Below are 60948 nucleotides of genomic sequence, written 5' to 3' on the forward strand. Positions count from 1 at the left end.
CAAGCCATAAAACTTCCCAGAATAATTCCTAGAGAACATCTTTTTTAAAAACAGCCAATATTGACTGAAAAATTGTCATTGATGGAGAATCCACCATGAACCTTGGTAAGTTGTTCCAATGGTTAATTACTATCACCATTAACAATTTACACCTTATTTCCAGTCTGAATTTGTCTAATTCCAATTTCCAACCATTTTTCTGCTAGATTGAAGAGCCCAGTATTAAATATTGCTTCCCTGTGTAGGTACGTATAGACTATAGCCAAGTTAGCCCTTAACCTTCTCTTTAGTAAGATAAACCAATTGAGGTCCTGCATTCTATCACTATACAGCATGTTTTCTAATCCTGTAATTATTCTCATGGCTCTTCTGTGAACTCTCTCCAGTTTATCAACAACCTACTTGATCAGTGTGCATCTTCTTATGCAAGGAATTATGCTTTAACTGATTTATAGTCTCTTACATTGGGCTTTCATAATGCTGGCATTACAAATGACATATATATTTTGGCAAGGTGGCTGCCTTTGCTGGAAATCAGAATTGGCCATTTTAATTAATGCAATTGTTTTTAGAGATGTGTTAATGCTCATGCATGGTAAGGAGTTTGAGGCTGCTGTGCTTAATGAAAATAGGGCAACTTTTCTTTAAGATGTAAACAATTGAAATGGAAATTTGAATTGAATAAGCCTGTAAATATAGAGCCAGATTCTCAGTTGCTGTAAACTGCCCACTGAAGTAAATGGAACTGTGCTGATTTGCACCAGCTGAAGATCTGACTTGTAGTTTATCATCACAAAACACTAGAGCTGGTCAATACTTTTTGTATTAACAGCTTTCCATCAGAAAATGCAGTTTTATTGAAATCGAAATGTTTTGCAGGAATGTGTCAATTTCAAAGACATTTGTGATAGGAAAGAGTTGCAATGATCTGGAATTTCTTATTTTGCTTTGGTAAAGCTGAAATATTTTGTTTCGATAAGGTAATATGTTAGCTTTAGCTTTTTGTCATTTTAATTAATTAAATTTTGACTTTTATATTATATTAAAATATCCTATTAATGTTTTATATTATAATGTTTCAACATTATTGAAACAACACATTTTTCATGGTCCTGAAGAGAAACTTTGCAGAATATTAATCTCACAGGAAATTTTGAAGCTTTGGCTTTTTGCTCTGATTTGGAAAGTATTCTTTTTTTCAAAATGTCAGAATGTTACCATGAAACAAAATTCCATTTTCAATTAGGTGTACAAAACATGTGAATGAACTTCCATATCTATTATTAGGATGTCCATGGCTTCTGAACTTTTTAAAGAAACCTAGATCTTGCTGTGCTTTCCTCTCATATCTGCCATGATAAACCCCATCTTACATGGTAAATCTGTGTCTTTCTTACCCAAAGAGTATAACTGCTTCTTTCCTTTCATTCTGATTTATTAGGCAAATTTATATTGAAAATACCATCATTCATTGGATCCGTGTATAGACAAAGGGTCAAATTCTCAGCTGGTGTATTTGGCAAAGGTCCACTGACTTCTGTAGCCCCACTCACAAACTATGGCTCAAAACTTCTGCTTGGTCCTTGCTCTTTGGAGTGGCTTCTCCCCTCTCCTCACAGGCATTGGGTCCTGGGTTCTCTTTTGTGAGGCCTGATGCCTTCTCTCAAGGTGATTCCTCACTGTGCCTGAAACACAAATGTGCATGAGCAATGCTACCACTGCTGGCAAGGATCATAAAACGCAAAGAAATAATAAAGTACATCAACACAAACCCTAGCAAAGAAATGACACACCCAAAATAAAAGCATAATAAAGCTGGGGTTTTAGTGGGAGCAGGAAAATAGGATTTGGGAAAGGTTTAGGGTTAACTAATAAATACTAAAACATCAACAAATCAACCAATTCCTCTTCTCCCAACACTCACACCTCTCCCCAACCCCAAGCTCTCTCTCTGATACCTTCCCAGGTCGGTGCTACACTGAGGATGACTCCGGAGACAAGTGCTGCAGCGCTTTGAATGTTGGCCAACTTAAACAAAAAAAGGTCCTTTTACAGAGTCTTCACCCTGGGAGGGGCAGGGTCCTCTCCTGTCTCCCTGGTCTGGAGTCCTGTGGAGGTCTCAACTGGCTCTCAGTAGCTGGTGCCAGGCTGGATTTCTGCCACTGTGGCTGCTGGTCTCCACAGTGCTGGAACTGCTTGACCCATGCACTAGATCCCACTGCCGTTCAAAGTAGGGTGACCAGATGTCTCAATTTTATAAAGACGGTCCCAATTTTTTAGTCTTTTTCTTATATAGGCTCCTATTACACCCCACGACCATCCCGATTTTTCACATTTGCTGTCTGGCCACCCTAGTTCAAAGTCACCCTTTGTGGGGAGGGGAGTTAATCAGAGACTCCCTGAGCTGTTCTGCTTCCCCCTCAGCTTCCAAACTCAAAGCTGAAACTAATATTAGTGGCTTTGTCTCTGAGTCAGGCTGTTCCCTGTCCCTTAGGGGCTAAGGAGCCCTGGCTCATCACCAGTCTAGCAAACTGCTTGTCCATATCACACCAGGCAGAAACCTCCACATTGGCCTCAGCGGGGGTTTCATAGACTCATAGACTTTAAAACCAGAAGGGACCATAGGGATCATCTAGTCTGACCTCCTGCACATTCCAGGCCACAGAGCCTCACCCACCCACTTATGTAATAGGCCTCTAACCTCTGGCTGGATTACTGAACTCCTCAAACCATGTTTAAGGACTTCAAGTTACAAAAAACCTACTATTTACACTAATTTAAACCAGTAAGTGACCCATGTCCCATGCTGCAGAGGAAGGTGAAAAATACCTGGGTCTCTGACCTGGGGGAAAATTCCTTCCCTACCCCAAATATGGCGAGACCCACCAGCCAGACACCTGGAAAAGAATTCGCTGTAGAGTGCCCTCCCTGTGTAAAGTCCCATCACTGGCTGCTGGAGATATTGCTACTAGCAGCCACAGATGGGCCTCATGCATTATAGGCAGTCTCATCATACCATTCTCTGATAAACGTATCAAACTCAGTCTTGGATCCAGTTAAGGTTTTGCCCTCACTACTCCCCTATGAAGGTTGTTTCACTTCACTCCTCTGATGGTTAGAAACCATCTAATTTCAAGCCTAAACTTGTTGATGGCCAGTTTATATCCATTTGTTCTTGTGCCAACATTGGCGCTTAGCTTAAATAACTCCTCTCCCTCCCTGCTATTTATCCCTCTGATGTATTTATAGAGAGAAATCATATCTCCCCTCAGCCTTTGTTTTGTCAGGCTAAACAAGCCAAGCATCTTAAGTCTCCTCTTGTAAGGTAGGTTCTCCATTCCTCTGATCCTCCTTCTTTGCACCTGTTCCAGTTTGAATTCATCTTTCTTAAACATGGGAGACCAGAATTGCACACAGTATTCCAGCTGAGGTCTCACCAGTGCTTTGTATAATGTACTAACACTTCCCTGTCTCTGCTGGAAATACCTTGCCTGATGCATCTAGGATTGCATTAGCCTTTTTTCACAGTTGCTTCACATCAGCAGCTCATAGTTATCCTGTGATTGACCAATACACCCAGGTCTTTCTTACTCCTTTGTTGCTTCCAACTGATATGTCCCCAGCTTATAGCAAAAATTCTTGTTGTTAGTCCCTACATGCATGACCTTGCCCTTTGCGCAATTAAATTTCATCCCATTTCTATTACTTCAGTTTTCAATGTCATCCAGATATCTTGTATGATATTCCAGTCCCCCATCATATTGGCAATACCTCCCAACTTAGTGTCATCTGCAGATTTTATTATCACACTCCAACTTTTTGTGCCAAGGTCATTAATAAAATTGTTAAATAAGATTGTCCCAAGACCCATCCCTAGTCCATTCTGCTCCACTCATGACTACAAGTCTGATGGGAAATGCTGTCAGATGGCTGTGGTAGCCATTATTGTTGTAGTCGGTAGGGTACGGACCCTGCTCAGTCCAGAGTTCCAGGAGCTGGCAAGTCCCAAGTGAGGATTACTCTTCAATAGAGGTAAACTGATTTACACCAGATGTGCATCTAGTCCTAATTGGTTTCCAGCCTTAAGGCCAAAACTGACTCACCTTATCCGCTTGAGTTCCCATTGAATAAGGAGAGCAAAATGTGGCACTTAAACTTCAAAAACATTTTTTTTATATTCATCAAACTATTTGTGTTGGATGTGTAACACTTTATTCCAAGCTTTAGTCTGGTGCAAATTTTAAGATCAAGTTATAAACCTCTGAAAAATGTCATTTACTATGAAAATACTGCTGATCTAATTTCAGACAAGGGGGTATTACATACATTTTTAAATACATTTCTCAGCTGAGCCCGAGGAACAATGGGCAAATATGAGAAGGTGTGGAGGATAACATGTGCTTTTTGCAATCCCTTTGATCTTTGGACAAGATCTGTACTAGTCCAGTCCAGGGTACAGAGCTGCTCAAAACTACGTTTAAATTAAACAGCTCCCACAAGGAACTGTTCCAGTATCCTGGGATCACCAAGCTGCAAAGATGCCCCTGTTCTGCCCCATTTTCCCTGCACATTTCCACTACACCAGAGTCGGGAATGGGGGCTAGTGAAGGAGCTACTATGGTGGCTCCATGCCTCCAGAGGAGTCCCCTGCACTGGGTGAATCCTTCACTGAATAGCTACGCTAGCTTTAGGGCAGCTTTTACTTGAGCATCTACTCTCTGGGATACTGAAAGTGTATGTATTTAGTTATCCTTAACTGAACACTTGAAACGGGTTGTTTTCTTATGAGATTTGTGGTGCACCTCACAGAGAGAGGGATTTAGAGCTAGCTCCAGCACAGTGCTTAGCACCTAATGTTAACTGTCATGGGGGTTGAGGGCCCTTAGCACCTCTAAGCACATACACAGCTCCTCACAGGATTGGCCTCTTAGGAAGCCAAAAAGGATGGAAATCACTAATTTCTTAAAGTCACAACTCTTTTTTTTAAAGCAACCATGTGGCCTTGTTTTAAAGTGCTTTTTTATTGAAGTTCAAAGACGCCTACACTTATAGCCATGCGAGTCTTTATTCTGGTTCTCTTCCTAAAGCCTGTCTCTGATTTATAGCTGCAGTTTGAGAGGTACTCTGTGTCAGAAGGAAAGATGTTCTTCTTTTTTCTTTGAAAACTGAAAATTTCTCATAAAAATTGGACAAGCTGACAAAAAAGGTCACTCACTCGAAATGAAACACAGAACAGCTTCTACTCAATTCATTGTTCAGGCTTATATTATGATGTAGTAATTAAGTTCACATGTTTATTTTGACTGAATAAATTTCTGCATTTTAAAAAATGGCCCTGTATACGTATCCAATTCTTGGCCTTTCCACTAATGCAACCAATAAGTGTGTCAATTAATACCAGTGGAGGTCTGCTGTGGAAATCTGCTGTTCTCTAACGAAATAAAAAACCAACTATATATTCCAACTTGTCAAAAACTTTGAGTCAGTATTGGTCTAGGATGGATCTGAATTAGTGATTTAGAGGTGAAAGGCTCCTCAACCGATAACTAGTTATCTGAATCCTCCCAGTCTCTGGGCTCTAAAACCTTTGGGTGTAGACTATTCATCAATTGCTAGAGATAATTGTTTGCACCTCCATCCTCCACAGTCTGATTTTGATCCTTCCATAATGGCGTGAAGGCTACAGTCTGATACAGGGGTCGGCAGTCTTTCAGAAATGATGTGCCAAAACTTCATTTATTCACTCTAATTTAAGGTTTCGTGTGCCAGTCAAACATTTTAAAGTTTTTAGAAGGTCTCTTTCTAGAAGTCTATAATATATAACTATTGTTGTATGTAAAGTAAATAAGGTTTTTAAAATGTTTAAGAAGCTTCATTTAAAATTAAATTAAAATGCAGAGCCCCCCGGACTGGTGGCCAGGACCCGGGCAGTGTGAGTGCCTCTGAAAATCAGCTCACATGCCACCTTCAGCACGTGTGCCATAGGTTGCCTACCCCTGGTCTAATATGATGGTGATCAGTCTGACAGCTTTGAAATCCACAGTGATGTCAAACAGGCATGTTTATCAACATTCTTCAGTATAGTCTTTTCTCTGCTGCTTCACCCAGCAGTGAGTGTGTACATTTCCATACCACATCAGAAGGAAAACTGTTCAAAATTGTACTTATTAGCGAAAAAAGCAAAGTCAAACACCTGCTGATAACAAAGTTGCTTTTTGGTGACAATGCAGTGCTCATCACACACAATGAAGAGGAGTTTCAGCAACTTTGCAATAGCTTTGTGCTAGTTTGTGATGAATTTGGATTTAACCAGTAGTCTAAAGAAGACAATGATTACGGCACAAGGTGTGTTGACTGCTCCAGTGATTTCAATAGCTAACCCCATGATAGAAGTTGTGCACAAGTTCTGCTATCTATGATCAACTGTATCGGATCCCTTATCTCTAGATGACTAGCTTAATTCTCACGTCAGAAAGACAGCTACCAGAAATTCTCACATCAGAAAGGCAGCTAAAGTTCGGCTAACTGACCAAGTATGTGCGTGGGATAACATGAAAACCAAGATACAGGTCTACCAGATATATATTTTGAGCATTCTGCTGTATGGTGGCAAGACTTGAACTACCTGCAGCAGGCATGAGAGAAGGCTAAACATCTTCCACTTTCCTATCTTGGCTGTATTCTAAATATCAAATGGGAAATAAAAGTTCCTGACTCCGAAGTCCATGAGAAAGTAAAATTGACAAGTCTAGTCACTATTCTTAAACACAGATGTTTATGTTGGCTTTCTCACTGGATGGACATTGGACGCATTCGAAAGGATCTCCTGTATGGAGAACTTGCAGATGTTCCAAGGCCACTGGATTGACCTAGACTCAGCTTCAGGGACATTTTCAAGAGGAACTTGAAAACTTTCAACACCAACACCTCAAGCGGAGCAGATGCAGCTTTGCTAGCTGAAGGGCTGCACTGTGCCAGAAAGTCAAAGATCCTAAGAGAGGAAAGCAAAGAGAGGAGAGTACAGTAGGCCTCAAGCTAGTAGCATGCAGGTTTCATCCTCTGGCCCTGTGCCTTATGCCTGCACCATTTGTGGCGAGGACAGTTGCTCGAGAACTGAACTTTTTAGCCACTCGTGATGCGGCAGCATAACAGAGTAACTGAACTGCTTTGGTGCTTACATCAATGTCTTTCAAGATGAATGGTTGCCATCTGAGCACACCTGGTATTAGTTCTGAGAAAATATTCCATAACTAAAAAGAGATGTTACAGTTGAGAATGGAAAATTGCCAGAGAAAAGGGTTTTTTATGGCAATGTAGGAGACTACTTGACTTTAAAAACAAATTGATTTGTCTGTAGAAGTCTGAATGAGTGCCAAAATAAATCTGTGACACAGAAGGTGAAATCCTGGCCCTGTTGATATCAGTGGGTACCTGGATTTCACCCCTAGTGTACCATAAGAAATTCTGAAATAGTGACTTTCTGTAGGTTAATATGAGTTGTTTATTACAAGTACAAGAATATGCCACAGAAGAATGTACTGGAACAGAAAATAAGGCCCTGATCCTGCAAGAAACTCCGTGTGGACAGAATCCTTTCAGTCAGTGGGACTCCTTGCAGATGCAGGATCCACCACCAGAATATTTATTGCAGGATCAGAACTTAAACTGCCAATTTTTTCAGACTGATTTCAATGGGTATTAGGCATTTAACCTCCTTAGGTGCTTTTGAAAATCTTACTAGCCATCCATCTGCATCTTTAGGTGCCTAAATACCCTTAGAAATATGTCCCCAAGTCCTTGAGACTTCCTTTTTAATTTGTTTCCTCCTCATTTCCCTTTTTATGTGGTAGGACTAGCCCCAATGATTGATGTCATGAAGAGCTAGAAGTTGTAAACAAATATGGACCATATTTTTAAAGGGGATTCTAATTGTGTGCTACTAATTTTGTCCCTGCAATCATGTAGAAGTGCAATTCTGAGATTGCAAATTATTATATACTGAGTCCTAACTACATGATTTTCAAGGTCAGGTAGGTAAGTAGACGTCAATATGTATCATTTGCGCCCAGAAATGGATACTAAATTGGAGGTGAAAATTTAGAGGTTTCTTTTAACTATTTGTCCCAATATTTTAAGTTTTGAATTTTGCATTACTAGGAATTCATAGCTGTACTAGGAAACAAACCATCATTAATTTTCAGCAATACTGACACTCCTATTATTATTTACTTAATACCATAAGTGTGCATGGCACTTAATAGACAACTATCAGTCAATATAGATAGGCTCTGCTATAGAATACATGAAGGTTCCATACCAAGACAGCAACAATAAAGAATCTAGGAAAAGTTATTTTTAGTAATGATTGTGGACATAACATCTGATGTCTCATGAAAGATTTCATTCTTACAATATTTAAATAGTTTCTCATCTTCCATATTGCAATTCCTTTGTGCAAGGAACCATAGCATGAAAACTTGTACCACTCTCTTTCCATTGGAAAACTGAAGAGACCTGTATTTGTATTGTAGATCTAACAACAACAACAAGAAAAATCTTTGGGTACATTTAGTTTTACAAGTTTATTAGAACTATATTACATAAAAATGGCAGGTTTAGAAAACAACGTAGTCTATTCTAGTCAAGTTAATTGAGGTACCTGAGCATCACTGTAGTACCAGCACTCAAATAAAATGACAGGTGCTCTAGACAGAGAATTTAGAGTATGTTTTCCATCTTCCCATACTGAGGTGATCAATGCGACTATATTAGTGACTGCTGGGAGGGAGTCACAGAGTTTGTTCACACATGTTAAATGTCAAGAAGGCATCCGAGAGAAACAATGGGCTGATGTAGAGAAAGGAACAAATAAGAAATAAAAAGCTGGCTGAAATTCAAATTCTGAGGATATAAAACTAAAGTGGTTTGTTGTTTAACCTCTAGCCAAATCTGACTCCAAGGAAAATTAAGCCAAATACTGTTTATTGTTGCCATGATGCTTACTCATATATGAACCGTCCCCCTTTTAGATTATTCTCTTTTTAAGGCATAGACTCATAGACTCTAGGACTGGAAGGGACCTCGAGAGGTCATCGAGTCCAGTCCCCTGCCATCATGGCAGGACCAAATACTGTCTAGACCATCCCTGATAGACATTTATCTAACCTACTCTTAAATATCTCCAGAGATGGAGATTCCACAACTTCCCTAGGCAATCTATTCCAGTGTTTAACTACCCTGACAGTTAGGAACTTTTTCCTAATGTCCAACCTAAATCTCCCTTGCTGCAGTTTAAGCCCATTGCTTCTTGTTCTATCATTGGAGGCTAAGGTGAACAAGTTTTCTCCCTCCTCCTGATGACACCCTTTTAGATACCTGAAAACTGCTATCATGTCCCCTCTCAGTCTTCTCTTTTCCAAACTAAACAAACCCAATTCCTTCAGCCTTCCTTCATAGGTCATGTTCTCAAGACCTTTAATCATTCTTGTTGCTCTTCTCTGGACTCTCTCCAATTTCTCCACATCTTTCTTGAAATGCGGTGCCCAGAACTGGACACAATACTCCAGTTGAGGCCTAACCAGCGCAGAGTAAAGCGGAAGAATGACTTCTCGTGTCTTGTTTACAACACACCTGTTAATGCATCCCAGAACTTCCATCTGTTCTTTGATCTTCTACGACATAAGACTTTTAGCTAATAACAACATCCATCAAATCCCAACTTTTCTTTAATATTTGAACACTATCAGCTCAGGACTCCATCTATCTTATCGTCATTGATTCTGATCAGGTACATCTTGTGAATGGCTAGGTATGCTCTGGAATCACAGCCAAGATTATCAATTTATTTTTATTTAGCAAGATAGCTTTGTTGTTACTTGTGCATTGTTGTACTAATAATGGGGAACCTAACATTCTGTGGCAATGGAATGAAACATATATTGTAACTTAGGGGAAGGCAAGACAATGATTTCACAACTACTGAAATGAGTGTAACTAGACTAATTTATGATGCATTTGTTGTTTGTCATTTTTTCAGTAGTTTGGATCTGTCTTCATTCCCTGAGAGACTGAACAATTATGTTTGCATGTCTCAGACAGAAAGCCTAAACAAAATGGATTGAAGAATCATCATTTACCAAAGGTTATACTCTTCAGAAGAGGGTGAATAATGGAAAATAAAAAAAATGAAAATGTTTGTAATTTCAGAATTGTGGGGAAGATTATTTGCAGACACTGAACTTTAGATTGGTACACACACATATTTATGCTGGAAATATTTACCCACTCATTCAATCAGAGAACCGAAAAAACAGCATGTGACTTATCTGGCCAATTGCAGTAAGAACACACAGCTTGAATTCAGAATATCTGGAGTCAGTTTGTAGAGTTTTGTTATTTTTAAAAAAAAGGATAATGAATAAATCGAAGAAAATTCAGTTGTTTTGTCGGTATTTTTCAAACATAAACAGAGGCTTAAGTGGTCAAATTATTTATTGCAAATTATTTGCTCAGCTCTAATTATCTTACACCTCATGCTCACTGTATTGTCTCAGATACTGTACATTTATTTCGGAGTGAAGCAAATTCAGGACATTTACCTCATTCCCTTTTATGCCACAACAAGATAGCTCATGAATTTAAATGAAAAGAAGTGCATTTACTTCTCTTTCCTGGCTCTCCAATAAGAAGTCCCTGAATAGGCGAGCTTGGCTGGTGGTGTTTAGTGATTTCTCAGATAACAAGAGCTTCACATTTCTGTGGAATTCCCATTTGCCAGTGAGCTGCTGCTGCCGCTCGCCTGATTGATATATGACTGCAATGGCACTTTTCCATTTGACATTCTCTCTCCCTCTCTCTCTCTCCCTCTCTCTTTCTCTCAAACAACAGCCCTAACTTTTGTGTGTTGCAAATATAAAAGGCAAGCCATGTGACAGAGGGACAGAAGAACAAAAGCATTTGGAAGTAACAGGACCTCTCTTTCGCTCTCAGAAGAGTGTGAGGGAAGGAAGGAGCGGCACATTTTCCAAAGGTATGCACACAAATAAATGCTTACTCATATTTTGGGTATTACATGTACTTAAACTAAGCATTTAATTTATTTATTTGACAAATACATGTTCACCAGATAGCATGTTTAAAATAAAGTGTATTCATTTAAAAATGACTTCAGTTCTCCTACCTACATCATCTTATTATTATTTCCTTAATTACACGTCTGTCTGAGGATGTCTATGTGAAATCTCCGGGAAGAAAAACAGGCAGTGTACTGTGGTTCTGGATAAAACGATCAAATAAATTTCTTTTTGTAACTTTGCATTGATTCTCATTTGTTTAAATTTGGGAGGCATGGAGGCACTTGATTCTGTCCTGAATTAATAGAAAGAACTATAGTATCTCCAGGACTGTCTTTGTCCCATTACAATAGAGCTCCAAGCCTGCTAGTTTAAAATTGAACTGTTTACTTTTATTATTACTTATATATGCTGCTCTCTTGCCAGTTATCTGCTGGAGTGCTTAGAATAATTTGAAACAATCGGCAATATTTATTTCTAGCTTTGTGTGTCATGCTTTGCAGGAGCACTTTTAATTTGCACATTATTATTTAACCAAACTTCTGGGCAGCTTTGCCATGGATTGCATAGCACTGGTTATGGATTAGGATGGATTTAATGTATGTCATTTTTGATTGGCTAAAATCGACAAGGAAATCCACAGTGTTTGTCTTGGCTGTAGCACTGAGGGGTATATTTAGTAGTCAGTTTACCCCTTCAGCACAACAAATAATGCAATGTGGATGTGCGTTCGGCAGCTCGAACTGGAGGATGCTCAGCAGGGCACTGCTTTCGGTGACAATTTATGAGACCTCAAAACGCCTGCCAGGAGATATAAAGGCTCTTTCAGTACCCTGAAATCATGGTTTTGCGGCTGTGAACTGAATAATATATCACAGTACTGTATAACTGATGCCCACTGTAATGGATAAAGTCCAATCAGAACTTGATTAAAGAAAAAAGTCCCATGTAGCTGCTGAGATTCAGGTCAGTGCAAGAATCTTGGGAAGGTTGGAATCAGCGGATTAAATAGCAATAACCACAAAAAACACAATGGCATCCCATTTTCACTTTAATGATATGAATGAAATTACCTGGAATTGACGAAGCAGCCCTGGAAAGAAAGCTTGGGTGAGAAAAGTGTTTTACATGGAGGTGAATATTCATTTTGGAGGGAGAGAGACGTGGTCTGGCAGTTAGGACATGGGACATGGGGCCAGAATTCTAATCTCAGTTCTGAAGCTGATTTAAACTCTCTGCCTCAATTTTCTATAGGGTGACCAGATGTCCCGATTTTATAGGGACAGTCCTGATATTTGGAGCTTTTTCATATATTGGGTCCTATTACCCCCAATCCCCATCCCGATTTTTCACATTTGCTGTCTGGTCATCCTAATTTCCTGGTCTGTAAGAAAAGGCATAATAGTACATCCCTACTGTACCTACCTGAGAAGGTGAATTTATTAATATCTGTACTTCTTTTTAAAGATGAAGAGTGTCATATGGCTGCCAAAGATTATTAGCAATTTGTAGTAACTTTCAATGCAACCTGTCATAATTGGTGCACGCAAGGGTCAGTGTGTACTGGAACTAAAGAGCACATTTGAAGTGATAAATTAAAACAACACCAAGTACAAATTCACTTGATACCAGTGCTGCATCATGTAATGATTTCCTAATGGAAGCAGCCAGGATGCCTGTTAGGGTCAGTACATGTCGGTATAACAGATACTGTTCTGTTATTTGTCCTTATTTATAAGAACAACTTGTTTTCGTGGGATCTGCTTTTTTCATTGCTAGTAATACTCGCTTCTGCTCAGATTGTGAGACCCTGACTCATGCTAATGAGCAGCTATGGACATGAATAGCTCCATGGATTTCAATGAAACTACTTTTGTGAGTAACTGCTTACCAGCTTGAATCTGAGATTCACAATCTGGCCCATATGACATATACATTGACATTCTCTTGCTGGAATAATGAAATCTTACTTCCAGGATAAATATCTCATTGAGTATCTTTCAGATAAAACATAAAGGGGATTAAATAGATTTTGTTGCTACAAGTTTACATAATGAAAATGGAATTTTATTATTATGAAGCCAATTAACTATGGATGTCAGCCAGCTACTGTGCCACTCTTTTATGAGATCATTATTCAGATCATCGCCTACCAGTGCGGTTTCTTAGAATTCAGTTTTTTCACACACCACTCATTTTTAAACAGATGCATGTATGTAAATTACCCTTGCTTGGATAGCATAGCAATATCACCATTCACTATTTCCAGTACCGTTTGCTGTTTATAGCAGTAATTTTCCATTCAGCCATCTAAGCATGGTTAAGCTGCACAGTAGCAATCGGTCTAACCCAAATAGGTTCAGATGTGCCATAGGAGTCAATGAAATTGCCAGTTTATCCTTGCCTTCTACTTTGATTGGTGAGATTGCAACACCGTTCCTTCAGGTGGGAGGGATGTGAGGTACGCTCCATGACTCATTCAACAAGAAGTGCTCGTGTAGTCAACTCCATTCATTGTATCTCCTGAGATCTGACCAAATCACCTCTCTGACTTATCTGCTCTGAAAAGAATGAGGAAGTGAGAAACTCGAGGTTGTTCCTCAACCTGGATGTCCCTGACATAAGCTTGCAGTGTGGTGCTGTTGTTAAGTCATCAGGCCATTTATTTTTACAAAAATTATAGTAGATTTAAAAAGAAAACATATTTTTCAAATTGAATTGAATTGAAAGTCCCTGTGCCTCTAATACCTTGCACTTTGGCCATTTTCAGGAGATAATTGGCACTCTTGGTTTTAATATCAGAGGAATGATCATTCTGGATTGGACCACTGGCCCAGTTTATTGGATATTCTGTCTCTGACAGTGGCTGGAGCCATCTACTTCAAAGGAAGGTATCAAAAACTCCATAGTGGGCAGCTATGTAATAACCTGCCCACAGGGGGTTTCTTCCTAACTCCATCAGGAAGTTGGCTGGTTTATGCCCTAAGCATGAGGGTTTGTAATCCTTCCAAAAGTCTTTAAAAATTTTTATTATTGTAATGCTGGATGCTCACATTAGCTGTATAAATGTCCAATACTTTCTTGAACCCATCTTAGTTCTTGACCTCAATGATACCATGGGGACTTGAGTTCCACAGGCTGATTGTATGTTGTTTGTGTGTTGTAAGTGTATTTCCTTTTCATCAGTTTTAAATTTGCTGCCTTTCAATTTCATGGAATGTCCTCATGTTCTTGGCTCACTAGAGAGTTAATAGTAGTGCCCAATTCAACTGCTTTCTATCCTTTGTTATGTTGTTTACTGTTGTCTGGCTTTTCCACTGAATGCTTATTGCACTGTAACTCATGTTAATTCCTGGATAAAAGTTTGGATGCAATCAGATTAGCTCATTCACATGTCTTTCTGCAGATGACCAGATCGTCCTAATTTCCCACAATTCTGTACACGCATGTTGAGAGGTGCTGTCGTCTGCTCTGACTATGATCAGCTGTTATTTCCTTTTTATATGTGTCAGCGTGGAACATATTAAAATTTCTCAGTAATGGTATGTTTGGAATCCCTCTGATGCCCCATCTCTAACTTAGCAGAACAATAAAAGCAAGGTTGTAGTAAGCCTTTGAGCAGCTGGTAGTCTATATATTCCTTCTTTTTTCACATAATCTAATTCAAATAGAATTCGGGTAGCACTGGCACTACCACTTCTAAACACCATCAGCTCTCATCCTATTTACTGGATTTATACTGTGTGGTATATCTGACTAGAGTCCTCTTATATTGTAGGCAACAAAGTTTTTCTTCTTGTATCACACCATTTGTTTGCAGAGTACTTAGACCAGCTAATATAAAGGAAACACAGCTATGAGAAATTCCACAAGATCAATATTATTCTAGTAACTTTTCTTTACATCAATCATTGTTAAAGTTTCTGCTGCTAAGATTTGCATGCATATTATAACTGAGCTGTAAACCACTTTCGAGTGGCACTGTAGAGGCGATGTGGGTTATGCTGCCCTTTAAGACATATGAGATTAAGGATTGGAGTTAATGCTCCTGCTATGGCTTGGCAAAGGTTAAACATACCAGGACAGTGATACTTGCATCACTGTCATAGCAGTGGGGCTCAAATTGAGTGGGAACTGGACTGTTCCTCTTATTACAATGCATGTATTGCTATCATGAACCAAATCCTGCAGTTCGTAATCAGTTTTTTATTCACTTGGTCAAATTCTTCTGGACATCAATGGGAATTTTTCCAGAACAAGGACTGAGAGTATAAAAGAGTACAGGATTTGGTCCCTAACGTGTTAGGGAGAGGACAGAAGAAAAGGAGTTTCCGATGGCTGCTAATAACTGAAGCTCTCTCACAACCTAAAAACAAATAAATAAAATCAGATCTTACTTAACAGGCATCTAGCCTAATAAATACCATAGAATCAGAAATTCCCACCTCTTTGTAATGCTCCAAAATATACCGTACATATATTCTAATGCCTTCAAGCAGTGCTAGGTCTCAAGGCAACTTTTAACTCGGTCAATAGTATTTATTCATGACATTATTATTACTATTTATTAATTGTATTACCATCACACCTAGGACCCCTGGTCATGGACCAGGACCCCATCGTGAAAGGCATTGTACAAACATTATGTTGAGCTGTTAGACTAAAGTAGAGTCAACGATAGAAACTAAAGCCAAAGTCAAAGTTTGGATGTGAGTATTTTCACTAGGAGGACAGACACTTGTCTGAGTTATTGTGAAGAAGTGTATTCAGTGCAGAGCTACAATTCCCTATTAAAAAAAAATCAATCTTATGCACTGAGCTTCACTCATAAATGATGCTGTTCATTTGCTCTGTACAAGGTGTGAAAATGTATTCTTCCCTTTTCTTTTCCTCATTGCAGGAGCTGGATTACCCTTTACAAAACTGCCCCAAATTCATTCAAAATTAGAATAATGCAAGAATACAAGTTTAGTGCATCTCTATCAAAATCAGTACTTGCCTGAGGCTTTGCCACAAAGCTCGACTGGTGCTTGGGCTCTGATGGGAGGTATTGTACACAAGCTACTAGGGGAATCTATTTAAAGTCTCCTGGCAGCATGAAGGGAAAGGGTAAAAATACAACCCCTCTTTTGTCCACTGATGGTTTTCTTTGGGAGTATATTAAAAACCTTCCTACATTTCTGTCTGGATCTGTCCACTGGCAGTGTGCCAGGCAGCCCATAGTACCCACGTCTGGTCGCCATTTCAAGATGCAGTCATGAAGGACTGTATCTGTTTCCCACAGCAACTAAAGGATGGGCAATACTCCTGCAGACTTAAAAAGAATGCTATTCACCTGGTTCCAGAGCTATTCCCCTTAGTTTGGCCCACTTCATGCACTAGGCCCCAATCCTGTTAACACTTATGCTTTGTCTTTGGTCAGTAGTATTGTTAAACTCAATGGCACAGCTCCCGTTCATACAGTTACTTGTATGTGTATTTGCAGCACGGAGATCTTGTGCTATATTTGCTGCAAATACTGTTCACTTTTCCCTCACTCCTCTCAGTGTAATATGACATGCCACTAATGTTTCTAGTTCACTGGTATTTTGTACTGCAATATTAGACAAGCATATAAGCCTTGAATCAGAAAATGAAATTTGTGAGGTTTCTTTGAATGTTATGACAATAATTGAAAGTTTCTGAATCTTCAGCATTAGAGTCCATCATCCCATTTTTAAAGCCTAGCATTCTTCATTTGCTGTTTGGTAGGATGAAAATTATGGTACTGTCTCAGTACTGCTAAAAGATGCATTTTCTTTGCTAGAAGATCCAGAGATTTAAGTACTCTTTTAGCCCATTTACCTTTCTCCTGTCTTTATTTGTTCTTTCAAGCTCTTTTTTTCTCTGCTCTGGCTTTTCAGTTAGTGGTCTTTTCCTTATTGAGCCTCTGTGCCTTTTTCACTATTCCATTACACTGGTTTGCTGCTGGAGGCACTGAACTCAGACTGGTATAAGAGGCTGGAGACTGAGGCTCTCGGTGTCCCTCACTAGATTCCTAAAGATACTAAGATGGACTTTCAAAAATCACAGTGTTCAAAAGATTTTAATGTGTCTAACATTTTCATCACTCCAAAGCAAGGGGCTTTAAAAAGTATTTAAAAATGAGTAGCCTCTTTTCCTACAGTAGGTGATACTTAGCATGCTGGATCTGATTCTAAGGCAATTTCATACTACAAGGTGTTAAAATGGAAGTAAATGATTTACACCCAACATACGGCCCCTTTACATGACTAGGGCATTGTCAGTTGTCAAGTGGCCTTAATGCAAATGAGAATCAGGTCCACCAACTTCAATATATTAAAAACAATACCATAGTAGGAATGTTGAAAAGCAGACTACAGAGGAAAATGAAATCTGTTTACTAAAACTGGAGCAGGGGTAGTCACAGAGAGCAGAGTGGGCAGAAATCAGCAGATATGACCTTCACATTTGGGCAGTCTATGTGCATTATTTAAAGTAGTGATACTCAGACTGAGTCTTACAGGCTGAAAATGGATCTTTAATGTGTCTCCTGTAGCTCTTTGCAGCACATGATATTAAAGCAATGTGATTTAATTATTAACCAATCAGGATGGTTTTACTATGTTATTAACCAATTGTAGTTGATAGATACTTGGTCAATTATTTTGCTGCGAGAATTACATATATCTATATATATAGTAAATGAAACTATGAATTCATATTACTGTGGTTCTTTTGGGTAATGTTGATCACTAATTTGGCTCCTGAACCACTGAGGTCTGAGTATCGCTGATTGAAATGTTGTATACAATAGGTAAAATCCTTGCTCCATGCAATAAATGGCAAACCTCCCATTGACATCAATGAGGCCGGGATTTCAACCTAAATTTAACTTGGATTACCATGTGTCAGTGTGGGGGCCAGTTTCTCAGTTGATGTAAATGAGTATAGGCTTCGTGACATCAATGAAGAGATGCTGGTTTACACCCACAAGAATCTGGTCCCAAATGTTTAATTTAGTATTTGTACCATTTCAGGAAGGAGGAAAAAAACCTATTTCAGTTGTGAATGGAAATATTTTTTATACTGCGTCAGTTCTATATATTCACCTGTTTCAAGCTGAGTGTAGCATAGCTGATTTAAGCTGACCTCATTGGGCATTTTAAAATTTGACTACAACACAGGACAGGGGTTTTGAATGCACTGCTAGGATCACATCCCTGACCATATAGAGACTGGCAAGGCATAACAATTTGAAATGCAAAAATAAATAAATGGAAAGACCACATCATCTATTTATAGAACTAAAATAAACTCTCTGAGAGCAGGACTGGGCACAATATTTTAAAATATAAATGCATATCCATGCAAGCAGACATATGCAATGACTCTCACCTTAAGTGGATAACTACTGAAATAATAAACCTAGTAAGGGGGAAGTTCTGCTGCTGCTGCGCCCTTGTGGTGATGGAAGGGTCAAGTGCCGCAGTACAGTGGTGGGAGTAAGGCTATAGAGATGCTGCACTTGGGGACTCTGCAGCCCGTCACAAAGCTGCGTCCCCAGTAGCTGACTGTGGGAGCATACCGGGCAGGTTGGAGTGCAGAGTTGTGCAGGGGCATCTCTAAGTCTATCAGCGCATAGATCCACTAGCCGCAAATCCAGTTTATGAAGGCTTAGTGGGCCATGCCACAACTGGGGGCTAATTGATTGTAACAACAACTGTGGAAAGGGGTATGGTTATCCCATGCCCTGCTTCTGGATGGCAGGGGAGTCTATCCTCCCAACTTCTGTATAATTTCACTCTCCCTCCAATCTCAAGCCCATTTAACTGCTCTTTGCATGGGAACTGAGAATTTCATCCTAAAAGAATGAATTATGATGCAACTTGATAATTCCTATTTAACTGGCCTTTCTCTCTCTGAAATAATTATAGCTATATAAACTATATAATTATATAATGTAGACAGCCTAAATAGTTCCATATTCACCCAGATTTGGGGAGTTTATAACTTTCCGAAATTGTAATCTTTTTGCTGTAAACTTTTCCAGGGTTAATAAAGTTGCTCGAAAGTCGTTTAAAAAAAAATTTGACCAAAAATCACAGCAGCGTTTCTGAGTATAAGAACAGTGAAAATATATTCTTTATATAATAACAAAAATGTTATGACACTTTTTGTTTCTGTGTAGTATTGACACAACTCTGAGTAGTGTCTTGTCTTTTGCTGTGTACACAACAAACTCAAAATGAAAGAACCACATGATGGGATGATGGGATCAAAATAATTGTGTTTCCTAAATATACCCAAAATGCAAGGCCTCAATATGTATACAAACTGCTGCTCTGGCTGTGTTCTGCCAGCTTCTACAACTTGGAACACACTGGGTGCCACTAGAAGGCTCACAAACTCTTAAAAGGAATACTACCATATTCCTGTAATACTACAAGCAGGGAATTTAAATTTGGCAGGGAACTAGCCTTTATTGAGAAGTGCTTTTGACTGCTCCATTGGAAACTAGTTTTAATCAGATATTTTTCAGGTAAGAGTTCACGGCTTTAGTTTGTTTTTTAAAATATGTACTTCTACATACATCCAAATTAAAATGTAACCTCATCACATATTCCTATCTGACTATGATGTTATTTCATATAAGGTGAAATTTTGTGCTGTGCCTCTAAAAGACACAGCACAAAACTTATAGCTCAGGGTGGTTAAGCTACCCTTTCACCTGCCCACTTTTTCACCCTTTTGATCCTGGGCTGTTGTAGGGGTCAGCGGGGCCCTGGGAGTAACTTCGAGCTGGTTGAAATTTTTTGTGTGAAAAAAAAATTCTATTGAAAACTATGGTTTCAGTGAAAAAGAAATTTTCCAAGTGAGAATGTTGATTTTTGACAAAAAACAAAACAAAACAACCCAACAACAACCCTGATTTTTTTTTATCAGGAGAAGTAACGCATAGAATTCTGTTTTGAGTTGACATTTCAAAAGGAAAAAACCTGTGGATTTGAAATGAAAAATGTCATTTCCATATGTTGAACCATTTTGTCTCCATGTTTCCAAACTGCAACTGCTCAGAATTTTTCATCTTCTGAATTTTTTTTTATTTTGATTTTATCATTCTGATTTGGAAGAGAAACTCATTTCCAAACAGTGAAATGTCCCATGGGACACAAATTCCATTTTTTTAGTGTTAGAAAAATGTGTTATATAATTACATAGATGTATAAGAACTTATTTGCACATGCAATTATCATGATTCTACATACAATCATGGTACCTGTCGTTACAAATTTAGCTTTCTACCATGTATATATTCAGTAGAACACAATTTTCCAAAAATATAGGCTATGTTTCTATCTAAGATCTCTCTTCTGGCTATTTTTTTTTTTTTAATTCTCCCCTCTTGTTCCAGTGGAGCTATGTCTCCAGGATTTCCTTAAGATAGTTGCTCCCCTCTTATCACCTTATTAGAGCTATATTAATACAAACTGAGAGCTATATTAATGTTTTGTATGGATACTATGCTATGTTGGTACAAGGGATGTGTAGACCTCTTCTTCCTGTTCCCTGCCTATTCTGTCCCAGGACAGAAAGGTATGCACAGGTCCCAAAAAGGTGGGGAAGGGAACAGTTCCATGCAGGCTGCTAAATTTGGACACAGGAAGGCCTAGATCAGTGTATAGTGATGATTACAGGAAACTTCAGTTCTGAGTAATTGATGTCAGTGTGGACAATGTGGAGAGAGATTCTAAAATATCCTCTTATTAACAGATTTTTCTCCTTTCCTGTGTTTCCCCCTTTATTCCAATCTATTACTTTCCATGACACTGGCTAACATGAGTTGCATTTTCCTAGTTAGTCTTTGTGTCCTCCAGGTATCTCTTAAAAAAGAGGGAGATAGGCCTTCACACATCAAGTCAGGACTTTGTGTCTTAGCCATATCTATTAACTTCAACAGTCATGCCACTCCACATGCAAAGCAACGTGAAGACTGGGAAGGCAGCTAGTAGGTGGGAAATCTGTTAGGACACATATAGTGGAAATTGAGGCCCTCTAGCCATATATTTACTGGGGGTGCAAATGAGGGTGTGGGGTTAGAGGTGAATGTATTTGGCTGGAGAGGTAATTTCTGGGTTAGTAGTACTAGTTAATTATGTTGGAGAGAGAGACCTTTCCAAGAACAATATTTTGGCCAGCTTGGTTATGTTAGGTAAGCAGAGGGAGCTAAGAGGAAGAGTAAAAGACTGGGTGCCCTATTCTTTGTGAGAAATAATTAGACACAATGGCACCTTCCTGTTCTATGCAGGGATCAGCTCAATGTCTTGGATTTCTGTCATATATTGCTAAATTCTCAGCGAATGTTTCATTGACATCAGTAGGACAGTTCACAAACAAATCTGAATTCCTTAAGACTTTAGGGTTTTCAAGCTTTTACTTTGCTTGTACAATATCTCTTTTTCAATGTCAGTTCTCTTCAGCTGAAAAACATTTGCTTGGGAAATATCTCAAGGCAAGGGAAGGAGTTGGTGTCTGTAACATATACAAGTTTACATTAAAGTTATTCTTCCTTTTCTTTATCAACAAGTGAACATTGCCGTGAAAACAAAAAAGCATTTTTTCCTGACATCTAATACAAGAATAGCCTGACTAATATTTTTCATATTTTAGAATTACGCTTCTTTGTAGGTAGAGACTTCATGTGTCCAGGTTTAGCCTGAAGAACATTGGCTCCAAATTTGTATAAACTCTGGAACAGCTTACCACGGCTATGCAATAAAAACACATGTTATATTATCAAATGGGCAACAAGCTCTGTGAGAAATATTTTTTTTATCATGTCAACTATATCTGCTCAGAAAGTCCATCTATTTTAATGCTAATTACAGGCTTCCCTTGCTATCTAAATTATGTTTAGTCCAGAGGTGGGCAAACTACAGCCCATGGGTCACATCCGGCCTCCGGGACCATCCTGCCCGGCCCCTGAGCTCCTGGCCTGGGAGGCTTGTCCTTGGCCCCTCTCCTGCTGCCTCCCCTACTCCGCAGCCTCAGCTCGCTTGCTCTGCTGCCAGCGCAATGCTCTGGGCAGCAGGGCTGTGAGCTCCTGGGGCAGCGCAGCTGCAGATCCCGGCCTGACCCGGTCTCTGTGTTGCATGGTGGCAGCGTGGCCCGGCTCCAGCTGGATGGTGCGGCTGTAGCGCCGCCAGCCACCGGTGCTCCAGGCAGCGCAGTAAGGGGGCATAGAGTGGGGGGTTGGATAGAGGGCAGGGGAGTTTGGGGTGGTAGATGGGGTCAGGGTGGTCATGGGAGGAACAGGAGTTGAATGGGGGCAGAGGTCCGGGGGGGGGCAGTCAGGAATGAGAGGAGGTGTTGGATGGTGCGGGGGGGAGTCCAGGGGTGGTCAGCGGTCAGGGAACGGTGCTGTGTGGATGGGACAGGGATCCCAGGGGGAGGTGGGCGCATCAGGGAATAGGAGGGTTCAATGGGGCAGATGGGGGCGGGCAGGACATGACCCCTCCCTAACTGGCCCTCGGTACAATTTACGAAACCCGATGCAGCCCACAGGCCAAAAAGTTTGCCCGCCCCTGGTTTAGTCCAATAATTTACAGTTCCATCAGGTTATATCTGTAGTCAATATAAAATTAAATGGCCAGCTCAAGACTATTGGCTCCGTAACGGATCTTTCAAGAGATTGTGATGGAGAAATTTAGGAAAGTGTCATTCTTACCTTGTAAGAACGAAGCTCCAAACAGTTTTGATGGGGGTTCTGTGTTCTGTTGTCCAGGGGATTTCTCTCATTTTCCAATATGGACCAGAAATCCAGAGGACCACATGGCTGTCTCTGTGACTTCATCTGCAGATATGTATTTCCAGAGCATCGCTGGGATGTACTTGGAGGTTATGCAGTTTAATGTATTTTTCAGATCTTGTTCCTTAATTAATGATGAGGAGAGTGAAAATCAGGAAGTGCAACCTGATGAGCAAGCAAGTAAAAATTTTAAACCTTTCTGTGGGTGAATTTGGTGCTCATGAAAGTGAAGGTCTAAGACCACCAACCAGAGCCAGATATGTAGGTAGGGGCTCTGCAACCTTCTCTATTGGGTATGTCTACACTGCAATTAAAAACCTATGTCTGGCCCACGCCAGCTGGCTTGGGCTAAGGGGCTGTTTAATTGTGGTGTTAATGCTTGGGCTCAGGCTGGAGCATGGGCTCTGGGACCCTCCCCTCCTAGAGCCCTCAGCAGGGGAAGGTCCCAGGACCTGGGATCCACCCTGAGCCTGAACATCTACACCACAATTAAACAGCCCTTAGCCTGAGCCCTGTGAGCCAGAGTCAGCTGGCATGGGCCAGTCAGGAGGTTTTAATTGCAGTGTAGACATACCTTTAGGGCACACTGCTAATGTACCTCAGCTTTGACCCGCAATTCCCTTCCATTCCAGTCCCAGGCCTCTCTTGAATAAAGACTGACAGTTATGCCAAATTGTGTGATGGCTTGTTGATGTGGATGTATGATCACTAGAGACTGGGATGAGACCTCCAAATACATTTTCACACGCTACCTGAGCCAGAATTTCCATCTTTTAATGCAGAAGATAGTTTATTTTAGTTCCTTGAAATATGCCCTTTAGCATTTTAAGTGAAGGCAGGCTCTTTCATCTGCAGAAATTCTAAATTGTGTTACAAATCATCAGTACTAAAGTGAACCCACTGGAGACATTATAAAGTAAAAAGCGCTGGCATTATGGCACTTGTGATCATGGAAGTTAATATCATCATTATTAAAATGCTAGAGCAGTGCTTAAAGTAACAAGACCTTGACCTTCTCCTTCATAATCTCGTATACTGTACCTACAGTGAAAATGAGGTTCGCTCAGTGACAAATATTTTGGTTAACAGAAATCCCCTGAGCCTTATTTATGTCTGTTTTTATCTTGCAGGCTTTTTGGGGGGGTCAGGACTGTAATTTATGTTGTTTTTGTTCCAGCCATGTAGAAGATTCTTTGATGGATTACAACCTCAACAAAACGCCAGCTTAAAAAGAACAATGACAGCCAAGAGACTTAAACCAGGTTTTTCATCTTTCTTGAAAGGAACTGAGTCCCAGTATTTAGAGTTTTTTTAATACTCTACCTCCCTCTGCTGTTATTACTGAGAAGTTCTTCAGCAATGGGAAATCATGTACTAGCAGCTTCTATTTCCATGCTCTCCCTTCTTGCAATAATGGGAGACACGGACAGTAAAACGGACAGTTCGTTCATGATTGACTCAGACCCAGGTCGCTGTATGAGGCATCACTATGTTGATTCCATCAGTCATCCATTGTACAAGTGTAACTCAAAGGTAAGTACCTATTTAAAATAATGATACCAGGACTTTGTTATCAAGAATATTTCTGAAACCAGCTAATAGTTATTCTGATGAGAAATATCAGTACCAAAAAAACATAGAGCAGGAAGCTGAATGCTTATATCAGAGGTTTCGCGCTTTCTCAACAACATAGTATGTGAATTTGTGAACAATAGTTATCAGATTCATTTTTAAAGGAGCAAGATTAAAGCTGAGTTGCTTGTACAATGCTCCTAAGGTTGGAATCTCAGTTCACCTTTCAACTTTCTCCCTCAATGTTTAGGCTGACTCAGAGTGAATATTTGATTCCAAAGAAATGAGAAGAAATGGTGATATGTAAACAGGTACCTGAGCCACAGACTTCACATCCAGATCTGAATTGTCCCGTGGTGTTGGGACTGTACCTGGAAACTTCCTTGGGAGATCTCAAAGTGCTTTATCATGGAAGGCAGCATCATTATCCCCATTTTATAGATTGGGAAACTGAGGCACGGAGCAATGACGTGACTTTCCCAAAGTCACACAGCAGGCTGCTAGCGCAGCCAGGAGTAGAATCCAGGTCTCTTGAGTCCATGTCCAGTACACTGACCACTAGCTAACACTGCTTAGGATTTTGATACAACCCATTATAGGGAGGGGTCTAGCTGTGAAGGTCAAATCATCACAATCCAAACTTCCTATAAACTCAAATCCAGTTTTGGTTTGGGCCAAGCTCAGTTAATATGGGTCGCATAAGACATGCACTTTGACTGGCTAGGCTTGAGGTAAAGAATTAAGCTATACAAAAGTAATGAAAAAGAGTCTGAAAAACTTCTCAACATGTTTTACTATTTAATTTCTAGTGATTTTTCACCTGTCAATTTTGCTTTTCTACCGTATTTCGGCTGGATCACTGGGGAGGGATGGCTCAGTGGTTTGAGCATTGGCTTGCTAAACCCAGTTTTATCCTTGAGGGGGCCACTTAGGAATCTGGGGCAAAAATCAGTACTTGGTCCTGCTAGTGAAGGCAGAGGGCTGGATTCAATGACCTTTCAAGGTACCTCCCAGCTCTAGGAGATAGGTATATCGCCTATTATTATTATTTTTACTTTTGGCTTGAGCTGTTTTGCATTTGCTCGTGTTTCTATCTTTCATTTGAAATTTCAAGCTTGGAAAACTTTGAGCCAAAGTGTTATATTAGCCCCTGTAAATAGTCTACAGTAACTTCTGACATGAATTACAAGGGAGGCAAGAAGGAAGACATAGAGTGAAAGAACCATTACTGATCCCTTTCTCCCTCTCTTAATTTCCTTTGAAGAAGTTAGACCAGTGTGCATTCAAACATGTGGTCAATGGTCTGGCCATTAGAACTCTGTGAGTAACTGATTTTTTGGATTCATTGACTGAACCAAAACATTGGGACTAGAGGGAGGGGAATAATTGTGCCAAAAGAAATGTTTCATTGTGTTTTTGAGGTTTTTAAACCTTTTTTTGAAAAATAAAATAGCCGTAAAATTCAAAACAAAAAGTCATTTTGAATAAAACAATTGAAACATCAAGTTGAAAATGTCAGTGTTTAATTTTTTCAGAATTGTTGTTCATTTTTCAGCTGAAACAAGTTAGCGAATTACACACAAACTCACAAATGTTTAGTTTGACCCAGATTTGCATTTTTTGGCAAAAAAAATTGTCCAAAAATTTTCACCCACCTCTGCTGACCACTCAGCTCTCTGTTGGCTGCTGGAATGGCCTCCTCCGCTCCGCAGATCAACAAAAGAGAACAGTGAATGCCAGTGCTGTGTAGGTGCCCTTCAAGCTCTCCTCTGTGAGTTCCCATAAACGCCCATAGTTGCTAATGAATAACAAAGGGTTGCTCTGTTAGGGCTGCCAGAAATACAAAGTGCAGTTCAAGTTACAAACAAAAGATGATAAACACAACAGGTCCCAACTCAGCCTGTACGGCAAGTCAGCACAGGAATACAAAGGTGGGGCTCCCCAGGTCTAGCGCTGGGGATATTCAGATCAGGCTATCCTTCTCCTGAAGGCAATCACATGCTGGCCTGCAGATCCCCCAGACAGAGTCTAGTACTTTCATCAGGCCTGTCCCCGTGTCTCCTATCCATCAGCCACAGCTTCTGTTCCCTCACAGCCAGGCTGTCAGCCCTTCAGCACCTAAAATGCCCAGCCTTAGCCATAGCTCCCAGGCTGCTGCTCCTGCCTACTGGTGCTGCTCACTCACAGCCTTTAGTTCCCTCCTGAGCCATGTCCTCTCTGGCAGTACTTCCCTTTCCTGTGCTGCAGGGATTATGGAGCCCACTGGGAATTAACACAATTGCCAGTAAGGAGCCAGCAGTTTTCATTATATTATTGTTTGGGTGTCTCTCTTTGCTGTGCCCTTACCCTGTGGGCATCCTGGATTGGAATGTATGAGTTTCATAATGTTGCCAACTTTTGCAATTTTATCATGAGTCTTGCAATATTTGATGTTTTTCTTAATCCCCAATCTTGGAGATGAGAGACTGCATGAAAATCTCCACTTTCACTTAAAAGCAAAAATTTCTAGTCCTCCAGGTGGCAGAGAAAAGCCAATGTGAAGTGAGTATACTGTAAAGACTCAGAAATCTGAAGGCAAATTAAAAAAAAATCATGATTTTTAAGCCAATGGCATGATTTCTTTGGGAGGAGGTGGGGCTGTGACTCATGATTTTTCAATTTTTGAGGTTGGCAATACTGATTTCAGTCCAAGATCTTGCAAAATTTCTCTTATTTCTCTGATTGTAAATGGAATGTGTTAACTCTAAATCCATAGGTATACCAGCCCTTTTTATTGGGTTTATGGTCATTGGGATGATGTAGTACTGCTTTCTTCTGGCATCATTAATAGATTTATTATTTAACTATTAATAGAGTTGGGGGGACTATTTTGGTATTAAAAGGTTTTCTGATGAAAAATTAGTCTTCAAAAACAGAACTTCTTGTGGAACAATTGGTGACATCTTTGAAATTTTTCATTTTGCAGAAGCTTCCGTGACATCTTAATCTATTTTTAATCAAAATTTTGTTTGAAATCTGTAAGTTCCATAATAATTTTGGAAATGGTTTTGTTAAACATTTGAGTTTAAAAGTTTCTATAAAAATATTGTGAGAACTTTCATATAAACTGGAAAGTGGGTCCATTTCAAACCCTGCAAAATGGAAAAAAATTGAAAATTTCCTATGGAACAGTTTTTCAACCAGCTCATATTGTTAAGATCTTGTAGATCCAGGACATTGCTACTGTGAGAGTGACTATTCTGAAGCTACCATACACTGCTAGCACAATATTAGATTCCCTTATTCAGTTTGGCCTCAGAATCTGTCTTAAAATATAGTCTGATAAAATATTAATTTGAAATATAGAAGCATGGAATGTTCTTTATATATAGTGTAGAAACACTGAGTTTCTGTTATATTATCTGTGTGTTTTTTGTGTGTTGTTGCCCCTTGTACTGTTTTTTTGTAGAACACAGACTGATAATCTATTTCAGCTATAAATTTGTGTCCTTTTTTCTGTGATGGATTTGTTCCACTGCACACCCACTTTTCTATACAGTTCTGCTAATCGGCCTATTTCCTGATCTGTGTTATTCCTGCTCCTGCATCATAAAATCATCAAAATTAGAGATGGAAAATCTCTATTAGGTTTTCTTGTCCATTCTGGGATAAAGAAGATTATGCCCTAAAATATATCAAGTGCTTTGTTTTCGCCTTCGAGGCTGCCAATTGGGTCCACTTGGAAGGTGTTTCTGTGACATTTAATATGTCCATTGAATGCAATTTGGTTGATCAAATCCCATTCACTTGTGACCTCAACTGGAAGTTGAACACAGGCCTCAGGACTGAGAAGCTAACATAGTAGTACACTACATACAGTATGTAGAAGAGACACCAAGAAGAAACACTAGAAGGTAAAGCAAAGCATTTGTTTCAGCTCATAATGAATTGAATTCCCTGACCAGTCTTAGATTCCATCTTACCTCTGCCACCAAGACTCATTGGACCCTAAGGCACTGAATCCCCAATGTCTCTTGAATCAGTGCCTCTTGAATTACATTGCTGTCATAAGGCACTCTTTCTGGATGCGCCAAAAGAGTGCTGCAAGTGACATCTGAGAATGATGAGGCCAGGCTGGATAGAGACATACTGTAAGAAGAGTTTTTAGTATATGTTTAAGATAATAGTGGTAGTGGAAAAAGATCCCATGAGATTTGCAGTAATTCCAGCTTGATGCCAGGCCAGAAGTACTACAGATATAAAATTAGGACAGCATGTCCACTTTCAGCATGTCCACTTTCAGACCCAGCCAGTCACGGGAAATGTGCAAATGAGAAATACTACCACTAATAAAAGCTTGAATTCCCAAAAGGATATGGTTTGAGTTAGGGAAAAGCTCTAGGCCCATTTGTAATTATCTCTGAATGTGTTATAGGAACTACTCCCACTCCTTTACCCAACCTTCAGAATAGTTGGGTCCTGCTGACTGTAAATTAGGGTGGGCTTTTTGCTTAGCTGATTCAATCCCAGTACAGAGGAGCAATCATGGTCCTCTCTATCATTCCTGTATTGCATTAGAAAGGCGGTACTGTACTTCCTAGGGTGACCAGACATCCTGTTTTTAAAGGGACAGTCTTGTATTTAAGCCCTCCTGCAGGTGTCCTGACTTTTTCTGAAAAACTGGGAAATTGTCCCGTATTTTCTGTCTCCTGTCCCCAATCAGTACTACTAACCAGATCCCGGCTCACCAACCGCCTGTCCACCAGCGGAGTTGGGGGGTGGTCCAGTGGACATCGATGGGGGTGGGTATGCAAGGCTGGTGGCGGGGCAAAGATGCAGCGCGAAGGGATGGCCCTCTCCCCCTGCTGGTCCATCAGTGCAGTACCTCTGTGTGCCAGTTTTTGGCCAGCTGGGCCCTGCCTCATCCCGTTTCTGGCCAGCACTGACTGCGTGCTGTGAGCTGTGGTGGCTGGTGAGTGCAGGCAGGCACCAGGTAGCAGCCATTTACGTGTTGCCTCTGCTGCCCACCCATTGGCCCTTTATGTGCTTCCCTTCTCACTGTCCTCTCCCTGCTTTGCCTCTTCACCCCCACCCAGCCCTGCTGCTCCTTCATACCCTCCCACTCTGGCGGGGCACATCCCACTCCCAGCCCCCATTTAGAGCACTCAGCTTACTGACACCCTGGCCGGCAGGCTCCTTCCTTCCCCCACTGCCTCTAGCTGGGCTGGCACCCCAGGAAAGCCCAAGATCCTCTGCCCTAGAGCTCTGGCCAGGAGGAGCCGAGCCCTGCATGGACCAAAACCCCACACAGCGCTGGCATGGGAAAGCCTCTGCACCCCTCAGCTAAGCTCTGGAGTGGTGGTGGTGGTGGGGGAGCAATTTCCAGCCTGTTCATGTCCCAAACCTGCAGGCTCCACAGCAGCCCCTGGGGCAGGAGTTTAGCACCTCACACCCCACCCCCACCCTGGGTCCTGCCCCCAGGGAGCGCAGGGCTGTGCCATTCCCTAGGCCCCCTCCCCTGCTGAGCCACTTCTCTGGCCAGGTTCCTTAAAGCCCCTGCAGTCAGATTCCCTGGGCCCTGGTGCATAATACAGCCTTAGGGCTTTACCCCTTCCTGCCCACACTGCCGCTGGAGGCGGCTGGGTTATGTTGGTGGCCAGCAGCAGCCTGGAGGTGTTAGCTGCCCTTTGACACTGTGAAAGCAGGAAGGGACAAGCTGCTTCCAGACACACAGAGGGTGAGGGTGGGGGGATGGTGGGGGGAAGAGATGAGCTCTGCAAAGATACATGCTAGGTCATCCCTTCCCCCTGCCCCTCCTTCCCTGCAGCTGGAAGCAGCTCCTATCCCTTCCCTCCTGCACAGTGCTGAAAGGCTGCTGCTGGCCATGCTCAGATATGAACCCTAGCAGAAATCTGGGGGAAGCGGGGGGCATATGACCCTGCATGCCCACCACGTGTTGCCTCAGGAAGACATGGCACCAGGTACCAGGAGAGGCGGGTCCGTTCAGGGGGCTTAGCCATGCATGGACCGCAGAGAGTACCAGGCAGGGAGGGTCGGGTTGGTCGATCACCGCCCCCCCCGCCAAGTGAGAGAGGTGTATAAGAGTGTGTGTGTGTCTCCTCTCCCCTTGTGTATGTGTGGGGGTAGGTGTGTGTGTGTGTGTCAGTCACCCCTCCCAACGGGGAACTCTAAAACCTTAAAGGTAAGAAGGTAAATAAAAAGAATCCAACTACCCTGTATTTCTTTTTAACAGGCTCAGTCAACTTGATGTTAATTTGAATGTTTGTACTGCATAGTTCTGATTGGTTGCCATTGAACTCACTTGAATATGAGTAATTTTACTTGGTGTCCCGTGTTCAGCACAGGGAAATATGGTCACCCTAGTACTTCTGGAATAGCATGACTATATGACATGTACATGGTTTTGTAGGGGAGGAGGAGAACTCACAATTGGATATTGGGTTGTAAAATACCCATACATTTCTACTATATATACACACACTTACTCTATTAGTGCACTATGCCATCATAGCATTACTAATTATTTAATGGAGGAATCTCTATTTCACTATTGTATACATTGCAATAAACAGCTGCTGCAATTGATAACATGGCAAAGCAAAGCTTTTAAAGTACATGCTATTTCCTGCTCATTTGCACACCTGCCAAAATATACGGGTGATGTTTGGGATTTATGAGGAGGAAGTTAAGTTACAGGTTAGTCCAGGAGTTTAAAAGGCCATCTAAATGTGAATTTTGACTACTTTTTTTCCCTACAAAGTTTATGATTCCCATGATGCAGTGCCACTCTTAAAGTTTACATTGTAACTAATAAATAGAGGCTGTAAGGAAAAAACATAGGCTTTCTAGTGCATGGTAATTTTTTAAAACTATCTTCCCATTGATACCTGAGCAAAATTTTGCAATTATATGATCTTCAAAGAATGTGATGCTTTGTTTTAGAATCACTATGTTAAATTTATTAGACTAACTAAACAACTACAATGCAGTTTTATTGCAAAAAAGTGTCTTTGTTGTGGAAGACTAGTGTCAGCTCTGAATAGATTTCTTGCTGGCACATAAAAAATTCTGCTTTGCAGTGGTGTAATATTTATCCTGTCCCCAGTTCAGTTCCCCAGTTCCATTGTTTTCTGCTGCTTCTGGCGACACCTGCAGGTTTAGGCAGAGAGTAGTGAGATTAACGTTGTTTTTTTTTTAGGACAGTGGAGCCAAAAATGTATAAACATTCCAGTGCTAAGAACACTATCATTTGCAGATATTCTTCACCACATGGTAACGTATCCCATGATGGATCATGTAACATTTCAGCCGAAATGCTTTTCTATTAATCTTTGAAAAAGAATTCTTGCAATCAGATAAAAGACATAGTGGCACAATTTGGCATTCTCAGGATTCTGGGGGAAAAATTAAAGTTAAAATGTTAATTGAAGAAGATTCAGAAAAAGAGCAACAAGAATGAATAAGTAATTGGAAAATATGCCTCAGGGAACTCAATCTATTTAGTATCAAAGAGAATATTAGGGAGTGATTTTATTGCAATCTATAAAAACCTACGTGGGAAACAGATATTTGATAACAGAAGGCTCTTCAGTCTAGCAGAGAAAGGTATAACACAGTCTGGTGGCTGGAAATTGGAGCTGGACAAAGGTGGGAATTTTGGGGAAGTTCAATGGCTTGTGTTACACAGGTGATCAGACTAGATGATCACAGTGGTCCCTTCTGGACTTGGAATCTATGAATCTGTCTTGGCTAACTAAAGTTTGCTGATCTAGTAGGCATAGCAAATTACCAGCAGTAAAATCATGTTGGTTGGCCATGGTGTAGCTTTGAAGTTGTTAAATACTGACTGTGTCTAAATGAACTGTTAGCTACTGTGGTTTGAAATAACTCTTAGCTTGAGTTAGCTAACATGGTTTTAAAAAGCACCCTCTTTTTTGTCCTTTAGACAGGGCCTAACACAGTTTCTACTCTTCTCCACAGCTGGACAGCAAATTGTTTGGAAGGGAAATAAATGGGTAATCACCATGGAAGCTCTTTAGTTCTTTCCAGGTCTGTAACATGTCTTCATCTATTCACAATTAATTCAGTGGAAGAAGAGACAGACCAGTGGGCCTTTAATATTGTTAGGAAAAGTCAGTGAAAAGCTTTCAAACCCAACAAAGAGTTTATATTGGTTTATATTTTCATTACATTATATCTTCATTACATTATATTGATTTACCTCTTTAAGGTGATCCTTGCAAAGAAAAGATCTAGAAACTTACTTTAAAAAATAAGAAAGTTGAGATTCTTCTTTATAAAACTTAATATTGAACAATCTGGACTGGGCCCAATCCATTATTACTGTTATGCATCATACTAGACAGTTAAGAGCCACTGCCATGTGTTTCCCAGTTAATCCTGAGACACTTAAATTCAATTACATTTGAATGACCTCCATGTCTGTGTTCCTTGGCCACCCACTTACACAGATGGGGTGTGTGTATGTTTCCTAACCCTTCTCTGTTCTATCTTGCAGATGGTGCTGCTGGCTCGTTGCGAGGGACGCTGCAGTCAGACATCACGCTCTGAGCCGATGGTCTCCTTCAGCACAGTCCTAAAACAACCATTCCGTTCTACCTGCCACTGTTGCCGGCCCCAGACCTCCAAGCTGAAAGCAATGAGGTTGCGCTGCTCAGGTGGCATGAGGCTCACTGCTACCTACCGCTACATCCTGTCCTGCCATTGTGAAGAGTGCAACTCCTAGTGGGGACACCAGCTGCAATGAGAACAGGCGGGACACTGCTCCCAGAAAACAACCCCAGCCACTGAGAACTCACCAGCACGCTATTAAAGTATTCCTACTACCAGGGCTCATCAAGCTGGATTGGATTTGAGAGGTAGAAAATGAAAGACACTGAGACCCTGGATTGTGCTGATTGTGAAAACAAAGACATCCATCTGCTAGTCTGTGCTGAAGACAAAACCCTGGAGACATGAACCTTTTTTTCCCCCTGAAAGGATACTTTGGGGGTATATTTTCAGGCTCAGCCTCTCTTCTGCTTTGAATAAGGACTGATGGGAGTTTTATTTTTTTTGCCGGTGAACAATAAAGACACACAGAGAGAACAACAAGGGTCCGTCTGCTGGAGATACTATATTCTACAAGAGTTGACATTGGGAAGCAGGATGGCTCCATTCCTGCATATGACTGCTTATTGTGTCATTTTATTATATTGCCCTTCAGAATGAACTGGGTTGATGGTAAGGGATATATGTTACTTGATCTGGCAGACAAGTTCTGGACTATGTTAACTGTGGTTTAGCTGAAATTACAAATAAATAATAGAAAAGTGAACTGGATAGCGAACGAGGCATGGGAATTGTCCAGCTCTAAATGGTTCAAATGATTATTTGTAGTCGATTGCATCACAGCTTGGTGTCTGAGTGACATTTAGAAAGAAAAAAGTCATGCAGTTCATTCTTTCTCCTTTAATATCCTGGGGGTGATCATTATAGGCAGACTGTAGCTGTCACAAAATGCACTAATGAAAAACTAGAAACTAAGCACCAGTTTACAATTTAAAAATGGAGCCTCTTAAACAGAATCTCTTCTTAAACTGGGCTGGTCTCAGGAGGAACAGATCCCAGAGCTGCCAGAATAATAATAATATGTAGGAATACTTTTTATCCATAGATCTCAAAGTACTTTATCCAAAGTGAGTAAGTATCATATCCCTGTTTTAAAGATAAAGAATCTGAGGCACAAGGGAGGTAATTGATCTGCCTACAACAAGGCCGTGGCAGAGCCTGAATCCCAGTTGTGTACTAATTATTGGATCATGCTGCTTCTCTGCAAGGGAGGTTCTGACCACCAGTTGCCTTCCCCTCTAGGACCACTATTGTACAAGGAAAAAGGCCTAGCTCATGAGTTACAGAGGTTGCCTGGCATGCAAACAGAGGTGATGTGGGGGGCGGGGAGGGGTCGGGTCACATGGCCCCCCAATTTGCTGCTTGGCTTGTACTGAGCATGCTTACATGGACTGAGCATGATCAGTAACATATGCTGAAGCCTCTGCCCTCAATGTACACCTCCCGCACCCCTCCCCACTATTGGAAGGCCGTTGTCTCTGCAAAGTTTCAAAAAACGGTGCCCCTAAGTGGTAGATTACTTTATTTGTAGTTAAAGCTGGCTCTGCTCTTAAACAATTAGCTTTTGGGAGGGTCAGTTGAACAATAAATACCTATAGCCTTCCACAAGGCGGAAACTATGTAAATTTATTTGGATCTTGGCTCCTATTAATGGCGATATACTGAGTAGGACAGTCAGCCTGCTACAGAATCTCTTCCCTGCACCCAGATCAACCTAAACAGGTGTTCCATGTGAGACAGTCAAAGCCAAAGAAGCAGAGAGCTCATGGAAGCTTCTTTCATGGCTCATAATACCAGATTCAGTCCAGCTTCAAATCAGCACTGACACCCAGCTGGAATATGGCTAAAGTCCAATAGTTACTCCAGCAGTAATCTGAATGTCATTGCACAATGATGAATAGGAGGGGCAGAGGTTGGGGTTGGGAGTGGGTAGTCAAATCCAGAATGCAGCCCATCTGTTGTATGCCATCTAATCTGTCTTGAACAATTCTATATATAGCAACCAGGCTTTTGAGTTACATCACAGGGAATCCATTGAGCATGCTCAAGGAGTCCCCAACGTCTTTCTCTAATATAAAGAAACAGATTAAGTGGCCTGAAAGTGGGAAGTGAGCATTTCCATGGCTTATATATGCATTACTGTGGTCGACCACGCAGAGCCAATGTCCTTGACCATTACTGCCCCAGGAGTACTGTGGGAAGTAGCGACAAGTGGCAGGCATATACTCAGCTGAATTATGGAGCAGGATATAAATCAATAAAAGTAGAAAATGACTGGGGCCAAATGTACACAGACACTTATAGATATTAGTGATAGATAGGTGGTATAGACTGAAAAGGATAGCCCCTGTCTGCTGGAGAGTATCTTGTCATTGATGGCCAGTTTTAAATAAGAACTCTTAAAGCTGTGGATGAAGAGTGAATCAAATTGTTTTGAGCTATGTAGCTCATAGTCAAATGCCAAGACCATGACTGAAGGACCACGATGAGATCATTGGACATGATTCATTATTTCATTCTGATGTTAATTCTTTTCATATCCGATGAATGGTTTGAACATGACAGATAGGTGTGTGTACTGAGCATTATCACTTAACTAGTTTGTACAAGACCCTCACCCCCAACCAAAGGAACATTTTTGTGTGTCTTTTTGTCTGTCCAAACTTCATTATCTAAAATTCTTCATTATCCACAACAGGATCGTGTCTCCATATTAATTATATAGAAAATTCCCCTGATTATCTGAACCATTAATAATCTAAAATTATAGTGCCCTAATACATTTTCAGTTTTATCTTTAATAACTACATACTATTACCTCAAAATATACAAAGTATCCTGTACTTAGGATAGAGAATTCTGCATGAGCTGAAGTCATGTTATTTAGTTATCAAAGGTATTGGAAACATTTTAAGGGTAACTGCTGGTATTCAGTGTCTCGCCCCTTTTCCCCACCACATGACATCAAGGGGCAGAGCCTTAGCTCCACTGAAGTCACTAGGGCGCTGACAATTTACACAGGCTAAGAATCTGCTGCTTGAAGCTTTTACTGTACAGTAGCCAATGTCTCAAGCTAGACAGGACTGGATTGATGAATAATACCAAATTGAAAAACTCATTGGTTTTGCTGTTGCTCTCCCTCTCTTTGGTAAGAAGAGAGGTGGGATTTAAAGAAAGACTTTCACACCAGAGCCAACTTAGAAAAAAGAGAATATTTATAGTGAGAGAAAAACTTGGGATACATTTATTCCTGTGTCCCTTTTCCATCACAATGCAAGAGCTATTATTGTGACAATAGGTCTCCTAGAAGATATTTGTGTTTTAACAAAAGCTTTCTCTCACACCCAAGATTCCTTCTCCTTCTCTTGATCCTACAGTGACGTCATCTCCTTGTAACCTCAAAATCTGTTGCCAGGCAAATAATTATGATGTCACTTCAACTTGTTTTTACTTAATTATAGGGTCAAATAAATATAATAGAATTGGGACATGAAGGTGTCAACCCTATTTGCAAACAAGTTGAATTGGTAAATAACAGACTCTGAGCCAAATCTTTAAGTTCTGACTTGGTTTTTGCTTAGCCCTTCCTCAGGTAAAACTTGTATTGACTTCAGAAGATAAGGACTGAAGGCCTAGTTTTCATGTAGCATGGGAATTGTCCAGCCCTAGACAGTTGAAATGATTACTAGTAGTGGACTTCATGACAACTCAGTGGCTGAATGATGTTTAGAAAGAAAAAGGTCATGCAGTTCATTTTTCCTCCTCTAACATCCCTGGAGGTATCACTACAGCCAGACCGTAGCTGTTACTAAATGAATGTCTAAAATTTAGCCCCTAAATCCATATTTTGACATCTACATATCCATTTTAGGCAACTAAACAAAGTACATACATCTTCAGTTATGTGCAACAATATGGATTCAAGTGCCCCATGTAGAACAACCATCTTTGAAAACAAAGGACCACAGGATTTGACTCATTGTGAGAGAAAATATGAAAATTAAATAACTTTGTTTCCTTAGCATGAGATTGTACTTGATACATATCTGATATGTTCTGAAGGTTTGACTACACTCTAAGTTCCTTTGTAATAATGTTGTTCCTTGAGAACAGAAAGGGATAATTGTCTAGATAATTTTGAGGAGCGGGTTCTTTGCCATAATGTCCTCTCCTCAGCATCTGAATGTGTGTGTCTGTGTGGTTTTTCTTTTTCCACTGAGGTTCACCCTTCCTGAAGAAGGATCCTGCCCTTTCTTCCTTTCGCTCCATAATGTTCCTAATGTGTGGGCCACAAAATCAGAACCCCAATAATCTCTTCTGTATCCACATCTCCCATGGTGTAGTACACAGCATCATGCTACCCAATTAGTTTACTTTTTAAAATGATTTACTAATGGAACCTAGACAGAGAAAGACACAAACTCGGCACATAGAAAAGAACTATAATGAAGAGCTTCATTGGGATTGTTTGTGTAAGAAGTATGTTATAAGCTAATATTGTATATCGGAGACCCCTTTAGGAAGACGTTGTGATGTGCCAGAATAAAAAGACCATAATCAAGCATACGTTGAGTACTATGGTCCCACTTTAGTGGGACCACTCGTGTGCTTAAAGTCACATGCATGTTTAAGTGCTTTTGCTGGGTCCGTCCCTATATAAATAATAACAATTAACTTAAGAGCTCACTGTTTTCCTGAAGATGTCCACAGGGACATTAATTATGCTTTCCCTTGGCTTGTGAGCATGGACAACTTTTATAGATAAGAGACCCTGAGCCTGGCTGTCTCTGCTTGGCATAATCAAGTGCTTTTGTCAGCTGTTTGTACAATGCTAAATACAATAAAGGGGCCTGATATGAAGTTCACTGACAGTAAGGGGAATCCGTCTTTGACGGGCTTCAGATCAAGTCCTAAATGAGCGCTTTTTACTATCCATTAAAAAACAAATTAAAACATTTTATAATCTCAGAGACAGGTGTGCAACAGGGCAACTCTAGCAGATTTGCACTGACACACAGACCAAGATGTATAATTTGCAGTTAAATGTGTTTTTGTGAACAGGCAAGAAGAATACAAAATAAAAGTTACTGCAGCAGTAACTCCTGCTCTTCTGTGTGTCTTTCTTCAGTGCTGCTTCTGCTTTTTAGCATCTTATTTGGGAAGAAGAGCTATTTAGAATGCTGGTGTGTCCTTTTCTGGGAGGTGAGGTGTATTTCAGTGCCATTTTCCTGTGCTACTAAAGTCAATGGAAGGTTTGCAATGGAGTTTGAGAGGAATGGGATTAGGCCCTAAAGAAAAGAGAGCTTTTGCGTAGCAGGGAATTTGCCCTCCAGCTCTGTGCATAGGTATTTTTCAGAAAATCCAAACAGTTAAAAAAGTTCAGAGTACTGGCAGGAGACTGAAACAGATCACCACGAACATATGGAGCGTCTGTATTTATAAGAGTGTTTTTCTTACTTTCTTTGACTCGATAGACATTTGAAACACAAAGGTTGAAACAAAAACATTAATGCAGCACAAGGGATTGACAACTTTACTAGAGAGATTACACTACTACAGATACTGAAACAGGTGCCCTTACAAATATGCTGCACAGAATGTTTTAAACAAGCTGCAGATCAGCTTCTTATATTGTGCAAGTGTGAAAAGGGGTGGTCAGAAATGTGAATAATGAGTCTATCCCTGGTATTCTGTGAGTAACGGGTCAAAATCTTTACATGTGGCTCAAAGAAATGCTGGACAGGTAATCAACAGCTCCCAACTTACTTAACCAGGCAGGGTGTTGTACTGGACCCTTCAGTGATTCGTGCTAGGAGAAAGATGCTTTACATGGCTCAGAAGACAGTACTCCAGAGTTCAAGGGTCTTGTTGATGGGATTAAGCATTCATGGTGGGGCTTCACAGAGAAATCCATCTTCCAGAAATATCAGTGTTGATAAACAGACCATTCTGGAATATTGTGAGGAATCTAAAAGGGATATCAAAGAAACACCATGAATCTTTTACCTGTGACAACCCCTCCTTTAGCCAGCTGACCTAAATTAACCAATAACAACATGACTCATTTAAAAAAAATATAAAATTCTCTGAGTAATTTACTAACCAGGGCATCATTTGTTAGGGGATTCAGTGGACAGTTGCCCCCTCCTTTCCTAGGTCTATTTGCTTCCTTATGTCTTCCATTTCCCTCCAGCCCCAGCTTTGCAGGGTATAACATAATCACATAGAATGTTCTATATGCTGACACAACTTTTCCTCCCACCAGAATTTTTCTGAAATGATGCACCTGCTTACAAATATTCTTCTGCTAGGAAGAGTTAAAGCACTAGTCTATAGATAGATCAGTTGCCTTTAACTGTAACCACGAGTACTACATGGATTTTATGATTTTCTAATTTTCCATCAGGATTAGGCTCTTTTGACTGCATTTTACTTTCAAATAGAAAAAAGCATCTGAAAACATAGAAGCATCTATTCCTTTCATATGAAAACAATATGAGGTTTTCAATATTGTAATTTTGCAGGGGTAGCAAGATTCTTAAGAACAATTAGCCTCAGTTTGCTGCTTTATTTAGAAGCAATTTGGTAATATTAAAAATGAGACTTAATATATATAATATTGTATTTATTAGATGGTTGAGTCTCTTTTTTTGAGGTGTCTCCCTGCAGCCTCACAACTGTCACTCCCTCTGAACTCTATCAATGTTTCACTTCAATGACCAGCGGGTGTCCCTGTTGAGCAAGATGAGGCTCAGCTTCTCTGATCTGGGAGCAATGCAGCCCCAGGCAGCTCAAACCCTTTTGGTTTAGAGAGCAAGAGATTAATGTTGATCTTATTTGTAAAATACTTAGATCCAAATAAACACAATGCTCTAAATGCTATGGAAAGAGGGATGTTTACATACGCCAATAATGTTAATGAATCTATGTGCATAAAACATTTATATGTATATACTGTATTGCTATCTGCCAGATATGTTGCACGGCTATAACATGTGACAATTAAGCAGCTTTTGCAAAAAGAATAACTACACTTTTGTGAGTTATAAATGCTGCATCAACAAAATGACTTGTCATGAGCAAAACCACTTGCCAGATTTGGGTCACTTGGAGTTGGCTTTGTGCATAATACTATCTTGTCAGGAGCATCACTGTTAGGCACTGAGGTTTCAAATATGGGAAAGCTCGTGGGCTATCAAGTTTGAATTTCAGAGTTGCCGTAGCAAGATGGCTGCAACATAATGTACATATACTGGGGTGCAGGAGGGCAGGCCTGAGCACGTAGTGACTGATACTATAGTATTTATTTCAATAAACCAGTAAATGTTTTGTGTGCTCTGTTGACAATTTGTAAAAGTAGAAAACCTGTTTTGTGATGTTTTTGTGACATAAGATGTTGGTATGTTGTTATAGACAAAGGAAGGCCTCCAATTATTTTTCAAAAATGTTGTTATTTTAGTTTCTTACCATCTCCTGTGGCTACAGAAGACCAGCAGCTGCAATTTTTATTTGGTGGCTCATGGGGTCTGGATTCTGGTCTCACTCATATTGGTTTTACATCACATAACTCCACTGAATTTAATCCAGTTACTTCTGATGTACACTCGTTTTAGAGGAGATGCAGGCTCTTTTTTGTGCCCAGCAGTGTAGAAGCAATCAGTGTAGAAGCCATTCTTCTGATCAATCTAATTTCAGTATGGGCCAAATCCGGGCATTCTTGCTCACTTTCACTAGTACCTAACTCATTGACCATTCTCACTGAAAGCAGGTGAGTTATTCAAGAAGCAAAGCATTACTTATTGTGAGAAAAGGAGTTAGACTCTTACCTGCAGGAAGTCTCATGTCTCTAGTTGGTACACTTGCAATCTGTATTTTCTCTAGTACTCTTCCTTATAGTCAATCCACAGATATTTTTGTTTTAATAACTTCAGGATGTTTGCCTGGTTTATTGTCTCTTTCATAAAATTATTGCTCTGGGCATTTGGAAACTGTGCCTCATCTAAACTCATCTAAAAAGTGCAGCTCTTTCCCCATTGACTATAACCATAGGAAGGAAAAGATGGCACAAGAGGAGCAGTGCTCTCTAATTCCTTTATTTTTTTATTAATTGTTGTGTATTTGGGGACAATGAGAGTGTGTTCTATTGAGCATAGAGTATGGGACTTGCCTCAAGAAGATTCCTTAATTAACACTAAGGGCTTATCAAGAGGAACAGTTCCTGTGTGGCAGACTGAGGTTTAAATCTACCTTTCACTAGTGTGCTGCATACCAACTGCTCATGTGGATGTGGCTGCCCCACACTAACAGTAGCCTAGTGTGCTTTGATCTACTCCCATTTCAAAGCAGGGTAGATCAAAGTGCACTAGGCAGCTTTTAGTGTGGGGCAGCCGGTTCCACATGGATAGTCATTGTGTGGTGTAAATTTATACCCCAGTCTGTCCTCCACTAACTGTAAACCTAGACAAGCCCTAACTCAGTTAACATTATGGGCTTGGCTACATGGAGGCATTCAGGGAAGCTAATCTGAATTAACTTTCAGAGTGGATTAGTTAAACCACATTAAACCCCTTTATGGAAGATCCTATTCAGAATTAAAGTGCTCTTAATTTGATTTAGCTTAATTCACCTTGGAATTCTGTGTGGACACTCTTATTTAGAATTAAAGTGGCTTTAACTCTGTTTATCTTAGGGTATGTCTACACTGGCAGAGTTACAGTGCCGGCACTTACAGTGCTGCTCAGAGAGCACTGAAGGGAAAGCACTGTTGTGTGTTCATACTGTCAGCTGCCTGCGCAATAGCATGTTCACACTTGTGGCACTTGCAGCAGCATTCAGAGCAGTGCACTCTGGGCAGTTAGCCCACAGAGCATCTCTTCCTCTTCTGCTGCTAAGAGTTGTGGGAAGGTGGAAGGGCTCGTGGGCCATCCTGGCAGGAGTGTCTCTCTGATTTTTGCCGCCCCAGCACGGCAGTCAGGCAGCCTTCAGTGGTGTTTCTGCGGGAGGTCCACCGGTCATGCAGATTAGGCCCCAAATTGCCGTCGAAACCGCAGGACCGGTGAACCTCCCACAAAAATGCCACTGAAGGCTGTCTGACTGCCACCCTCGCAGTGACCGGCAGGCCGCCCACCGCGTCTTGCCGCCCCAGGCATACACTTGCTGCACTGGTGCCTGGAGCTGCCCCTGCATCCTGGGTCCTGTCCCAATGCCCCATGATGCATTGTGTCACATACCAGAAACCTCTGTGCTTCTGTCTGCATTTGGTGCCATCTTTCAACAGTTTAAGTACTGTGCGCTCTGCCTCTTCAGTCTGTAGGAATGGATCCCAAGCTGTTGACCAGTATGCTGCTTGCTCTGACTAACACATCACGAGTGGCAGTGGAGTTATTCTTTAAACTACGGAGGCAATAGGAGTTCAACATTGATCTCGCCACGCATAGTAGCTACAACACAAGATTGCTTGTGGCATTCATGAAGGTGCTGACCACAGTGGAATGCCGCTTTTGGGCTCAGGAAACAAGCACTGAGTGGTGGGATCACATTGCGATGCATGTCTGGGATGATGAGTAGCAGCTGCAGAACTTTTGGATGAGGAAAGCCACATTTATGGGACTGTGTGATAAGCTCATCCCCAGCTCTGCAGCACAAGGACACGAGAATGAGAAGTGCCGTTGGAGACATGCATGGTGATTGCACCGTGGAAGCTGGCTACTCCAGACTGCTACCGATCGGTCGCTAACCAGTTCAGAATGGGAAAGTCAACCGGTGGACTTGTGTTGATGGATGTGTGCAGGGCTGTTAATTGCATCCTGCTCTGAAAGACTGTGAATCTAGGCAATGTGCATGACATTGTGGATGGCTTTGCAGAAATGGGCTTCCTTAACTACTGAGGTGCGATAGCTGGCACGCATATTCCAGTTCTGGCACCAACCCATCTAGCCACCGAGTATGTTAATCGGAAGTGATATTTCTCTATGGTTCTCCAGGCACTTGTGGATCACCATGGGCATTTCACAGACATTAACGCGGGCTGGTCTGGAAAGGTGTACGATGCACACATCTTTTGGAATACTGGCCTGTTCAAGAAGCTGCAAGCAGGGACTTTCTTCCCTGACCAAAATTTCACCCTAGGGGAAGTCGAAATGCTGTTTCTTTATTTGAGATTCCCTTGTTTCTTGCTCTCCTGTCCTGTGTTGGGGAAATTGCTGCCCAGCCTTCTGCTTATAAAATGTGCAGATGACACGAAGCTGGGAGGAGCTGCAAGTACTTCAGAGGACAGGATTAAAATTCAAAATGATTTTGACAAAGTGGAAAATTAGTCTGAAATTGACAAGATGAAATTCAATAAAGACAAGTACAAAGGATGTCACTTAAGAAGGAGAAAAAAATCAAACACACAGCTACAAAATGGGGAATAACTGGCTACGCAGTAATTCTGCAGAAAATATGAGGCCAACAATGTAATGCAGTTGCAAAAAAGCTAATATCATTTTGAGATGTATTAACAGGACTGTCATTTGTAAGACAAGAGCAGTAATTGTCCCACTCCACTTGGCACTGGTGAGAACTCAGCTGGAGTATTTGATTCAGTTTTGGGTGCCACCCTTTAAGAAAAATATGAACAAATTGGACAGTGTCCAAGGGAGAGAAACAAAAATGACAGAAAATTTAGAAAAAAGTGAGTATATTTTGGCTTGAGAAAAGATGACTCGGGGGGGGGGAAGGGGGCTAATAATAGTTTTCAAATACATTAAAGGCTATTAAAAAGAGGACGGTGATAATTTGTTCTCCCTGACTACTGAAGTTAGGACAAGAAGTTATTGGAGATTTAGGTTAGATATCAGGAACAACTTTCTAGCTCTAAGATAGGTAAGTATTGGAATAAGTCACCAAGGGACATTATAGAATCCTCATCACTGGTGATTTTTAAGAGCAGATTAGACAAACACCTGTCAGGGATGGCATAGGTATGTTTGGTCCTGCCTCAGCACTGGGGGCCATAGGTGCTGGAAGTATGGGAGCTGGGGGCCCTAGGTTGAAGTGGTTTCCATCATAGACAAGATTTACAGTTTGGTTCAATGGCTCCCAGCACCCCCACTATACAAATTGTTCCAGGACTCCTGCAGGCGGCTGGACAAAATGATCACTTCAAGTCCCTTCCAGCCCTGTATTTCTATGATTCTGTGATTCATTATAACCCTGGCAGTTTCAAGAAAGATGCAAGAGAAAAAAGACTTGGAGACTCTTAATTTATTCTTGACAATACTTTCAAGCACTGAATGATAATTCTGTATTTCAGACCTTATATTCACAGATACTATAGAGTTTTGGATCCTCTGGATAATCTGACTTCTGCTGAAACATTTAGAAAACACTCTCTGTTTTCCCCTCTTAAGGCTAGGCTTGGATTTTAAATTTTAGAGCAACAGAAAAATATCCTGTTTATAGTCAAATGCTGGTTTCCAGCCATGACTTGAGTAACAGCAGCTTGGGGAAAATGGTTTGCAACCTTTCAGCAAGAGGTTAAAAATTTACAGATGGGTTTTAAACTTTAATATTGCTTTTGCTTACAGATAAAATAGCTGCGTGAATGACAGCCTGACCTTGAGCAGTTCAGAGGTTTTAAAAAAGAAAGCAACTGTGCAAACATAAAAATCCTTTTGATCTGAGATGCTTTCTGGGATGATGGAGTACAGAAATCCCACATCTGCTTATTTCTGTCTGCATGTAATATGCCTGTCATAAACAGATAGCTAAGGGTTAATGTCTCTTTCACCTGTAAAAGGTTAACAAACAGTGACCTGCAACACCTGACCAGAGGACCAATCAGGAGACAAGATATTTTCAAATCTCGTGTGGAGGGAAGCCTTTGTTTGTGGTTTTTGGGTTTGGCTTTGTTCTCTCTGGGTCCTGGATGGGACTAGAGGTGCAACCAGGTTTCTGCCAATCTCCCTGCTACAGTCTCTTATCTATTCAGAATTGTGAGTAAGAAAAAAGGCGGTTATAGTCTTTTAATTTGTTTTTCTTATTTGCAGATGTGTACTTGCTAGAAGTAGCTTAAATTGTGTTTCCGCTGGAGAAAGCTTCTTTCTATTGTCTATAAGCTAGAAAAACCCTGTATATTTACAATCTTGATTACAGAGACAGTTTTTATGTTTTTCCTTCTTTATTAAAGTTTTCCTCTTTTTTTTTCAGAATCTAATTAATTTTTTTTGGTTATCTTTTGTAAGACTCCAGGGAAGGGAGTCTGTACTCACCAGAGAGTTGGTGGGAGAAAGGAAAGGGAGGAGGGAAGAAAAACCTGCTCTCGGCATTTATCTGTGTATCTCTCTCCGGGGAAGAAGGGAGGGGAAGTGGTGATTCAAGGATTTGAATCACGGTGGTCTCCTAGTGTAACCAGGGAGGAAGAAAGGAGGGGGGAAGGGAAATGGCTTATTCCCCTTTGTTGTGAGACTCAAGGAATCTGGGTCTTGGGGTCCCAGGGAAGGTTTTGGGGGGACCAGAGGGTATCAGGCCCTAGAAATTCCTGATTGGTGGCAGCGCTACAGAATCTAAGCTGGTAATTAAGCTTAGAGGACTTTATGCTAGTACCCATATCCTGGACGCTAAGGTCCAGATTTGGGAATTATACTATGACAATGCCCTTCTCCAGGGAATCAGTGTATAATCACAGCCACAGACAATGACATTCCTCCTGTTTGTTCATCCATTTCTGATGAGAACTGAAGAGAACCGGAGTTAACTATGTAGCCTGTAGGTGGTGCCCCTGTATCACTGCACTCTGGGAATAGCAATGCTTTAGTTCCTGCACACAGCTCACTTTCTTATCTTCTGCACATAGAGACATCTGGGAGTATAGAACAGCTGTCCTTATTTTTACAGTTTGCATTAACTGGAGCACTCCTCATAAACTGAAATATTGTCTCTGTGGAAGGCTGTTTTAATGAGACTTTTGTTCTGAGTTGTAGCATTGACTGTGTGGGGCTTGTGTCATAAATTTGCTGGTGAATTCATCCTGATTGGGTTTTATTGCCCCTAAAGGGCGATACATTTGTAGCTTCTGTAGGCAGAGCTTATAGGACATACCCAGGACTCCTTGCATCCATCCAATCCTCCCACAATCCTCCCTTGCATCCATCCAATCCTTCCACAAGCTCCCATCCCCCTCTATTTCAGGGACTCCCTACAAGCCCATCATCATCTCCCTCCTTTGCCAAGGGCTCTGTGTGCTCCCTGTTTCCTCCTTCCACTTCATATCAGAGCTGCCCCATGCCCACTACCACCTATTGCAGGCTGTCCCTTCTCCATCTATGCCAAGGGCGCTATGTGCCCTTCTATTCCTGCTTCACACATCCCAAACCAGAGTCTCCCAATCTTCCCCTCAGGGACTCTGTGTTCCCAGGGCCGTCCTTAGGCATAGGCAACATAGGCAGCTGCGTAGGGCACCTGAAAATTTGGGGCACCACTGGGTCTTAGTGTCCACTCTCTTGTTTTCCTACCCCTGTTCTGACCCTTCCTGCAGGCTCCCACAGATGGCTGCTTTAGCCTGGTGAGTCTTCCTTGGGAGGGAATCTAGTAGTTAAAAGTGAAAAAACCTCCAGCCTGCCAGACCTATTAGCACAACACTGAAACTGTTAAAGAGACATTCAAGGGGTAATAAAGCCATTTAACAGGCATTTGCCAACCCCAAGGTATATACTGACAGGTTTCAGAGTGGTAGTCCTGTTAGTCTGTATCAGCAAAAACAAGGACAAGTCCTTGCGTCACCTCAAAGACTAACAAATTATTTGGGCATAAGCTTTTGTGGACTAGAACCCATTTCATCAGATGTCCACGAAAGCTTATGCCCAAATAAATTTTTATACTGTCAGTTTCTGACTTTACTGACAAAAACAGTTGTGCATTAATGTAATATTTACATAGAGCATGTCAGTCTACAGGACCTTAGTTTAAAATTTGCTTTAAAAATATTTCATTAGTGAGCTGGTGAAGATTATAAAATGACATTTCTAAAAAATGCTTGCATAGAGTTTTAGATGCACAATCATCTTTAGCCTTAAATGTGTGGATCTTCAGACATACAGTTTTTTAAATAAATCCTTCAAAAGACCTCCCTTATCTAAAATACACATTTTAATTACTATAGTTAAAAAAAAAAGTGCTTCCAAGTCTTCCTGTGTCCTTTCTGTCCATCCCTTCACCACCTCTCCCCCCACTCCCCACTGAAGAGAGCCCTTAAAGGGACAACAGTCCTTCCCTTCCAGATAGCTGGACAAAGAGTTTCCCTTTCTTTACTTCTGACTATCCGACGAACTAGTTTTAAAAGAACCCTCCAGCAAAATCAGTACCTTAGTAAGACAAAATCCTTGTTATACCTAAAATCTTTGGAAACATATTTTTTTAAAATTGGTGAAATTTCTTAATCATGTCTCTTGTTATGGAGATCACACAAAGTAAATTACTGTTCCCTTTTTCTAAAAGCAATGAACATTGTTATGAACACACTAAACCTCTCTGATTAATTTAAAAGAATGTCTTTGTTTCAGTGAGTTAAATATGTAGTAATCTGGAATGCTGGCTTAAGATTTGAGTACATTTAAAATATAAATTCAGTTTAGAAATACTGATTAAGAAAATGTAAAACAGAGAAGAGCTGCATCATGTATTCCATTATATGTAATGTTGTATTCAGTAGGACAGCTGACTCACCCTTACTATGAAGTTTTTGCAAATAAATCTCTGACAAACTTCAGGGCATATCAAAAAACCTGTGACTGACATTTTTTATTCCCAAATTTTAGTGCTTTTAATTAGGTACTTTCTTCATGTCCATTCTGCATGAGGGAGAGGGCATGGAAGTCTCTGCGGGGAACTGTGACTCTCCGCCACCATGAGGCAGGCCGGGCATCTCATTATCCTTTGCTGTCAAGTCCCTCCTCCCCCTCCCCCACGAGGCTGTGAGCTTGGGCTGCCATCCGGCATAGGGGCACCAGTTTAATAATACTGCGTAGGGCCCCATAAATCCTATGGACGGCCCTGTGTGTTCCTCCCTTATTTCCCACCCCCCCCCCTTACCAGGGGTGTCTATTGCCTCCATGCCAAGGTCCCCCATTTTTCTTCTCATGCCAGGGGCTCTGTATGCCCCCCTTTCCCATGTTTCCCACCATTTTAAATTCTATGGGGAGGATAAACTCAACTGGGCAGGAAATGCTCTACAGGGCAGGGCACGGGGGAGACTACAGTCTACAAGTAGAAACTCACTGTTCAAGCCCTGGCATGTTGTTATTACGAAATAAAACAGCCTGTAAAAAAATACCAGTCTAAGTCAGCAGTGACCTCTTTGAGACTGGAATCTCAATGGATTTTGACAAGAATGAAGAATGTTATTGTTATTTTTTATTCCAGGACAGCGCCTATAATGAGAAGTAGCCAAGAGTTGTACTATGGTATTCAAACCTACAGAATCCAACCATCAATGAGAAAAATCAATAGTGTCCCACCCTCTTATGCCAACTGATTTAAAACAGCCATTAACAATTCAGCAGTGTCCAGGGAAAAGCCTGAGCATGGTCTGACACTTGTCATTCTCTGGCTCAGCTGAACAGTCAGGGAGAGCAAGTTTCAAAAGCAGGAGCCTTACACTGAAACTACCGTGCTACCAGCCATGGACAGTTGAGATCCATAAAACTACAGCAGCGATGTCTCTGCAGATGTCAGACAGCATGGCAGGATGCTGGGAAAGAACAGCATGTAGGGCATTAGTGATTGTCACCAGCACCTGGACATGTACCTGAACTGAGCAGCCAGTCATGCGAGACACCATAGCACTGAAGTTATTTTCTGGAATACCTCATGTCACACAGTCACCAGGGCGATGCTCTGGAACTACTCCCTATGAAGCCACTCAGGTCTCTGGGGGAGCCTTCTCTCTCTGAGCATACTGTCTCCAGGGCAAGAAGATGACACAGCTTTGACCTTCCTGGGTCTGACCTCAGAGTGTTCAGCATCCCCTTCAACATCATGCTTTCCCACAGCGAGTCCACCCAGGTGGGGCTCCTGGGTAAGCCGGAGGGCCCTGAACCCCAACTCTGCAGTTAGCAGTGACTCTCAGCTAGCCGGTAAAGTAGAAGGTTTATTAGTAGACAGGAACACAGCGTAGAACAGAACTTGTTAGCACAGAAATCAGTGACTTTCAGCAAAGTCCATCTTGCAGGGAGGGGAACCCAGAGCCAGGACTCTGATCCTTCCCCTGAACCCCAAGCCAGTCCAGACTTACTCGCTTCCAGCTGCCTGGCCCCTGCCCTGCCTGTTGCTCATCCTCCAGCCTTTATCTCGCTTCCTGGGCCAAGATTCACCTGGTCGCATCCGTCTCCTGGGTCTCAGGTTATGAAAGGGTGGCCATAGCATCCATGCAGGCAGCTGGAGCAGCCTCGCAAAAGTCACACACCCTTATTCCCACCTCCTAGACATTGGTGGAATACACAGGGAAACTGATGCACATACAGCATTCATGCAAAACAGTAAGACTAACATAGGATCTCATACAACATAACAAGGGAAAATCCCCACTTCGTCACACTCCACCACAATCTGCTTCCATAGTGGTGACGTGTCAATGGAGTGATTGCCATAATGCTAGTGTTATAATGTAATTAATATACTATAATTTAATATAATTAATATAATAAACTATCATGCCTTTAAGCTATTGCACTTACTGTAACCTAATGTGAAATCTTATTATGGGCTAAATGACACTGTGATTGTGACACCTGTCATTCAAGGAGACTTCTATTCAGAACAGCCTTATTTACATAACCGGACAACTCTAGCGGGGAGCAGAATTCAAAAAAGCAATTGGCAGCAAAGATTTAAAAAGAACAAATCTCGCCAGACAGATTTGATTGCTTTTTATGATGGAATCAGAAAATTAGTGGCAGACGGCAATGGAAGAGATGTAATAGACCTGGTTTGTAGTCAAGAATTTGATGGAGCGTCTCATGAAATTTGACTTGGGAAAATAATTCAAAACGGCTTGGAAACGAACACTGCCTTCTGAACTAATAATGGGTGGAAAGACCAAAGATAAACAGTTACAATATAGAGCAATGAATTGACTTTTTTGGGGGGGGGGGATTAATGGGATGTTTAGCCTGCTTCTGTGTAATATCTCCATAACTGACCTGGAAAAGGGCTAAAGGTTCACAAATGACTGTAAACAAGGAGGTTTTGTGCACTCCAGTGAGGACAGAGAAATAATAAAAATACACCAGAGGAGTGCAGAATAACAACAGGGATTTTGAACTACCAGCTGTTTTCATAAGTGGGAGGAAGAGGACTAGAAAAGGTCTTTCACTTGAGTGTTGTATTGATATTGTAAGTCTTCACTTACAGATGTCGTAGCCTAAAGGAGGAATTACAACAGTATTAAATAGTTCCCAGACACTGTTTTAAACAACAAGGAGTCCGGTGGCACCTTAAAGACTAACAGATTTATTTGGGCATAAGCTTTCATGGGTAATAAAACCTCACTTCTGTTTTTGTGGAACAGACTAACACGGGTACCCCCTGATACTAGACACTGTTTATTTTATTCATGGATAGTCACAGCTACGTAGCTTCTGAGGGAGAGAGCTGCCATTTTACAAAATACTGTCCTAGCTCTTTAACATTCCTCCTGACCTAATGGAAGGAAGTGTAGTTTTTTTCAGCAGGAACTCAGCATTGTTCCATGGAGTTTATCCAACAGGGCAGGAAACGCTTTGCAGGGCAGGAGGAATTTTAAAGAGCTAAGACAGGACTATGTTAGGTAACTAGAAACATGCTATTCAGACCCTACACATTTGGCCTGTTAAACCCAGGGTTAGGAGTTCAATCCTTGAGGCAACCATTTAGCGAACTGGGGTTTATAAAAAACAAACAAGCCTAGGGATTTGTCCTGCTTTGAGCAGGGGCTTGGACTAGATGATCTCCTGAGGTCCCTTCCAACTCTGATATTCTATGATTATTACTAAATAAAAAAAAAAATAAAAAAAAAATTGCAGTCTAATTCAACATTGACCCCTTTGGGAATGGAGTTGCAGAAACTCATATGTGCGTTCTGAAAATTAGCTATTACTCGCAGAATTTTGGAATAGTACACCACCCACATCTGTGAAGTGAGGGGCATCCACAGGAATTTACATTCTCCAGCTTTTGGAAGGGCATGTTTTGTGGCCCTGGGACTGAGGAGCTGACTCCGCCTGCGGTATCCCTAGGCTGGAGGAGTTCTGTGCCCCCGCCAATTATTGGGGGCGAGGGGAGAACCTGCCCCTGCTTGCCCCGACTTTTGCATGCCCCTGTGTAAAGTAAATGCTTTCTCTGCCACAAGATACCTTGAGAAGGGTTTTCTTATTCATATTATTTCTTATACAAACAGGAGGGTTAATTGTGATTATCTCAGTGCTCCATGGCTCCCAGACTATGAGGTCTATTATTTTCCCATTTTCATATGTAAAATGTATCCTCTTAGATTACCCAGGATGGATTTGCTTTATGATGCATTTTGCATGTTCCTTTCCAGAACAGTCACGATGCAACACAGATTCTACAATGTCTATATATATGGTGAAAGCACACATATCTTTGTGCAATTTAGATGGGATGTTTTATTCACAGAAATATGCATACGGAGTCAAGGGTAACATTTTCAAATTTGCCTAAGGCATTGTCTACACTGGGTGTGGCATGTAGGGTAGGTGTAGCCAAACACCACAGGCTGCCTCAGTGCTGCGGTGTGTAGCTAAAAGTGTTAGTGAAAGGCTCTGAGAGCTCCCCACTACCGGAGCCTTTCCCCACGGCCTCCCCTCTGCCAGAGCCTTTCCCCACTGCTGGAGTCTTCCTCCTGTGTCAGGGAAAGTCTCCAGCCATGCCCTGTGGTGGGGAAAGGCTACAGCTGTAGGGATCTAAGATGCCCTAATATTCTGTCATGTCTTTACTCTACTCACCTAAGCCATGCCTCACCACCTACATTGCTATTTAAACCCATGCTCGGGTGTGTGTGCACAATGCATGTACTCCACACCCCACCATCAATGAGTGTGCGGTATAGACACCGAAAGAGTGATTTGAAAATGACCTTAGGCTTCTAAATCTTAAGGGCTTGTCAACATGGTGCCACAGTGTTCTCTACAGGGGTGTTAATTGTATGTGTTGCACTCTAACTTCCCTGTGGAGACCCCGCTGGAATGAACGGAAAGGTACCTAGTTTGCACTGATGTAGTCCCTTTTCAAGCAAGACTACATTAACATCCACTAGGTGCCTCTTGGTTTGTGCCAGCAGAGTCTAAACGGGGCAGTTAGAGTGCAACATGTTAGAGCACTCTACAGTTACATCCCTGTAGAGCAGTAGTTCCCACACTAGGGGCATCGCTTGTTCAGGGAAAGCCCTTGGTGGGTCGGGCTGGTTTGTTTACCTGCCATGTATGCAAGTTTGGGTGATCACAGTTCCCAGTAGCTGAAGTTCGCTGTTCTCGTCCAATGGGGGCTGCAGAAAGAGGCGTGGGTCGAGGGATGTGCTGGCCACTCTTCCCGCAGCCCCCATTGGCCTGGAGCGGTGGACTGTGGCCACTGGGAGCTGCAATAGGCCAAACCTGCGGACGTGGCAGATAAACAAATTGGCCCGGCACACCAGGGTGCTTACCCTGAACAAGCAGCACCCCTAGTTTGGGAACCACTGCTGTACAGTAACCTGCAGTGCTGTGTAGACAAGCCCTAAGGTACTTTGGAAATGATACCAAAAGATTCTTTGCAAGTTTCTGTTTCAGACAGAACCCTCCTCCCAATGACTTCTATCATTGTAGAATTTCTTTCCTCAGAAAGTCCACATAGACCGCAGAAAGAAGGACCTAGGTTTGTACCCTGGCTCCCTAGCCCACTTTATCCATAGCTACTTGGTCCCTCTGGGTCCCACACTTCCCCCATACATAAGAGAGCTCCAAGCCTTTAGCCCCACCCTGGCACTGTTCTTATGATCCCACTATTTTCCATATGCCCCAACACAGCTCTAGTTTTGTTGCTCTTCTACCCTATTTGAGAAAGCTCTGGGGCCCCCACATCCCTTCCACACACACCCCAACTCCAATTTTTTTTAAATCTCCCAAATACAAGTGAATTTATCTATACAACACCTCTGAGAGATAAGGAACTAGTGTTATCGCCATTTTATAGAGTGGAAATTGAGGCACAGATGTGAAAGCCAAAGATAGCAGCCACCTCCAAAAATTATAGTTAAAGTGACTTGCCCAAGATCACACAGGAGGGCTGCAGCAAAGACCATGGATGGAACCTAGTTCTCCTTGCTCCTCGTCCTTTGTATTAATCATGTGACTATTCTTTGTTTTCCCCTTACAGTGCCTCCTCGTTTAACTATTTTCAGGGAGATCCTGGACCTTGCTTTATCTCTTCCTGTAGTCAAAAAAGCATTGTAAGAATACTGATTTTGTAAAATTAGGACATACTTTGAAGAGTTGTATCTCAGCTAAACCTTGATCAAATGGAATAAAAGATGCACCACAAGTTCTACGTCAATCCCTGAAATGACACTCTTATTTCCAAGTCTACCTGCCCACACAGATTGATTTTAAAGAGGGTGCAAAATTCATATCTAAATAAAAACCACCCTGCAAACTTAACTGGTACATCTGTTGCTGGCCCAATATTGAAGAGCATGCTTTTTCATGCCATTTTTTTCTTATTTTCCTTTCCACATTTTCCCCTTAATTTGAGTTAAATAAAGATGTCACAGGAATGTTGGCAAAAGGCTAAACTTCATTTCCTGGCTCAAGTCACCATACACGGGTCGGGGCTGCAAAGGTTAATACCCTTTCACATGAGAGGGGTCACTGCCAATGTTTATCATTACAGTAAATAATGATAGACTCTGTTGTTACCATATTATTCCATATTTATTGCTTTCAGCTGCCTTCCCCCAACCTCTAAAAACGTGTCACGCGTGAATAAAATAGTGAACACAGCACATTAACCTTGCCATTAGCTTGTGATCTGTCACTATACATTGAGTATAATGAGATATTACATCAGTAATTATTATTTGTATTGCAGTAGCACCTAGAACCCCCAGTCATGGACCAGGACCCCATTGCGCTAGGCGCAGTACAAACACAGGTCGAAAAGACAGTGTTTGCCCCAAAGATTTTACAATTATAATATAACATGGCCCAGATCCTCTGAGGTATGTAGGTGCCATGAGAGTTAGCAGCCTCAATATCTTTGAGGGTCTGGAGTCATATGCATAACATCACATCATGATGGTTTCTTAATCTGTATCACAAGTAGTGCAGGCTGAGCAGCGAAAGGGTCAGATAAACATTCAGACAGAAGGATACTTTGTTATAGGGTGTATAGAGCATGGCTCAGCTTTGGCGAAGAGAGTGTCAGAGAAACCGGTTCCTGAGCAAGGGAGTTACAGGTGTCTTGTTTCACTGCAGGGATTGCAGGGAAACTACTATTGAATGGGCATGAGCTCAGGTGATGATGATTCCTGTATCAGGAAGCAGGAATATCTATAAGAAGGGAAATCCAGTAGTGAATCAGTTTCTGAGGAAGCTGAGATAAAAGGATGGTAGAGACGTGATAACATTAAAAAGTGCTTCTACCACAGACTTACTGAACCTCAGGAGACTTGCTTTGTAGATTCCTTGCACCTTTTGCTTGTTTGCTTTGCTAGTGAATGGACTGTGAGAAGCTGTCTATTGGGTATTATATTTTGGCCACAGGAGGTCTGGTTTGAGCCTGAAGCTGCTGGGTAGTGAGCATGAGCCCTCAGTTTCTACTGTAGATAGATAGCAGGTTGCCTATCCTACAATATGCTTAATGTACACTCTTTCAGGATCTTTAATCATGTCTTCTTGCACCTGCTCTTATCTGATTTTCCTTCTACCCTCTGACAGATGCTTAATTCTGTTCCAAATGACCTACATTTCCTTCTTCAGGCCTTTGGCTGTGCCCTGCATATTTTTCTAAGGTCTACAACACCCCCATCACATGCTGAGCAGGCTTAGGAGTCTCTGAAGGCTTGACTTAATGGTTTCCAATTGCCCAAAAGGTTCTTGCTGCAATCAGTAACAATGATAGCACTTTTTTTACAACAGGGCCTAAGTAGAACAGTAGGTCATCTGTTTACTATGGTAACATGCAGGAGGGAAAAAATAAGACAGATAACTGTGTTCCTGAAGAAAGATACAAAGGTATCCATGCAAATAGCTGAATAAACACATAGGGGGAAAATACTTGGAACCCTCAGAAACAGAACAAAAATGTTTTGAGGTTGTAAGGCACAGGCCAGGCCTGTGACTCGTAATCACACAATTCAAAGAAGAGGGAATGCTGGTTCAGTGGAGGATAGTTAAATGGAATTACACACAAAGTGAGGTTACTTGTTTTCTGGGAGTCTACCTAGTGAAAAAGAGTCTTGGATAAATGAACCAGTATTATGGAGCATTACCTCCTTCAATAGTGGGCCCCTAATGGAATTTTGGTGTAAGTACGTTTACAAATATGTTATAGCTATGAGATTGTGGTTGCATGCTGCTCTGAGGAACACAAATACCAGCCTAAGGGCTTGGTCACATGTACAGCGCTGCACAGGTGTAGCTGCATTGCTGTAGCGCTTTAGTGAAGATGCTACTACACTGATGGGAGAGCTACTCCTGTCGGCATAGTTAATCCACCTCTGTGAGAGGCGGCAGCTATGTCAATGGGAGAAGTGTTTTTACAATTATTAATATGATATTGGGATCTGAACAAATCATGACAAGCGGTTAGGATGAGATCACAAAGTCACTTTCACTTACAATCTAAGTTAGGATTTGAACCTGCCAACTTTGCTATTTATGTAGTTTTCTTTAAAAAGGTGCACCAGGCAATGAAATACCTTTGGCTTATTTCTTTTAATTGCTATGTTGTACCTTTTAAATCTTGTACTGAAGATTACTGTGTACTGAGACCTAATTGTTGGACACCTGTATAAACACTGTAGCCTCATGGGCCTGCAATTATAGTCGAAGCTTCAGTTTTGATTACAGTCTTAGGTTTCTGATTTCACTCAGCTGAGAATTATTGTTGAATATTGTTATCAGAAAAAACTACTGCAACTAGAATTGTGCAGAAAAAATATCTCCCGTTGGGCAAAGCTGCTGAGATTTACCCTATTGTTGCTTTTCGAAATAGGGTGAACAATTCACTTAATCCAGGCGGTTGCATCAGTTTCATGATAAGTAATTATCAGTCTGTCAGCAATTATAACGTGTGCATCTCACCAGGGGAATTTTACTTCAGTGGAAGAAGGATTAGACCAGGGGTCGGCAACCTTTCAGAAGTAGTGTGCCAAGTCTTCATTTATTCACCCTAATTTAAGGTTTAGCGTGCCAGTAATACATGTTAATGTTTTTAGAAGGTCTCTTTCTATAAGTCTATGTCATATAACTAAACTATTGTTGTATGTAAAGTAAATAAGGTTTTTAAAAATGTTTAACAAGCTTCATTTAAAATTAAATTAAAATGCAGAGGCCCTCGACCTGTGGCAAGGACCAGGACAATGAGAGTGCCAATGAAAATCAGCTCGCGTACCACCTTTGGCACGCGTGCCATAGGTTGCCTATCCCTGGATTAGACATTGGCTGAGGAACAGAAGTCTTGATTACCTATAACAAAAGTCAAGAGAATATAATAGAAGACTGCCCCAGTCAGAATGAGGAAAAAGAACAGGTGCTTGATAATACAGATGAGATTAATCCACTTTTTACTATTCTACCAAAAAACAAAATTAAAATACTGTGTTTTACAATGAATGAAGTTTAAAATTATTTGATAACACAATAAGATAACCAGATCAGGCAATCAAATAATAAAAGCTATCATAAAACATTTTGCTGTTTTTCTAAATCTTTTAAAATTCTAATTAATGTTAATTTTTAGTTAACTGTTAGGTAATTCTAAATAGAAAAATCCATTTTATAGCCCTAATGCTATTAATTAAAACATAACTAGATAATACCATTAATTAATAATAAATACTGTTAGTAATATTACACAATTCTATATAGGTATATGCATAATTACATCTGTGACTTTTTAAAATAAACCCATTAACATGGTGTGAGGGCATGTGGGTAAAGATCTCTGGAAAGACAGTGAAAGCAAGCTCCTATTCACATGTGCTGGAAAGATCTCATAGTAAGACATGCGAGCTCAGATCCTCTTAAAATCAGTGGGAGTGATGTACCTAACTACGGTTAAGAATCTGAGGCACAAAGCTTGTGCTGTCTCTCTACTGAGATAAAACTGAGAAATGCTGAGATAAAACTGTCAACTAGAGACAAGCATTTGTGGCCAGAAAATCCTCTCTCACCTTTAAACATGTCTAACGATATCACAGGGTGGCACTGGCCCATTAAGAGGGCAGAGGCTAGTGCACTTGTGACTCATCAGCTCACTCTAAGTGGTCTTAAAAGAGAGCACCTGGGCCCTAGAAGGGAGGGAGCTCTGGTGGCCAGTCAGGGACAGATCAGATGAGAGCTGCTGAGAGAGACAAGATTTTGGCAGGTGAGTGATGCCAAAGTATGTGGGAGATCCCTGTTGGAAGCTGTAGGTGGTTCCTGGGAGAAGGCTGAAGGCAAGAGTGCACCAGGAGCAGTTTGCTGCTCCCCAAGCTTGACCTTCCCCAGCACAGAGCCAGGGCTGGAGAGGGCTGAAGGCTCGGAGCAGTAGAGGAAAAAGTCTGCTGGCTCTCTGAGCAGGAGCCATAGGGCTGGAGAGGCTAACAGAGAGATGACTGCTCCCCTGGCGGTGATGCCCTCCCAGCAGAGGAGCTGTAGGGATTTCTGCTGGGAAGAGGGAGCTACACTCCAGCTGGAAGGGTTATGGTGGCTGTCCTGATAATAGGGCAGGAGGGGACTGAAGAACTACCCAGGTGTGGAAGAAGTTGCTGGAGTGCGGTACGTGCTATATCAATTGGCTAGATGAGGTAGGATTTTAAGGACATTACATGTGAGAAATGGACTCTAACTGGGACTCCTGTCATGGGTTATTTGAACTATATTATGGTAATAAATTGGCCCTAAGGAGGGTATTAGTGAGTCAAGAACACATGTGTGGAATTAAGGGGGACACTGACGGAGGACCTGATCCATTACTGTGGTTGCCCAGGCAGGGCTGTCTTATGATAGCCCATAATCAAAACAATCATCCTAATAAAGAATGTTACTCTGAGCCCTAAAAATTATGGCATCAGATAGAAGGATAATTGTACCATCTACCATGATACATTACACAAACACTAATATTAATTCTTACTCCTCCAAACCCTACGAAAGGACACAATATGATCCCATGTAACCTTTGGCACTGCAAACATTTACAAGATACTCAGGGACACTTTTCTACTCAAAATGATGTTATTGGGTGTTTAATAAGTACCAACAATGACCATGGTACAGGTGCTTGTTTAGGATGTACTTCATAATTATGTCTCCTGACACAATCAGGCAGATGGTGAAAATGGCATGGCTGCACTGCAGCTGGGAGAGCGCTCTCAGCCTGGTTAGAAAGACTCATGCTGGCAGGGCTTGAGCTAGCATGAAAAATAGTGGTGTAGATGTTGCAGCTCTGGCAGAGACTCAGGCCAGCTGCCCAGGTCAGACCCAAGGGGTTAGATGAGCTTGAGAGCCTAAGCTTCCACCCTAACTACAATGTCCACGCTGCTATTTTTAGTGTGCTCGCTTGAGATGAGCTAGTGTGAGTCTGTTTGCCTGGACTGGGAGGCTCCTTGAGAGCTTCAGTGTAGACATTGTTTTACCAGGATTATTATGCTGCTTCCCATGGAGCCTTACCATCCAACTCTCATTTCTAGAGGCAGAGATCATTCCAAAGAATTATGCGCAGAGTTGCACACTTGTCCTTGCCAGGATCTTCCTGAATCATATGCTATACTAGCCAGCAAATGGGATAGCATAACATGATATATAACCTGTTTCTATGATTATAAGTCAACTCCAGTGTGTTTGCAGCTCAGAAGATCCCTATATAGGCCACTGACCATTAATACTTGTTAGAAGGGGGTGTAGACATGAACATGACTGAAAACACATTCATCATACAACATCAAACAGCTACCACACTAACACTCTACGTCCAGATCAGCATAATATTCTTCTACTAGCTCTCCTGAGGCATCACAGACCCTCATCTCCCATATGTCTAGGTCTTCTCTTCCACCTCACTATGTGGGGTTTTATTGATATCATCTCTCATAACAGTAAGCCAGTAGTTGTTTTGAGACATAGCAAGCCACAATATTATTAAGGATTACTACTGTGATAGGAGAATGGAGTAGCAGGAAAGCAGGTCACTACACTGCCTGATTTTGTCTATTTATCATGTTAGATTTACTTTTCTTTACCTACAGTACGTTATTTTTACTGGGCAATCAATTCCAGATACATCAGAGGCAAACAATAATTACTGTTCTAATGAGTTCAGGGTATTTGAAATCACTAGACAATATTCAAAAGGCCATTTCTTCCTGCCATGGTTTATAATTTAAATAACTTTGCAAAGCTACTTTTGAGCACAAAACTTCACATACCATAAGGAGGGGGAAAAGATCTTCAAAAACATGAAACTGCACAAATATAGTTTTTTTAAAAATACTGTAAAAACTTAAATAAATGCTAAAGCTTATGTAGTTATGAATTCAGAAGACTTGACTGCTCATGTGAAATGTTGTGATAAACCCAGGCCAGTTGGGAACAGCAGAGTAGTTGAAGGGAGATATACTGGCCACTGGATAAGCAGTTTTCTGTTCCCTGAGTGACCAGAGCAGGGGCTGCTCCAGGCTAATGAGAACACCTGACTCCAATTAACCTGCTAAGAGTCAGGTGAGACTGTTAAGCACCTGACTCTAATTAAGGTCCCTCTGATGTTAAAGAAGGGCTCACTCCAGTCACCCCAGAGGGAGCCAGGGGAGAGGAAGTGTGTGTGAGGAACTGGGAGCAAGAAGTGTGCAAGAAGCTGAGAGTGAGTACTGGAGGACTGAGGAGTACAAGTGTTATCAGACATCAGGAGGAAGGTCTGGTGGTGAGGACAAAGAAGGTGTTGGGAGGAGGCCATGGGGAAGTTGCCCAGGGAATTGTAGCTCTCATGCAGCTGTTACGGGAGGCACTCTAGACGGCTGCAGTTCACAGGGTCCTGGGCTGGAACCCGGAGTAGAGGGCGGGCCTGGGTTCCCCCCAAACTTCCCAACACCTGATCAAACACAGGAGGAATTGATCTGGACTGTGGCTTCTACCAAAGGGGAAGGTCTCTGGGCTGTTTCCTGACCCACAGGGTAAATCTGTGAGGTGAGCAAATCCGCCAATATGTGCAGGACCCACCAAGGTAGAGAAAGAACTTTGTCACAATGTATATAGTGGAAATATAGCAAGAGTTACTATATTTCTTTGCTAGAAACCCAGATGGCTCAGATTAGTCACAGGTATGTTTGTTTTACCCTGTAGTACTTAACTACCCATCCAGTTCTGGACTCCTGCAGTTTTTTGCCCAAAAGAAAATGAAAGTCTCTATTTCAGTAAACTCCTCCACTGCATTACACATGTTGTGAGATTAACAAATCAGCTTATCAAAACAGTGATTTCAAAACAACAATTAAGAGCACACAGTCTGAACCTGACAACCAAAGTTACACAGCACAGGATGACCAGAATTACTGGACCAATCAACTAGCAATGTGACAAAATTGGTCCACTGATTACTCCATATTGTAAGGGTAACTTCTGACATATTGGTTGTATGACTCCCATTGAAGTCCAT

At 41.3% G+C, this 60948-nt stretch overlaps 1 protein-coding gene across 1 annotated transcript; it reads left to right on the top strand.

Moving 5' to 3' along the window:
• Positions 1–10774: 10774 nt before the first annotated feature.
• NDP (norrin cystine knot growth factor NDP) lies at positions 10775–37471 on the top strand. The gene is made up of 3 exons (XM_050936746.1): positions 10775–11029; positions 24059–24414; positions 32972–37471. The coding sequence occupies exons 2-3, from the start codon at positions 24241–24243 to the stop codon at positions 33197–33199; spliced, it is 402 nt and encodes a 133-aa protein (XP_050792703.1). The 5' UTR covers positions 10775–11029; positions 24059–24240; the 3' UTR covers positions 33200–37471.
• Positions 37472–60948: the final 23477 nt, after the last annotated feature.

Source organism: Gopherus flavomarginatus, chromosome 1, assembly GCF_025201925.1.
Source record: "Gopherus flavomarginatus isolate rGopFla2 chromosome 1, rGopFla2.mat.asm, whole genome shotgun sequence".
Lineage (NCBI taxonomy): Eukaryota > Metazoa > Chordata > Testudines > Testudinidae > Gopherus > Gopherus flavomarginatus.

Excerpts from the sequence above, each read along its gene's own strand:
- NDP (XM_050936746.1), top strand. The coding sequence starts at position 24,241 with ATGGGAAATCATGTACTAGCAGCTTCTATTTCCATGCTCTCCCTTCTT. Across the intron at positions 24,415-32,971 it reads TGTACAAGTGTAACTCAAAG|ATGGTGCTGCTGGCTCGTTG; the intron begins GTAAGTACCTAT and ends TCTATCTTGCAG.